Source organism: Phocoena sinus, chromosome 14 (genome assembly GCF_008692025.1).
Source record: "Phocoena sinus isolate mPhoSin1 chromosome 14, mPhoSin1.pri, whole genome shotgun sequence".
Taxonomy (NCBI): domain Eukaryota; kingdom Metazoa; phylum Chordata; class Mammalia; order Artiodactyla; family Phocoenidae; genus Phocoena; species Phocoena sinus.
In genome coordinates this window covers 70,986,014-71,058,102 of record NC_045776.1, presented here as the reverse complement: position 1 = coordinate 71,058,102, position 72,089 = coordinate 70,986,014, and positions in this window count along the sequence as shown.

The following is a 72,089-nucleotide window of genomic DNA, read 5'->3' as shown; positions in this document are numbered from 1 at the left end:
TTGTAAAGATTAAGCAAAATAATCCTCATGATCTGAGGTTGAGAACATTTCGGTTGTAACAAAATCCCAATATGATCAGCTGAAGCTAAACAGAGGAGGGTGAGGATTTACTCAAAATGAGAATAAACCCAATATTAAGCTTAGGGTACAAAAAAGTCATGTTGCATTTACATTTCCAGTTGATCCCTCAAGACTCCCCCATGCAAGAAGTCCAACATCTTCCTCTTAAAAGTCCCACCCGCATCCTTACCCCACGATGACCCTTCTTGGGTGGTTCATGCATCCCGGGGACAGGGCATCCACAGGGAGCAGCTTCCACAGCAGTGAACGAAGGCTGGAGTCCTGACAGGGCACAGCCGCTAGTGTGCTTTGCTAACTGGGCTGCTGTGAAGATGGTTCTGACATGGCAGCAGTGCTTTGGGTCCAGACTTCTGCGCTCACCTGATGCCACACCCCCAGGTACCGAGCTAGCCCCCAAATCACAGTGTTCAGCTCAGCTTTTCCAGTCACATTCCACTTCCAAAGAATCCAGCATGTTTGTCTTATTTATCACTGTGTGGCCAGCAACTGGAACAAGGGCCTGACACATAGTAGCTGTCATACGTTGAACAGATGGATGGATGGATGCATGGATTAATAAATGGATTAATGGATGAATGGATGGGTGGATGAATGGTAAGCGTGGCAGGGAGAAAAGAAGGAAATAAGGATGATGGAAGGGAGGGAGGGAGGGAGGGAGGGAGGGAGGGAAGATGAACAGATGGATGGTTGAATAGATGGATGAATGTATAAATAGATGGATATATGGATGAATAAATGGATGGATGGATGGAAGGATGGTGAGGATGGCAGGAAGAAAAGAAGAAAAAAGAAGGGATGATGAAAGGAAGGGAAGGAGGGAGGGACGGACGGAGGGAAGAAGAATGGATGGACGAATGACTGGGTGGACAGACAAACCATGGTGTGAAATATCAGCCCCGAGTCATAGTTAAGAAAATATACAAGTGAATACCTTTGGTAATTCAGCATTTTTAGTATAGCCATATACATTATCTTTTTTTAATAGAAAAAGTAAATCAATACATTAAAAATCATAGTCTAAGAACTTGCAATGCTGCATTAATGTGACATCTTCACATGCGTTACCTTGCATTATGTAATGATTACAATTACACATGTGAATATATTTTTAAAAAGACGCCGGTTTAACTACAATGTTGTGATTTCTATTGATGCCCCACGGAAAGAACTGGGTCAAAAGTTGCCAGAAAGGGAATGAGAGCAAACGTGTATACTGAGGATCCACTGAGTGTCAAGTTGTTTATGAAAGCATTACCTGTCAGACCCTCTCACCTCTGCTCAGAGGGTAATTCCATGCCTGTTTTTCAGGGGAGAGGACTGACAGGCAATGAAATTACAGGTCCTGCCTGAGACCACAAGGCTAGTAAATGGCAGAGCTGGCTTTGAATTCAGCTCTGATCAGTGCCAGACTCTTGCTGTTGTCACTCTCCCTGACATGGCCTTCCTCGGAAGAGGGCCTTATGGAAGGGAGGGAATGGGGTGCCCATCGTTCAAGGACTGTGCTTACCTGTGTTAGCTCATTAACTTCCCAGTAATCCCATAAGGAAGGGACTATCATCCCCATCTGGCAGGTGAGGAAACTGAGTTTCAGAGCTGAATGTCACTTCTGAGGTTGTTGATTTAATCTTCACGAAAGCTCTTTTTCAAGGTCAGCCGGATTTCATGACAATATGGCCTCAGCAAAGACAGACAATGGACTTGGGGCTTCACAGACTTGCTGGGTGCCCTAAACTCCTTCATTGCACTCTCCATGAAGTCACAGCACTTTGGCTCTGGTTAAAATGCAAATCATACCTGCAAGGGATAACATGGAAAGCCATTATCAGCCTGGAATAAAGCCAGGCCACGTTCGTGTCCAAATTTCATTCTCAATACCTTTGGGTTTCTTTTTAATAACTTAAAAATGTTTTTTTGCTACCAATTCGTGTTCATTGTAGAAATTTAGGAAATGCAGAGAGGCAAAAAAATAAATGAAAAAAAAATTGCCCAGAATCTCCCTGAGGCAGCCATTTCTTCTCATTACATCTAGTAGCAGTTTTCAAATTTTGTTCTGGGAAATCACACATGCCCCACTCTCCACCCAACTAATTAAGGGACTAACTCTACCCCTGGCTGGTGGAGGGGGAAGAGCCTGTGACCCAAAAAATGGACAATCAGGGCTTCCCTGGTGGCGCAGTGGTTGGGAGTCCGCCTGCCGATGCAGGGGACGCGGGTTCATGCCCTGGTCCGGGGGGATCCCACGTGCCACAGAGCGGCTGGGCCCGTGGGCCGTGGCCGCTGGGCCTGCGCGTCCGGAGCCTGTGCTCCACGGGGGGAAAGGCCACGGCAGTGAGAGGCCCGCGTACCGCAAAAAAAAAAAAAGAAAAAAAAAGGGACAATCAGAGCATACCAGCCCTGGCCACAGTGATTGGTTCACAGAAAAGAGAACAAACAAGCCCAGATAGCACTGCCCAGGACTTTCCCTAAAATCATTAAAAAAGAGGACTTTTTCTCCTGGTCCTAAGCTGCAAACAGGCTGAGAGCAGAGTGGCTATTCTCGCTACAGTCTGTGGAGAGGTTGCCTGAGAATGAAGCCAACTCCCTAGAGGAGAGGAGAGCTGAGGTATGTGGAGAGAGAGATTTTTGACATTGAGCACCTGGATCCAACTACACCTGAGGCCAACACTTTTTATTTTCAAGGTTTCCATTTTTGTTCATTTGTGCTCAGTTTTTAAAAACAAAAGTATTAATTTGAATCTAATAACAGATCTTCATTGCTGCATGCAGGCTTTCTCTAGTTGTGGCGAGCAGGGGCTACTATTTGTTGTGGTGTGCAGGCTTCTCATTGCGGTGGCTTCTCTTGTTGTGGAGCATGGGCTCTAGGTGTGCGGGCTTCAGTAATTGTGGCTCACGGGCTTAGTTGCTCCACGGCCTGTGGGATCTTCCCGGACCAGGGCTCGAACCTGTGTCCCCTGCATTGGCAGGCGGATTCTTAATCACTGCACCACCAGGGAAGTCCAAGGCCAATTCTTTAATAGGCTTTTCAGTTATTAAATTAAACCATATACAATTGCCAATATTTGACAATTCTTGACCTAAAAATGACAATTTCAAACCCTTCAACTTAATACATGAGCCAACAAATCCCCTTTCCTACTTAAATAAGTTTAAATTGAGTTTCCGACTCTTGCAACTGAAAGGGTCCCATCCAATACACTCATCATCCCAAGAAATTCAACCTTCACGCTTTGGTGTGTCTCCTCCCATATTTATTTCTTCCAGTGTATACGTTTGTATAATATAATATCAATATAATACAACAAATTTATGATATTTTGATTTAACTTATCATCTGTGTAATTGTTCAATATCTGCGTCCCCCTATGGAATGTTTCAGGAGAACATGTTTTATTCCAGCCAGTGTCAGAACCATAGTAGATGCTCAATAAATATTTGTCAACTACACCAATACATGTATATACTAAAAAGCAGAACCAGAGTGAGAGAGTGATTTCAGGAAAAGCCAGTCTGCAGCCAGGCATACAGCTATCCTATAAAAGTGAGATATATGGTCCCATTAGAGGAGGGCCCAGATGCACAGCAAACAATGAAAACCTGGAACCTGCATTAAAATATAAATGGGAAGCTAGCTAAACCTGGCAGCCTAGATAGAAGACTGGCATTTGCTGAGGGAAATGTGTTGTTCAACTCATCAGCCTTTTAAAAAGTTGGCAGGGGGCCAGGATGGAGAGGAGCACAGAAAAGAAATCCAACAGCAAGATCCACAGAGCGTTGTTGTTTTTTTTCATGAATCTTCTGAATGTGCATTGCTCAGACCATAGGCCCATGACTCATTACTGCTTCCTTGAGGTGGTATGGCAAAATGCAGGGGCAGAAATGAAAGGAAATCTACTGAGCGATCAGTCATGCCACTACAATCACCCTAGGCTCACTGATTATTAGAATATGGAGATAAGTTCTGTTATTGCTGCTGCTGTTGTTATTGGCACCATCATCAATACTCACATAAACAACAGTAAGAGTGGATGGTGGCTATTGCCAGGCAAGGTGCGAAGAGGTTCTCGTGCATTATCTCATTATCTCTTACAGCACCCTACGAGACAGGTACCCATTTTACAGATGGGGGACTGAGGCTCAGAGATGTGAAACCACTTGCCCATGGGCACATAGTTGCTAAGGGCAGAGCTAGGACTCAAACTCAAGGTCTTCTGACTCTTTCTGCTCTATTGATTTTCTAGATGATCTCATCAACTCCCCTCATTGTACAAGTGAGGGCAAGGAGGCACTGTAGTTCTGAAGTGCGAGAAGATGCCAAATAGCTATTAGGACCTTTACATGATTACACCTAAATATTAAACCTTTAGCTTTTCAGAAGTGATCCTAAGCAAAGAATGCGGAGGGTCCTGGTGTAGTAGGACCCAGGCGGGGTCAATCAGAAGATACTTGCTGACGTTTGCATCACATGAAGGTACTGATTGGGAGGGCAGCCATTCTGGAGGTTGAGTCCATGTGACCCATGACCTGACAATCCACTGCAGAGAAATCCACTCGGGGCCTTACAGGGGCACACATGAGGATGCTTGCCACCGTGCTGTCTGCTGGGGCAGCAGGTGGAGGCCCTCTAGTATCTGCCCCTAAATAAATGGATGAGTAAAATATGATGGGCCCACACCAGGTGGAGCTTCAAACCACAGTGTCATGAAGAAAGTAACAAACAGGATGAAACCCACAGCACAGTACCATTTAGGTAAATGAGAAACATATGCACACAAAACATGTTTTCCAGGAACAAATACAAATAAAAAGATACCAAACAGATTAGACTGCCTGCCTGGAGTGGGGGGAATGAGAGTGGGGCATGAGGATCAAGGGAATGAATGAATGGATGGATGGATGGATGAATGAATGGATGTATAACACGTAGGACGCTTGCAGACAATAATGGGAAGGCACCATAAACCAAGGAATATGAGTACCTCAAGCCTTGGCACCCTAGATTCAAAAAAATAAATACAACCCAAAACAAAATCCATTCTGCTAGGCTCTGTTTTCTGGGAAGGGAGTGGAAAGACCTCATTAGATGATAGTAAGAGAAAAACTGTGACAATTCTATAAAAGGGCCCCATTTAAAAAAAATGTGTGTCATGTGACTTTATACAGAAAACAGTCTGGAAGGATCTGTGTCCATGTGCTCACAGGGAGTCGCTAGGAGCAGGGATGAGTCTGCACCAGTCAGCCTTGTCTACGGCACACCCAGCTGGGCTGACCCATGGGAGGACTCAATCACACTCACATAATCACATACTTGATTCTTCGGAATGTGAAATGCACGCTTTTCTCTACACCTTTATATCATCTGCATGTTTTAGAAGAGCACAAATGCTTTTATAATCAAAAAGGAACAATAAAGCGTTTTCTGTTTGGGAGGAAAATGTTAAGTAAGAATGAACATAGGGATTCTGAGGCCAGCCGTGTCTGAGATTCCCATCTCCCCTGGCAACCACTGAGCATCTATTTTCAGGTACCCATGAGTATGTCTTTAGCGCCCAGTCAGAGCACAGTTCAGGGCAGAAGGCTCCAGAGGGAAAAGGGGACTGCAGGTGGGAGGGGTCATGGTTTGTAGCAGAGCCTGTGGAGCTTGACTCCAGACTAGCGTGTGATGCGGGGTAAGTTCTTTGACCTTTCCGAGCCTCTGCTTCCACACCTGTAAAATGGGCACAATGCCAGCATGGCATCAGGATTAAATGAAAGAATGCATGGGAGGGGTTTAGCACCAAGCCTAGCACAGAGCAGGTGCTCAACATGTAATCATCTTGTTATTGTGGCTTCCTGGGGAAGCCTCTCAGCTGGCAGGAACTGAGGGGACCGAGGTACAGAGTACAGACTGCACTGGGCCCTGCAGGGCTCTTGTTTTCAGATTTCTGCTTTTAAGCCATTAGAGTTGGGGAGGCTCATGCCTTGTCCTTCCCCGGCCTCCCTCAGAGCTGTGCCAAGGGAAGCCTTAATTCCTGGATAAAAAAAGGCAGTAAAGGATCATTTGGGCCAATTTCGTCAGTGGGGCACTCCGTGCACTGGGGAAAAGACACGGAATTATAACACAGCCCACGGTTTCCAGGCTGTGGCCCCAGACAGGGTGATTAGAAATGAAGAGATGGGATTCCAGATGCAGAAAGAGAGGAGGAGTCATCTGAGGACATGAGCCAGTGCCATCCAGACCAAAGCCCTGGGAATAAACAGACCCCATGCACACATCTATGAAGTTCTGGCAGAAGTATTGGCCCTGGGGATACACACACACACACACACACACACACACACACACACACACACACACCAGCTCAGGGAGCTCTATTTAGAATTTTCTCCTTTCACCTAAATCAAATCAGAGATGATGTGCCAGATTGCCCAACCGCAATTCATGTTTTTTGCTTTTGCCTTAAAAATAGTACAAATATCTATAACATACCGAGTGGTTACTATGAGCCAGGCGCTCTGCTAACATCTTTACAGGAATTAGTTCATCTAATCCTACAAATAGCAAGTATCAATTAGGATTCGAATGTGTTGCAAGGGCACAAAACAAAAGAACAGTGGCTTAAGAAAGTTTACTTCTTTCCTATGTTAAACAAGTTCAGAGAGTTGGTTCAGGACATGTGTGAATAACTAGAGTTCCTTCCTTCTTGAGCATGTGGCTTTCTCCTCATGGCCCAATATAGCTTCTTGAGCTCCTGCATCACAACCACATTCCAGCCAGCAGGAAGGAGGAAGGGACAAAGAAAAGCACTTGTCTCTTTTAGGGTCGTTCCAGAAAGCTGCAGGTGACATTTACGCTTACATCACCCCAGCCAGAATTAGTCACATGACTACCCCTAGCAGCAGGGAGTGATGGGAAATGAAATTTTTACTCTGGGTGACCATGAATCCAAACACAAGTCAGGGAAGGAAATGGGAGAATGGCTACTGGGTGGAGGGAGAACACTTGTGGTCTTGGCCACAGAATTAATAATAATTCTGCTTTTCAGGTGGGGAAACTGAGGCTCAGACAGAGGCACTGACTTGTCAAAGGTCACCCAGATAGTATGTGGCAGAGCCAGGGGTTGAACCAATGTCTGTCTGATGCTGAGCCACTGGGCCTTTTGAAATCTATATAAAAAGATAAAGATGGGAAGTTCCACCAACAGGAGAAACCCACAGAGACACACCTCCAAAATCACCAGCTTCAGGGCTTAGATTTTATATGCAGAGTTTCAAACCAGAGCCATTTTGACAACTGAATCCAAATCCCCAGGCAAAAAGTTGTTTTTAACGGTGGCTGTGAAGAGCCTTAATCAAAGCAGCCAAAAGAACGCCACACCTGCGGGACTCAGGGAACAGGCTGTGAATTTTGTTTAGAATGTCCCTTCCTGGTCAGTTAAAACAGGGGGATTCATGGCGGCCAGGGCACCACACCTGGAGGTCCCTCTTCAAGGTGGGGGCAGGAGTGTTTTCTGGGGGCTGACAGTCTTCTGCCCTCTCTGTCTCTGAGGTGCAGATAATCATAATTATCTGAATTGCCTCACGGGGCGGGGAGACCATGAAATCCCACTGAGGAGCTGGAGAGGAGAGACACCTCCAAGGCGTCCCACCTCTTGTTCAGGGCCGACAGCCTGGCCCCATGGCAGCCTGGCTGTGGAGCTGAGTCCTTGCCTCCCTTTCTCCGTCCACACCAATCAGTGGTGCACATCACCCCACAGGAGAGGAGATGTGAACAGTGACGATCAGAGCTAAGCCGCTCAGCTGCAAATATCTGACTTCCTCGTTAGAAAGCCTCCATGACAGAGGGATGTACATTATCCCCAGTTTACAGCAGACAAAATGGAGCCGTAATGACTTAAAGTAAAACGGTACAACCACTTTGGAAATCTGTTGGTTTCTAATAAAGTAATACATACTGTTACCATAGGACTCAGCAATGCTGCTCTGATGTATCTAAATGCCTAAGAGAAATGAAAACAGAGAGACCTCTACAGGAAACAAACTAGATGTCCACAAGCAAGAGAATGGATTAAAAAATAATAATTATGGATCCATACAATGGAATACCACTCAGCAATAAAAAGAAAGGAACCACTGATGTATGTGACAGCATGCACGAATCTCAGAAATTATGCTGAGTGAAAGAAGCTGGTCACGAAAGAACATACACTATAGGATTTCATGGATCTGAAGTTCAACAGGCAAAGTTACACTATGGTGATAGAAACCAGCATAATGCTCACCTCTGGGAGAAAGGGTACTGAGTAGGAAGGGGCACAGGGAAGCTTCTGGAGTTATTTTATATAAGTTGATCTGAGTGATACAAGAAGGTTGCATTTGGCAAAATTAATGAGGCTGTAGACTTAAGATTCGTGCCTTTCACTGTATGTAAATTATGCCTTGATTGAGTACAGTGTGGGAGCGAAGGGGGGCGGATATACAAAGAGGTGAAGGGACTCAGCCTTCTACACAGCTAGAAATGACAGAGTTGTGCCATGAACCAACAGTCAACCTAAACCAAGCAGTGAAAGAATAGCTGCCACGGTTTTTGCAAGGATCGGGGGGATCTCTGTGTAGGTCATACATATTTCCAAGCGTTCTCTCTGAGCCAGGCCCTGTGTTGGGGGCAGGAGTGAAGATGCACGTGACAGCCATGGTCCTGTCCCGATGAAGCCTCTGCCCCAGGACAGAGGATAAGCAGGCATCCCAGGGCCATGTGGGGAGGTAGAAGGACGGGCAGTGGACACCCCTGGAGGGAACTAAGTCCAGATTTCCTAGAGGAAGAGGCAGCAAAGCTAGAAAGGAATAAGGGAAGGAAGGAATGTGATGCAGGTAGAAGGAACAGGTTGGGTAAAGACCCATGGTGTAGAAAGAGAGAATGTGGTCCATCCGGGGAAGGGACCGCAGTAATACAGCCCTCCTGGAGCTTAGAGTGGGAACAGGCAGAGATGAAAAATGCCGTTAATAAAAAGAATAAAAGTGCCTACACTTATGCACTACTTACTCCGTGCCAAGCACTCTTCATATATTAACTCATTAAATCTTCACAAGAACCTTAGGGATTAAATTGCCCCCATTTCACAGATGATGAAATTGAGGCTCAGAGGGGGGAAGTAACCTGTCTAGGGTCACAAAGCTGCTACGTGGCAGCGACAAGATTTGAATCCAGGTCAGCTGCTCAGAGTCACTCTGCTGCCAGCTATGGAGGTGGAGAGGGACAGATTACAAACACCCTAACCAGCTATTTTAAGGTTTCATCCTGCGAGCAGAGGGAGTTACTCAGCCCCTCTCTGAGCTTCAGTTTCTGTGTGTGTAAAACATAGATGTTAATAATTTCTACCTCAAAGTATGGTGATGGGGCTTAAAGTGGATGAAGAGTGTAAAGCAATGAGCAGAAGGCCCTGTTTGTATGACACCATCCTACATATTAGCTATCATTATTCTATGGCAACAATCATTGAATAGCTGACATGCCAGGACCTACAATGTGTAGGCACACAGTGCATGAATTACCTCATTTAATGCTCATAGCAGCCTGTGAGTTAGAAGCCATTATCATCACACAGCCCACAGACGAAGGAAGTGAGGGAAGAGAGATTCACAACTTGTCCAAGATAATGCCACTAACAAAGCAGCACAAGGCTCCAGTGCAGCTGATGACAGCCATACACGGCAAGCGAACACCAAAGCGATCAAGTCCCAACTGAGATGTGCTGTGAGTGTAGTTTATTTTATTTACTGATTTTTGGCTGCATTGGGTCTTCGTTGCTGCACACGGCTTTCTCTAGCTGTGGCGAGCGGGGGTTACTTTTCGTTGCGGTGCGCGGGCTTCTCATTTTGGTGGCTTCTCTTGTTGTGGAGCACGCGCTTCAGTAGCTGTGGCACGTGGGCTCAGTAGTTGTGGCTCGCGGGCTCTAGAGCACAGGCTCAGTAGTTGTGGTGCACGGGCTTAGTTGCTCCACGGCATGTGGCATCTTCCCAGACCAGGGCTGGAACCCGTGTCCCCTGCATTGGCAGGCAGATTCTTAACCACTGCGCCGCCAAGGGAAGCCCGCTGTGAGTGTAAAATGCAGCCAGATTTTGAAGACTTCGTTTGAAACATCTCATAATAATTTTTCATATTGAATACATGTTGACATGATAATATTTGGATGTACAGGGTTAACTAAAAGAGATTATTACAATTAATTTCACCGGTTTCCTTTTACTTTTTTTTTAAATGGCTACTAGAAAATTTAAGAATTCCATATGAAGCCTGCATTAAATTTCCCTGGGGCGGAGCTGCCCTATAACCACTTTGCTTCAGTGTGTGGGGTGAACCATGACGCTCACCTCTCAGGCTCTCCACCAGGTACTTCTGTTCTTCTGATGTTGCTGTACTTCAGCTTGAGCCCATGTGCTAATGAAATGACTCGCTTGTCCCTCATGGCTGTGTGTGTGTGTGTGTGTGTGTGTGTGTGTGTGAGCGTGCATGCATGCATGTGTCCTCTTCAAAGACATTGCCTGCTGGGTTCCCTCTTTGCCAGTTTTAGCAACACACCAGCTTGCTGAGGGTGGGAGAAAGAAGGCAGAGGGACCCCCTGTGCAAACCCAGTGTCACAGCCCTCCACCCCCTCTCCTACTGGCTGCTCCATCTGATGGCCAATGAGCCCCGCGGTTCCAGGTTCTTGCCCCTGGCAAGGTTACTGAAGTTGAGATCGGCTGTCCTCCCTTTCCTAGGGAAAATAAAAATATTCTAATTAAAGCTGGGAAGGCCCCGGGAACAGTAGTGCTGGCACCAGGCCGATGGATGTAATTCAGTTTGGAGCATGAAGAGCAGGACTCTAGGCTCTCGCCATTACCAAGCCGACTGCAGGGCAGAAATGATCCAAAAGTGGCTTTAATGAATGCAGGGCAGCCCTCGTCGGGGTGGAGGTGGGGGCTTGAACTGAGGGGCAGAAAGAGCCCTGTTCTATCTGCAGCCAGGGAACAGGTGAGGTCATGGGGTGTGGGGACCCAGATACACCTGGCTCCTCCCACCCTCAGTTTCCACATCTGGGAACAGAAGCTTGTTTTGGTACCCTACCTCCTAGGTCCTCGTGAAGACTGAATGAGGTAATGCAGGTTCAGTGTTCACTTGGGACCTGGCACAGGAGTATGCACTCAATTAAACGGGAGCCGCACTCTTTATTCCCCTTCCCTACATGGCACAGAGACACTAAGTGAGCAGGTGCTATTGGAAAAATGGTGCCAATAGACTTGCTCAACCCTGGACTGCCACAAAGCTTCAATTTGTAAAAAACGCAGTATCGGCGAAGCGCAATAAGGTGAAGCGCCATAAAAGGAGGTCTGCCTGTACCTGGTACGTGGTGAAGGTTCAATAAATATTAACTGTGATTATCCTTTCCTTCTGACAGGTGAGGAAACTGAGACTCAGGGAGGAAGAAGTGATATGTCCGGGACAGCACAGCAATCCATCAAATTTCATGAAGCAAAAACTTAGAAGAAACTAGACCAGTGTCATTCCAATAGAAATATAGTGAGAGTCCCATATGTAATTTCAGACTTCTTGTAGCCACATTTTTAAAAGAAGTAAAAAGAAACAAGTGAAATTAATTTTAGTTTCATTTTTAAAATTAAAATTAATTTTAAATTCATTAAAATTAATTTTAATTTCATCTATCCCAGTATACTCCAAATATTACCATTCCAACATGTGTTCAGTGTAAAAAACTAAGGAGATACTTTACATTCATTTTATCTAGTAGCCACATTTAAAAAAATAAAAATAAGCAGGTGAAATTACATTTAATGATACATATTATTTAACCCAATATATCCAAAATGTTATTATTTCAACATGCAATCGATCCAAAAAAGCATTCATGAGATAACTTCCCATTCGTTTTATCATACTAAGTCTTTGAATTCTAATGTGACCTTTCATACTTAAGACACATCTCATTTTGGATCTGCTGCATTTCCGGTGCTCAGTAGCGACATGCGGCTGCCATCGTGTACGGGGGGAGTCAGTCTGCATCTCTAGCCCTGTGAAGTATTAATAGCCCCATTTCTGTAGATGCATAAATGGTTCCTGCAAGGTCAAGTGACTTGCCCAAGGTCACACAGTTAGAAACGGCGGAGCCAGGTTTGGCGCTGTGTGGCCTATTCGATATAACGCCCCTGGGACCTGGGTCCTTCCACCTCCTCTGGGGCCCTCACATCTGCCTCAGGGTTGTCCACCCCAAGCCATCGATTACCATCATGATTCATGGCCCTCTTGCCAGGCAGTCCTGGAGACATAATTGATTTTTTCTGCCAGTGGAGGCCTGCCTGAATGCCCTCACCTCCCTGTACCGCCTCTGCTTGCAGCTCAGACTATCCATCGATTCCCCGCTCATCAACGGTGCCGTGGAGTAAACTACAGCTACACTTAGATTCGCTTAATCAGGCACTTGGTCAGGGTAGACCCATCTGACAATTTTATTGGGCCAGGAGCATCGTATTTCAGTGTCTGTTACCACCCCGTGTTCTTGTTCCTAGATCAGCCTGAGTGGATGTTGGAGCTGCTGCTTTATGTATTACGGCAGGGCCCATGCTCCTTCCTAGTAAGAGGAAACCCTCTGATTGGAGTGTCATTGGTTGTCTGACATGGAAGCGGGTCACCTGTCAACCAACCGGCATTTATTGAACAAAATCTGTGAGCTCAGCTTTCAGTGGGATAGCATTATTAATGCCTGTACCTGTAACAACAAAGCTAACATTTATTTAGCCCTTACTATGTTCCAGCAAGTTGCACATACACAAACAGTATTGCAGGGTTGGTTCTATTATTATTCCCATTACTTCAGGAGAGGAAACGGAGGCTCAGGAAGGTGAAGGGGCTTTCCCAAGGTCACAGAGCTGAGGAGGGATAAATAATCCCAAGCAGTCTGGCTGCCTCCAAGAGCTCACTGCCTTGTTAAAGAGGTGAGATACATACTCAAAAAATTTGATGAATAAAAGTAGGGGGAAAGCAATAAGGAATATTGTTTCTGAACTAACAATAATAATAACAACATAGCAAATACTTATTAGAAAACTTACAATGCACCAGGCTCTGTTGTAAGAGAGCATACCATATCTCACTATTATTTATATTAACATACCATATCTCATTAAAGCTCTGCAAAACCCTAGAAGTAGGTGCTATTACCATCTTATTTTACAGAGTGAAATAAGTGAATGGAAATCATACAGGTAGAAAGAGGCGGAGACAGAATATCAGCCCCAGAATCTACATTCTTGACCACAGCGTTCAGCTGACTCCTTCCCCCAAAGCAAGTGGTCTCTTTTACACAAGCGTTCAGTATGAATTTTAGGAAGAACCCACAGCCAAGTGGATTTTTGTCTAACCCCATAACTATCATAAAGAAAAAACATCCAGTGGGGAGGATTTGGCAAAGAAGCTGCTGCAGAAGGGAAAGAAAAAGCCACATCAAAATACGAAGATCACAAGGGGGTGTCTGTATAATGAGGACACGTAGCTGGAAGTAAGGAAGCACATGGAGACGAAACAAAGAGTTTATGATAATTTTTAAAAGGGCTTCGCAAGTTAGAATAAAGCCTTGTGCAGTAGCATAAGGTTCTGGAGTAGTGACTGGAGTTGTTTTCCATACAGCTCATCCTTTTCCCCCATTCAGGCAGCAAGTGGCCGTCAGGGCATCTCTGCCTGAGAAAGAATTGACACAGAAGAGTAGACAGAATTAAGCAATCAGGTTCCTGGCTTGTGAGTTTTGAAGTCTTTCTCCTGAATCAGAATCTCTGGGGATTTGACCTGAGCAAAGCTGAAGTTTTAGTAAGTTCCCCAGCTGATTCTGATGTAAAGTGTAAGAAGCACTCTTGGGCAGCCGATAAAATATTTGGGAGAATGTTTAGTAAGAACAAGATATCCTATTCTTAGAAAAGCTGCCCTGGAGTCGAGGAATTAGAGAATAAGAACCAAAATGCTCAGATATTATTAGGACTCTGAGAAAGAACTCTGTTTCTCACCCACCTGACTCCCAGGTTAATTTGGGGAGCAATGAAGGATGCCGGGTAGATTGGGGCATCTGAGAGCAGCAGGCACCTGCCCCAGCCCTTCCCTTGGGTGTAACCTGAGGAGGGGAAAAGGTAAGACCTCACAGCTCTCAGTGCCCAGCATGGGTACGTCTGCCCTGTGAATCTGAGACCCATCCTTCTCAGACTCCTGCGCCAAAGTGCAGCGTGGAAGCAGAAGAGTAAAATCCAGGTGCCGAAGTGGGTCCTGGAGACTGAGTCTCCTGGATCCCAGAGTGGTATGAAAGCCGCAGAAGGGCTCCTACAGACTAAGCTGAGGACCCGAAAGGACCTTTTGGTCAGAAATTCAGACTCATTCAGCAGTGACCTAGATGGGCAGAGGCATGAAGAGCACACAGGCCGGAGGGAATAGACTAGAACAGAAGGATCTGATCCCCATCTCACTGCCACACTTTGTTACTATGAATGTTCCCCAGGGAAACCCCAATTAGACCTAGTCTAGATTTCTGCTCTGAGGCAGAATGGGGTCTGTAGCTGACGCTATTAGGACCCCACCTACATCCCTCAGACCCTTTGCCATTTTCATGCACACAGTCTCCCCGTGTGCTTTGACACCCTATGGCCAGCACCTACATCTCTTTGTGGCAGGGCTGCCCCCAGGCTTCCAGAACCCCCTTGGCTCTGCCCACCTAGAGAGCCCAAAATGCCCAGGCGCTCACATTCCCCAGTACAGCCCTTAACTAGTGCTGATGAGTACAGGGAGAAGGCGATACAGATCTTTCAGCTTCCATGCCCCCAGTCTGGAACATTCTGATGTGTGGCCATTACTGTCCCCAGGGCCCTGTGGTACTCAGTGAAGGTTACCCTCCATGGGACCTGGCTTGACCCTTTCCCTTGAGAGTCTATTTAGCCTACTCCTTGATCAGATTTTCCTGAGACCACTTCCTTGTACGTCCCTTTTACATACATCCTCATCTTAGGGTCCGTTTCTGAAGAAGCTGATGTAAAACAGGGGCTCAAAATAAAACTGAGTTTATTAGAGGAAAAAAATTAAGTTACATTTTTGTGCTCGCCTGAGTTTATAGACTAAGATTGATAAGAGTACACTTATTAACAAATACCTTCATAAAAGCTACTTCTTTTCAGCACTCACACATTTCCATGAATGATCTCATTAAACTCACAAGTCAGGAACCATTGTTATGCCCATTTTACAGATTTCAAGAGGTTCAATAACTTGTGGTTCAGTGGCTACTAGGAAAGCTGGAACCCTTGTCCTGACCACACGCTCTATGTCTTGGTCTGGCTGAAGTCCCACCCTCTAAACAGAAGTGCTAAGGAAAAGTCAGAGACATAGTCACTGAGCTCCTCCTACACCTACACAGGCAGTTCTGGGCCATAAGAAAGAGCAGACCTTACAGGCAGCCTCTGTACCAGAAAGGGCAGAGCACAGGCTCAGAGTATAAAAGGCCCTGAGTGAGTTTAAATCCCAGCTTCAGCACTTACTTGCTCTGTGGTCTTGGACAGGTCCTGTCTCTCAGCTCTGTGCTTCAGTTTTCTCTCTAGCAAACTGGGGTTAAAATTATTTAAAATGCAGATCTCCTGGATAGTGATTAAGGACCTGGTTGTGGGTTCCTGACATCTGTGGTCTTAAAAATCCCCTGCCAAAGTATGCTGATGACCACAATTTAGTTTGAAAAGTATCAGAAAAATAAGAAGGCTGGTTGATTGACAGATAAGTGACAAAGCAAATAAATAAATAAATAAATAAATAAATAAAATTCTTTCAGCTTTGCTATATGTTTGAAACTTTTCATAACAAAATGTTGGAGGGAGCAAACTTCCCAAGGAGGTTTTTTTTCTGGTGCAAATGGTCCTCGTCTGCTTGTATAAGTCACTGATGCTCAAAGCAAGAGAGAGGCAAAGCAGGAGAAGACAAGAGCCGGTAGTGCTTATCTTTCTAGGATCCCCTATCTTGGGCATTTCAGTCTTCAATTTGCATTTTATTTTTGTTTGGGAGTTGTCAGGTCCAGAGAGCATGTCCCCAACAAGGTTTTCAGCTGCAAAGGAATGCTGGTTTTGATAGCAAGATAGTGGGAGCAAGGCTACAGGTACCTGGGGAGAGACAGAGATGGATATCATTGGGCACAAGATGTATCTTGCAGTCACCAGATGTGACTTCGCTGTGGGGCCCACGATATTTCCCAGTGCTTTGGAAATCACTCTCATTCATCACCCTTTATGCTTTTGATTCATCTTGCAGGCAAGACAAGTCATTTTACGCAGAAGCAAGAAGGATTCCTTTAATAGCCCTCTGAATAAGTGGGCTGTTTATTCTCTCTTTCCAAAGGCTTCTGTCAGTTCCTGCTGGATCCATCCAGGTTCATCTCAAAGTGCTTCCCTCCGGCAGACAAAACCACAAGCGGTTACAAACCTCATTGATAATTCACCCAGGCTCAGAGAGATGACCATACCATAGTCAAAACAGCGGGGGTCACAGTTAACAAGGCACCTTTTCATCAGAGGTACCGGGGAAATGACAAGAGAAAGCTGGGCACCAGTCAAGGGCTGAGAGGTGGAGAACCAGCATCTATTCTGAAGTTTATCTGTTCTCTTTTTATGATACAAAAATTAAGAGAATGGACTTGAGGACACGGGGAGGGGGAAGGGTAAGCTGGGACAAAGTAAGAGAGTGGCATGGCCATATATACACTACCAATTGTAAAATAGATAGCTAGTGGGAAGCAGCTGCATAGCACAGGGAGATCAGCTCAGTGCTTTGCGACCACCTAGAGGGGTGGGATAAGGAGGGTGGGAGGGAGACGCAAGAGGGAGGGGATATGGGGATATATGTATGCATATAGTTGACCCACTTTGTTATACAGCAGAAACTAACACAACACTGTAAAGCAATCATACTCCAATAAAGATGTTAAGAAAAAATTAACTTGACTTCTTGGTAGCACTTCAATGCCCAACACACCAAAGGAGTTGGTCTGTGCTACTGTCTTTAGCACAGAGCTGGACGCACAGTAAATACTCAATAATTTTTTTAATGAATAAATGAATGGAGAATATAGAAAAATACATTTGCCTTCATGGGTTAATAATATTATTATATTATATCATCATGTGTTGAATGGACTGTGTGCCAAATTATGGTAGACTGTTTGCCCAAAAAACGGCTCTAATTATTTCCCTCCCTGTATCTATAACCCTTGGCAATACGACTTGGCATCTCCTCCAGTCAAGAGACAGAGTGTATTTTCCTGCCCCTGAATTTTGATTGGCCCTGTGATTTGTGAACACATCTTGGTCAACAAGACGTGGCAGAAATGACTGGGTGCCAGTTCCAATCCTAAGCCCCAAAAGGCCTTGGGCATGTCCCCTCACTATCTTGGAACCCTGTCATTAACCACTGCAGGATAAGAATTTCAGTAAAGCAGAGACAAGATAGTCCAGCTAGGACCATCCTAGATCAGCCAGTTCCTCCATCAATCCAAACCACCCAGCAATGGACTGAAATGGCATGAATAAGCTGAGATCAGCTGAGACTAGAAACACTCAGGTGAACCCAGCCCAAATTGTGAGCTAAATTGGTGGTTCTAGGATCTACGTGTTGTCCTAAGACACTAAGTGTAAAGGTTGTTTCCTTTCACAGCAAAAGCTGACTGATACACAAGTGCTGTGTTACATACCTAATATCATTTAACCCTTACAACATCCCTGCAAAGTGGGCGCAATGGATGCAGTTATCTGTCCTCCAAAATGTGTTCTTTCCTTATCCCATAGCAAGAGAGTTTTAGTTGGGACATAGCTGCCTAGCTAGTGACTAAATTTCTCAGCTCCTCTTGCAGTTATGCTTGGCAATGCGAGTGAGTTTTTACTAAAAGTCAGGAGAGTGGAAATGATGTTACAACTCCTGATTTAATTGCTTAAGATAAAATCCTTAGCCTTAAAATTCTGCTATTTTCCCCCTTTTGCTGACTGTGCTGGGATAACTGGAGTGATTATGTGTGGGAGGTCACAGAGCCCATCATCCTGAATTCCTGAATGTCCCCTGGAAGAGACATGCCCTAGACTATTACACAGGCAAGAAGTAAATGTCTGATGTCTTGGAGCCACCGTGCCATGGAGCCTGCTAGTTAAAGCAGCTAGTGTTGCACTCATGCAGTAGAGATTATTATTTCCATTTCACAGGGGAGCAAGTAGAGGCTCAGAGAGGTGACATGACTGGCCTCTAAAATTGCACTGATTGTGACACTTGCTACTTGCTACCTGTCACTATTTAGATTAAAATAAATTAAAAATCCAGTTCCTCAGTAGCACTAACCACATTTCAAGTGCTCATTCGCCACATGTGGCTAGTGGCTACCATACTGGACAGCACAGATATGGAACATTCCCATCCCCACCAAATGCTCTATCGGATGGCACTGTTGTAGAAAGTGCAGAGCCATGATTCTATTTGGGGTCTGAGTGGCTTCAACGCTTTTCTGCTCCGCCTGCCATGCTGAGTTCTTTTCAAGAGTTGCTCCCCTGGTGTATGTACATGTTTGTTTACAGATCATTATTATCTATTTGTCAGAGAGACTAGGAGCAGGGAGGGGCAGGAGACTTACAATTAAAGGGTGACGGCAGCTGGCAAGAAGATCAATGAGGGGAAAAAAAGTAGTCATATCTGAAATGTTCACGCAAAGTCATTAAGAAAATATCACTTGATTTGCCAACGTTGGACATGAAACAATATAGATGTCTTCACTTCCACCCTAACCTTTAAAGCAGGATGACTCACCCCAGACAAGATCAACTGCTCCCTTTTTTTTTTTTTCCCAGCCACAAAGAAAGGGACCTTTATTGATCTGTCTAGGATGTTTACAGTTGGAGAAAGCTGGGTCGGCCACCTGCAGCAGAGTTGGTGGGTATTGTTGGATATATTCACCACACTGGTCTATGATGAGATGGAAGAATGAGGAGGGTGGTGTGACCAGCTGAAGAAGAGAAAAAAAACTACAGGTGATGCCTCAAAGGAGAAACTGGGTGTGGTGGCGTAGCCATGCGGCAGCATCCCACCAGACCCAGACACAGGTCAGCCTGAAACTGAGTATATGGGTGGGTCTTCCTTCTTTTTCCCCTCACTTAATTCTAAGGCTGGCCAAGATGGCAAATACATTCACGGGCTTTATAAATATTCGTTGAGTATTTACTGTGTACAGGCAGTGTCCTAAGTATTGTAGGAATACCCCCGTGGGGAAAAAAAATGGGATCCTGCCCTCACAAATGTACAATTTAGAGAGAAAGAGAACTATCCAGGCCATCACAGTAGAGTGTGATCATTTCAGAGCTAGAAGAACGTATGGCCGGGGCAGGGTGGGGGTGGGGGCGGGGGCGCTGTGGAAGCAAAAAGAAAGACCGCTGTTATGGGCTGAATTGTGTCCCCCTCCAATTCCTATGTTGACGTCCTGACCCCCAGTACCTCCGAATGTGACTGCATTTGGAGGTAAGGTCTTTTTTGTTTTTGGCCACACCATGTGCCTTGTGGGATCTTAGTTTCCCAACCAGGAATTGAACCCACTCCCTCGGCAGTGAAAAGCATGGAGTCCTAACCACTGGACCGCCAGGGAATTTCTGGAGATAAGGCCTTTAAAGAGGCGATTAAGGCAAAAATGAGGTCACTAGGGTGGGCCCTAATCCAATATGACTGGTGTCCTTATAAGAACAGGATAGGACACAGACCAAGGGATGACCATGTAAGGACCCTGCCAGAAGATGGACACCATCTTCAAGTCAAGGGGGGAGACCTCAGAAAAGAGCAGACTTACCAGCACTTTGATCTTGGACTTGCAGCCTCCAGAACTGTGAGAAAACAAATTTCTGTGGTTTCAGCCACCAGTCTAGGGTATTCTGTAATGGCAGCCGGAGTCAACTAAGCCATTCACCTAATTCAGTGGACCAAAGGAAACACGCAGCATGAAGAGGTCTGGGACCCCAGAATGGAGTCTTGAAGAGCACCCACCCCATCTGACAATGGGAAATTCCAGCTACTGGTCCTATGCAACTCAGGCTGCTGAGACCATCCATTAAATGAGCTGTAGATAGTCTCAGGGCAAAGCAGGGAAAAGTGATTACTAAGAAGTCTCTGAATTAAGGAAATAATTCTCTAGCATTTTTTTAATTAAAACATTCAACCCAAGAAGCTTGTTAATTTCAGCTTCAGCAAGTGGTTCTGCCACCACTTGGCATCCTGCTGCCTGCGTACTGTCTGAAGTGGCTGCCTCTGATTTCCCTAATTCGTGAGGTGCTCATGCTTTGGGTGGCAGGCGGGTGATTAGAGCCAGATGGGAAGCCAGCCCCTGCACAATCCTGTTGGATTTTTGCAGCCAGCAGGAGGCTGGAGGGAATCCTCAGAGTAGATGCATTTGAAGGGCAAAAGAGAAAAAGTCCAGTTGCAGGGTGGTTGACAAAGAGACTAACAAGACAGGCCAGTTGAGCACTCCCCACTCTGTGAATAAGAGTCATATTCATTCCCAATTAGCTCCACAGACAGACTAGTAAGAGTAGCTAATATTTACTGAGTTCTTTCCATGTGCCCAGCATTGTGCTCTTTGCCTGTACTATCTCATTTCATCCTTACAGTAAGTCTCTAGGTTAGGTAGTATTATTAGCCCCATTTTGCAGATGACGAAACTGCAGCTCAGAGAGCTGTAGTGACTTGCTTAAGGTCACACAGCTCGCAAATAGCAAAGTCAGCAAGCCAGGTTCCAAATAGTGAATAAAAGAAACACTACCAAGAACAAGCAAAACATGGACTCTGGAAACAGAGAGACTAGTTTGGCATCACTTGCCTATATGCAGCTGTCAGTGGGGGTCAGAGAGGGCTGCTCTGGGAAGGGGCCATAGGGCTGAGACTTGAATGGAAAGAAGCCAACAAAGGGGAGGTCAGGGGCGGGCACTGCAGGCAGCAGGAATGGCTGTGCAAAGGCCCTGAAGCAGGAACTGTGGAGGGACTGGGGACCTTTTGGCCATTGTAGGTGGCACAGAGTAGGCAACAGGCACAGGGCAGCAGGTCAAGGTGAGGTCCAAGAGGTAGGCGGGGCCCAATATATCAGGCCTTATAAGCCAAGGTCAGGAGATAGAATTTTATTCAAAGGCCTCAAGAAGGCTTTGTAGGATTTCCAGCAGAGGGTGACGTGATGTGACCTCCCTTAGCTGTCATTACATTTATCGAGTTATTGACAGACTTGCCACAGCCTCCCCTATATCCTGTACACTCTGAGGGCAGAAACCAGGCCCGATGCATCTTTACAACCTCCTCTCCAGGTCCTAAGAAACTGCTCTGGGCCCCTGCAAATATTTGTTGAGTGAATAAAGAAAGGAAGGAAAGATGGATGGACCTGTTTTCTTTGCATTTGTCTTAAACCTCCTCTTGGTTCTGCTGCATCGTCTCCTGGGGGAAGGAGTGTCAACTTGGCTCTCAATCTCTCATCTTTGTGAGAGAAGCCCCGGAGCTGGTGCAGGAAGATGTTCCCTCCATCGGCGGGGGATGGATGGGCTGGATCTAGCACACTCCCGTGTGAGACCCTCGGTGCCCGAGGGGCTGAGCAAGAGTGATGATCGGGAAGCAGGGCTGTTGGTGAAACGGCCGGCCATTCATTACCAGCTGGCAGCTCAGCACAAGATAAATTGGGCCCTTGGAATTCTAACTGAACTCGCCTCCCTGGATGAAACAGCCAGGGTTCGACCCCAGCTCAGAGGCACGGCCCTGGAAGGCGCTCCAGAGAGACTCTGGGACCCAAGGCTCCAGCCAGCGCAGGATTCAGAGAGGAACCATGTTTAGGCTCAGATACCCTGACTCCAAGACGGAAGAAACACTCAGACAGGAAAAAGTCCCATCTCTGACTGGTCACTTTAAGTCCCTGCTAGCCTTTTCTCGTGCTCTCATTCTTTCTCTCTCTCCCCTGTTTTTGGTCATTTTTTAGTAATGCTTCCTGGGGCTCTGACATCTGCCTTCTGTCACACAATGCTAATGAGCTAAGGCAGGGATGGCACATACATTTCATCTGCTTGCCGGTCGAGATTGATGGGTAGCAACTGTCTGTGTTGAGAAGGCTCCTGAGGTTTAATCAGGACTCAGATGGACAGAAGCTATGATTGATTAGTGATGTCTGTCACAACATATGATGGGGAATAAGGGTCTACTACCACAAATTTTCCATTCTTTTCTAAAGGCTAGAACCTTTACACAACTCTTGTCCTACAGAGAGAAAAAGGGGGAAAAACCCCATTTTTCTCCAATGCATGTGATTTTGGTTTTAATTTTGCCACAATGGAATAATATCTGTCATAATTAAGTATGTAAACTATGCCATGTACTGAGCTAAGTGCTTTACATATATTATCTTATTTAATCTGCATGACTCCCCTAAGGTCATAACTAACTTACACATGAGGAAATTCAGGCTTAAAAGGATAAAGTGGCTTGCCCAAGGACTCTCAGCCAGTAAGTGGCAGAACCAGGATTTGAACCCAGCTCTGTCGGAATCCAGTGGCTTAGTGATTCCACAGCCTCCCTCAGTGCCCCAATCTGCACCCCTCCACACACACGAATCTCTCCTGTATTTGACCTCTATCCCTCTTGCTGCAATAAAAGCACAGTCCACCTTAAAATCCCACAATCTAAATACAAGACCTGAGAAGCCCTGCAGTTGTGTTGCCAGTACAGCCTCTGGCCACATGTGACTAATGATACTTGAAATGTAGCCAGTCCCAACTGAGATGTGCTGTAAGATGTAAAATGCACACCCGATTTTGAAGACTCAGTAGAAAAGGAAGAACGTAAAATATTACACTAATAATCCTTTATGTTGATTACATATTGACTATATAATGCTTTTGATATATTGAGTTACATAAAATATATTATTGAAATTAATCTCACCTATTTCTTCTTCTTCTTCTCTCTCTCTCTCATTTTTAATATGGTTACAAGAAAATTTAAGGTTACGCTTGTGGCTTGTAAAATATTTCTATTGGACTGTGCTGTTCTTGAGATCTGCGCTCACTCCAATCCCGTAATTTTTAACAGGTAAGGAAATTGCCCACCAGCCTCACCTGCATTGATCTAAGGCTAGACTCAAGCCAGGATAGAACATTCTTTCCTACCCCTCCACTGCTCCATCTCCAATACTCTGTCCACACTGACCATGTGGTCCAGGGTCACACAGTCAGCTCATGTCAAGCCTAGGCAGCCTGACTTCAAAACCTGTCCCCCTAACCTGCACTCCACACTGGGCAGGGCCAAGCACCTGCCCCCTTGGGGAGTGTGGCCTGAGGACCACTGTGAGCTACACTTAGGAAGGCAGGAGTTTCTTCCTCTTAGAAAACTACATTATACAATAAATTTCTTGGCCAAGTCTCCAAGAGAGAATTCTGCCTGAACTAAAAACGATTCCAGTTTCCTTCAGGGGAAGCCGATATTTTTGATCCCATCAGAAAAGATACTCAGTGTGGTTCTTGTTCCATTTTGGACTCCTACTCTGCTCAGTCCAGCCACACCTTCCACTCTGTCTCATCCATCCATTTGCAAATCATAACGGAGGACCTAGCACGCATCAGGCACTGTTTCAGGGCACCGGCAGCCAACATCCTAGCTACAGTTCTTCCCTCTGAAGCAGACAATGTACTGTATTTTCAGCTCCTTTCACAAAGCATCACTTTTTTAAAAAATTTGGGTACTGTGCTGAGGTGGGGAGAAGCAAGAGGTGGGTAAGAAATACCCTCAGCGTATCACTCAGAGCGGGGGTGGATTAAATGCAATGGACAGAGAGCTGCACTGAGGTCAGCCCAGCTGCAGATGGAGGGAACACAGCAAGTTCTGCAGCCAGAGCCATCCTCCTGCCTCACCTCTCTGCAGCACCCCGGTCTGCTACAATCCGATGGCGTGATCATCAGCAATCAGGAACGGAGGCCCCTCTCTGCATGAGGCAGTTCTCCTAGAATTTTCATCACTCCCCAAAAGGTTTTCCTCTGGCTCAGCAAAAAGCCTCGCTGGCAGCCGGCTAATGGCCTGGCTGACTGCAGTTCCACCTTTCAGGAATTTGGGGAGGAGGAGTTCCATTTTCAGAGGTCATTGGAGCTGAATTTGGCTTCCGGGGCAAAGAGATGCAGCTCTCGATGGATCTGTCTGTGAATGGTCCCAAACAGAGCCGCATCTTGCCAGGGCCTGGAGTCGAGCTTCCCTTGGACACTTAGGGGTTTATTCTTCCCTGCTAGGTTCTGAAGGACAGAGAAACGGGGCTACTAAAACCCTCCACATGGAGCTGCTATGAACTGTGATCTTGTGTGTAGAGGATTTGGCTTGAAACCGAACCACAAAAAGTACCTTGAGGGTCACTTATTGCTTAGTCAGCCTACTGGGTCTCTTGAGGGAAGCCTGGTACCCACAGGCCTCTGTTCTAGATCACGTGACCACGCCCTCACCCTAGTCACAGCTGATTGGACAGAGATGGGCACATGACTTAAGGGTTACCAATCCTGAGGCTGCTGGCAAATAACATCTGTGGTGGCAGCTTCAAAGGAATGAGGAGCTAGACCAGTGCTTCTAGGGGGATAGGATGTATATACAACTGCTGGCAGATATATGACTTGAAATTTTTTTTAATTGTTATGCTTTTATTTTAATGTATATCAGGAAAATGCTCGCTCCCCATTTATGGTACTCATTAAAAGTTTCCTTTATGATACATACTATTAAAATTCACAAAGAATTTTGTTGTTGTTGTTTAACGTATTAAGTAAAATTTAGCCCACTGGTAGGCCAATGGCAAATAATGCGAGAGTGGAAGGTGAATGACACGTGGCAAAGTCCAAAGGCCACATTCCTCCCTCAGGATTTGGAAATGAGAGAAATAGATGATTGAAGGCACTGGCGAGGGGCTGAAGGTGGAGTTGAGTCAGAAACAGCAAAACCAAGGCTGTGCAGGCTGCCTGTGAGGGAGAGGGGAAAACGAGGAGGGTGGGAAACTGGTGGGGGGTGAGATAGGAGACTTGAACAGATGTGCGTAAAGGAAGAGACGCACACTGGAGATGAAGGTAGAGATGGAGAGACAGAGACAAAGAGAAAGACAGCCAGACAGAGAGAGAAACGGAGACAGGTGGAAATGCCCTGAGTTACCTATCTCCATGGGTTTCCTGGGTGTGCTTCCACTCCACACATGTCCTTATAGTGAATCCTGCTTGTTTCCTGAGATACTTTGAGTGGGTCTCTGTTCACATCAGAAAGCCCACCATAAATGGATGGATAGGAAGGAATTGTATTTTGAACATCCTTGGGCACCAGCCAGCATGTTTAAACGTAGAATGGCAGGCAATGGGGAGCCACTGGGTGTTCTTGACAGAGAAATGGGGGGGACTAGGGAGAGGCAGGTGAGGTGCCTAGAGAGAACTTCAAGGACATACTTGCAAGCTCAGATATCAAATACCAGAAGATGGCTGATTTCTATAGCTCTTCTTGAAATTTCATGGAACTTACTGATCAAAAAGAGCATCAGCAGCCTGGAGGGGTGGGATAGGGAGGGTGGGAGGGAGGGAGACGCAAGAGGGAAGAGATATGGGAACATATGTATATGTATAACTGATTCACTTTGTTATAAAGCAGAAACTAACACACCATTGTAAAGCAATTATACCCCAATAAAGATGTTTAAAAAAAAAAAAAAAAAAGAGCATCAGCCATTGTGTGAGGTTGTACTCTGTCCAAACCATGGGTGGCCATCTCTATAACTTTGTTACTCTAGAAGCAAATTGAAAGAACCAGTTGGATATAATTTAAATTTTGCTAATGTGTATTTACTATCTGCACCCAATTATCACCAATCAATATAACTGTTATTCCTTAATGGGTGAAAATTGCAATGCCGGCGCCCCAGATCGGCATGGGGTGTTGCGTCTAATTGGGACAGAAGTTACACAGGAGCATAATGAAAATGTAAGTTCCCACACATTAATCAAACAATTATTTCTATAACCATAAGACAGCTGATTCTAAACTTAATTAGTAAATAAACAAAGTTAATCAGTGAGCTGACATATACTAATCACATATGTGTCACAAGAAAAGAAATATTAGGTAATAATTCATTAAAATATCCCGAACCCCAGCTACTCTACAATCCCCAAGATTAGTCTCCCAGCTTCAAAGGAAGCAATATGCAAATGTTTATTAAAGCATTTTTTTTATGCTTTAGGGTCTAGGAGGCACCGACAAGCAAAGAAATATATTACTGAGTACAATAATCGCACTGCTTTAAACAACAGAACCAAGAATTGGAAATGTACTTATGTGACATAGTGGACCGTCCAGCTCACTCTGAGCTTAACTATCAGAGTTTAGTTCTCTTCCAGTGAGAGAAAGGGAAAAAGGAAGCTAATTCCAACGCAGACATAAAGACTGTAAGAAGACATGAGGCAAAGCCGATTGCATTTCTCTCTCCACTGCACATCCTTAGCTTCTTTTCAAAACTGCTGCCTGGTAAAATTTTGGGCCCAAATGTGGATTCTTCTCCTCAACTTACCTTGGCTTCTGGTTGGTTCCTGGAACTTTTACTGTCCTTGATGGATCTGTGAGGCTCTCCCCAACCATCATGCAGCTCTGATGATGGTGCAAACCCGTCCAGAAGTTTCCAAAGGGATCTTTGCTTTCTCCTCCTGGAAATAGAAAATGTGCAGAATGAAGAAATTTGAGTGGCTGCTGGGAGAAGAATACCTAATACGAAAATTTCCCAGGGAGGAATATGGATTTGGCCAAGATCCAACAACACAGCTGAATGCAACAAACAGCTAACACATAGGGAGCACTGTCAGTGAGCTATACTAGTGCTTTACACATTGCTATGGTCTGAATGTTTGTGTCCCCTCAGACTCTATATGTTGAAATCTCAAACCCCAAAGGTGATGGTTTTAGGAGGTGGGGCCTTGGGGAAGTGATCAGGTCATAAGGGTGAATAGAATTAGCGCACTTATAAAAGAGATCCTAGAGAGCTCCATAGCCTCTTCTGCCATGTGAGGACACAGAGAGAAGTCTGCGACCCGGAAGAGGACCCTCACCCAACCGTGCTGGTACCCAGATCTCAGACTTCCAGCCTCCAGAACCGTGAGAAATAAATTTCTGCTGTTTATAAGTCTTCCAGTCTGTGGTATACCGGTTATAGCAGCCCAAAAGGACTAAGGCACATACCTTAATGTGCTTAACCCTCACAACAACTCTATGAGATAAGTACCATGATTATCATCTCAGTTTGCACAGACGAGGAAACTGAGGCACAGAATTCAAGAAACTCGGCCTGTCACACAACGTGCAAGTGGTGGAGCCAGGATTTGTGCCTGCGTAGCCAGGTTCCAGAGCCCATGGCTCACTGTTTATGTTCACTGGCTGAGTTTGGGTTTTTCTACATGGCCTATGTGTGCTCCCAGAGTCCTTTGTGCTTCCCTAATTGTATCATTTATCAGTTGATGTCATTGGGAAATTACTTTTCAGTAGGTAATGCATTACATTAGACATTTAAAGACATATCAAAAGTTCTATGATGAAAATTCCCTTTGACACTCCTGCCCTCAGTCGCCCAGTTCCCTCCCCAGAGGTTCCCGGTGGTTCTACTTTCAACCTCTATGTAAGCAATTACATTGTCTTAGTTTGGGTTTCCTCAAAAGCAGACCTCAAGGTAAATATTTGGGCGTAACCAATTTGTTTGGGAGATTATCCTAGGCAGCATGGTCGAAGAGTGAGGAAGTGAGACAGAGAGGGGAGGAAATCCAAGTGTATGTGAATGAGTAGGTTACCACCATGGGTAATTAAGTCCCTCTGGGACTTCTGGAAGGCAGTGTAGACCAGGTTTCTCAGTTGTCTCCAGCGAGGGGTGAGGGACCCGGGGTATTTATCCAAAGCCAATCCCTTGTTGGTTGAGGGTCACCTCAAGGTGTTAATTCTCTAGAAAGAGCCTCTGTGTGCATTGAAACGGCCTGCAGGCAAATGCTATACACACACACGTTATTTTCTCTTTCAGTACATGTGGAAAAATATTAATATGCACACCGTTGTGTATTCTTTAACCTAACAATGAATCTTAGTAATCTTTCCGTGTCAGTAAGTAAAGAGCTACGTGATAAATTCTTATATAGATATAGATATACTGCCGTTTGTCTAATCGGTCTCTTGGTCACTTGGGTGATGGAACTTTGGAAACTTTCATGACTACAAATAATGCTGAAATGAATAATCTAGTACACGAGTCATTTTGTACATGGATGAGTAGCCACAGGTTAACTTTCTACAGGTGGAATTGCTGGGTCAAGGGGAATCTGTAGTGTTAATGTTGTCGTGCTGCCCTGCACAGGGGTTGCACCTATTTAAATTCCACATCATGAATGAGAGTATCCTGCTCTGTGATGATTAGCAACTTACTTGTCTTTTGTTCCTTCTGTACTTTGGGCTTCTTGGGGCAGCAACCATTTTGGATAACACCTGACACATAGTAAATGCTCCATAAATATTTGGATGGGTGGGAAGTTGAGTGGATGGGTGGATGAGTGGAAGGATGGATGAATGGATAAATGGATGGATGAATGGATAGATAAATAGGTGGATGGATGAGGGATAGATGAATAGGGGGATGGGTGGATGGATGAGTAGATGAATTACCCTGAAAGTATCCTTCTTGAGGAGACCAAGACCCAATATAAAAAAAATAACAAACTAGGAACTAGAAATTAATTACACCAGGTAGATCTCCTTCATTATATGTTCTCATAGCACACTTTGTGCTCCCGGGAGTAGCAGGAAGAAATTCAGCCATGTCTGGCCAGAGGCAGGCTGCTCACAGGGGCCATGCCAGCACAGGCCAAGGCAGGTCAGTTCCTGAAACTTACTGGGATGGCCATTGTCAGCGGCCCTGCTGCCCTTTCATGAGAACAGAGCTGCTGCTCACTCCAAAGTCAACAGTGACAGCATCAGGATTCAGTCGTAGGCTTCAAACATACTGTTCTTACTTTGATTTCAAATTATATGTCAATTAAGAGAGCCAACTGGTCTAAAGATGCTTTTAGCTGCACCCAACTTAAGATGGAGAAAATATCCATTGTTCATACCAAAGAACAGTATTATAATTTGGGGTGTAGCTTTGACTGAGAAGGAAAACCCCAGTCCCCCTTCAGCCTGTGTCAGCAAGACCCCCACACTCCATACTGCCTCTCTGCTCAATTTTCTCTCCCCAGATCCCCACATCCTTCCTTTCTGAAAACTTTGCATCTTTATTCTTTCAAAGACACAGCTGGTCGAGGGACTGGATGAAGAATTTGGTTCTCCTCCTCACTTGTTCCTGAACAGATCTCCTTAAGCTGCAGTTTGTTTATTTCCTGGAATTTCTGCCAGCCAAGCAGACCCCAGGGAGGGGCACATGGGAACATCAGGAAGACACTTGAGTCCCATGCTTAGAGCCAAAGCATCCCCATTGTTAAAATAGCATGCAAAGTAACATTCACTTCTTCCAATGTAAATCTATAACACATACTTACTATGGCAACTCAGAAAGTACCAATAAACAAAAAGAAGAAAGTCAAAGTCTACCCAGGCCCTCATGCAGAGATTACCACCTTAACATTTTGGTCAGTAATCTCACAGTCTTTTTTTCTACCCACGCAGTCACTTTTCATCACAAAAATGGCATCATATGGTGCAAACTCCTGTGGTCCAATTTTTCTGCTTGACGTTTCGTGAGAGTCATCTCCTGTCTTTCAAATAGACTTCCATTATGTTTTTTTTTTTATACAGCAGGTTCATATTAGTCAACAATATTATACACATCAGTGTATACATGTCAATGCCAATCGCCCAATTCATCACACCACCACCCACACCCCCTGCCGCTTTCCCTCCTTGGTGTCCATACGTTTGTTCTCTACATCTGTGTCACAATTTCTGCCCTGCAAACAGGTTCATCTGTACCATTTTTCTAGGTTCCACATATACGATATTTGTTTTTCCCTTTCTGACTTACTTCACTCTGTATGACAGTCTCTAGATCCATCCACGTCTCAACAAATGACCCAATTTCGTTCCTTTTTATGGCTGAGTAATATTCCATTGTATATATCTACCACATCTTCTTTATCCATTCGTCTGTCGATGAGCATTTAGGTTGCTTCCATGACCTGGCTATTGTAAATAGTGCTGCAATGAACATTGGGGTGCGTGTGCCTTTTTGAATTGTGGTTTTCTCTGGGTATATGCCCAGTAGTGGGATTGCTGGATCATATGGTAATTCTATTTTTAGTTTTTTAAGGAACCTCCATACTGTTCTCCATAGTGGCTGTATCAGTTTACATTCCCACCAACAGTGCAAGAGGGTTCCCTTTCCTCCACACCCTCTCCAGCATTTGTTGTTTGCAGATTTTCTGATGAAGCCGATTCTAACTGGTGTGACTTGATACCTCATTGTAGTTTTGATTTGCATTTCTCTAATAGTGACGTTGAGCAGCTTCTCATGTGCTTCTTGGCCATCTCTATGTCCTCTTTGGAGAAATGTCTATTTAGGTCTTCTGCCCATTTTTTAAAAATTTATTTATTTATTTATTTTTGGCTGCTTTGGGTCTTCGTTGCTACATGCGGGCTTTCTCTAGTTGCGGCGAGCAGTGGCTACTCTTCATTGCAGTGCACGGGTTTCTCATTGCGGTGGCTTCGCTTGTTGTGGAGTACGGGCTCTAGGCGCGTGGGCTTCAGTAGTTGTGGCACACAGGCTTCAGTAGTTGCGGCTCACGGGCTCTAGAGTGCAGGCTCAGTAGTTGTGGCGCATGGGCTTAGTCGCTCCAGAGCATGTGGGATCTTCCTGGACCAGGGCTGGAACCCGTGTCCCCTGCATTGGCAGGAGGATTCTTAAACCACTGCGCCACCAGGGAAGCCCCCCATTTTTTGATTGAGTTGTTTGTTTTTTTAATATGGAGCTGCATGAGCTGTTCATATATTTTGGAGATTAATCCTTTGTCCATTGATTCATTTGCAAATATTTTCTCCTATTCTGAGGGTTGTCTTTTCGTCTTATTTATGGTTTCCTTTGCTGGGCAAAAGCTTTTAAGTTTCATTAGGTCCCATTTGTTTATTTTTGTTTTTATTTCCATTACTCTAGGAGGTGGATCAGAAAAGATCTTGCTGCGATTTATGTCAAAGGGTGTTCTTCCTATGTTTTCCTCTAAGAGTTTTATAGTGTCCGGACTTACATTTAGGTCTCGAATCCATTTTGAGTTTATTTTTGTGTATGGTGTTAGGAAGTGTTCTAATTTCATTCTTTTACATGTAGCTGTCCAGTTTTCCCAGCACCACTTATTGAAGAGACTATCTTTTTTCCATTGTATATCCTTGCCTCCTTTGTCATAGATTAGTTGACCATAGGTGCGTGGGATTACCTCTGGGCTTTCTATCTTGTTCCATTGATCTATGTTTCTGTCTTTGTGCCAGTACCGTACTGTCTTGATTACTGTAGCTTTGTTCTATAGTCTGAAGTCAGGGAGTCTGATTCCTCCAGCTCCGTTTTTTTCCCCTCAAGACTGCTTTGGCTATTCGGGGTCTTTTGTGTCTCCATACAAATTTTAAGATCTTTTGTTCTAGTTCTGCAAAAAAATGCCATTGGTAATTTGATAGAGATTGCATTGAATCTGTAGATTGCTTTGGGTAGTATAGTCATTTTCACAATATTGATTCTTTCAATCCAAGAACTTGGTATATCTCTCCATCTATTGGTATCATCTTTAATTTCTTTCATCAGTGTCTTATAGTTTTCTGCATATAGGTCTTTTGTCTCCCTAGGTAGGTTTATTCCTAGGTATTTTATTCTTCTTGTTGCAATGGTAAATGGGAGTGTATCCTTAATTTCTCTTTCAGATTTTTCATCATTAGTGTATAGGAATGCAAAAGATTTCTGTGCATTAATTTTGTATCCTGCAACTTTACCAAAGTCATTGATTAGCTCTAGTAGTTTTCCGGTGGCATCTTTAGGATTCTCTATGTATAGTATCATATTATCTGCAAACAGTGACAGTTTTACTTCTTCTTTTCCAATTTGGATTCCTTTTATTTCTTTTTCTTCTCTCATTGCCGAGGCTAGGACTTCCAAAACTATGTTGAATGATAGCAGTGAGAGTGGACATCCTTGTCTTGTTCCTGATATTAGAGGAAATGCTTTCAGTTTTTCACCACTGAGAATGATGTTTGCTGTGGGTTTGTCATATATGGCCTTTACTATGTTCAGGTAGGTTCCCTGTATGCCCACGTTCTAGAGAGTTTTTATCATAAATGGGTGTTGAATTTTGTCAAAAGCTTTTTCTGCATCTATTGAGATGATCATATGGTTTTTCTTCTTCAATTTGTTAATATGGTGTGTCACATTGATTGATTTGCGTATATTGAAGAATCCTTGCATCCCTGGGATAAATTCCACTTGATCATGGTGTATGATCCTTTTAATGTGTTGTTGGATTCTGTTGCTAGTATTTTGGTGAGGATTTTTGCATCTATATTCATCAGTGATATTGGTCTGTAATTTTCTTTTTTCGTAGTATCTTTGTCTGGTTTTGGTATCAGGGTGATCATGGCCTCATAGAATGAGTTTGGGAGTGTTCCTTCCTCCGCAATTTTTTGGAAGAGTTTGAGAAGGATGGGTGTTAGCTCTTCTCTAAATGTTTGATAGAATTCGCCTGTGAAGCCATCCTGTCCTGGACTTTTGTTTGTTGGAACATTTTTAATCACAGTTTCAATTTCATTACTTCTGATTGGTCTGTTCATATTTTCTATTTCTTCCTGGTTCAGTCTTGGAAGGTTATACCTTTCTAAGAATTTGTCCATTTCTTCCAGGTTGTCCATTTTATTGGCATAGAGTTGCTTGTAGTAGTCTCTCAGGATTCTTTGTATTTCTGCGGTGTCTCTGGTAACTTCTCCTTTTTCATTTCTAATTTTATTGATTTGAGGCCTCTCCCTCTTTTTCTTGATGAGTCTGGCTAATGGTTTATCAATTTTGTTTATCTTCTCAAAGACCCAGCTTTTAACTTTATTGGTCTTTGCTATTGTTTTCTTTGTTTCTATGTCATTTATTGCTGCTCTAATCTTTATGATTTCTTTCCTTCTGCTAACTTTAGGTTTTGTTTGTTCTTCTTAATCTAGTTCCTTTAGGTGTACGGTTAGATTATTTATTTGAGCTTTTTCTTGTTTCTTGAGGTAGGCTTGTATAGCCATAAACTTCCTTCTTAGAACTGCTTTTTCTGCATCCCATAGGCTTTGGACTGTCGTGTTTTCATTGTCATTTGTCTCTAGGTATTTTTTGATTTCCTCTTTGATTTCTTCAGTGATCTCTTGGTTATTTAGTAACGTAGTGTTTAGCCTCTATGTGCTTGTGTTTTTTACATTTTTTTCCCATGTAATTCATTTCTAATCTCACAGTGTTGTGGTCAGAAAAGATGCTTGATATGATTTCAATTTTCTTAAATTTACTGAGGCTTGATTTGTGACCCAAGATGTGATCTATCCTGGAGAATGTTCCGTGCGGACTTGAGAAGAAAGTGTAATCTGCTGTTTGGGGATGGAACGTCCTATAAATATCAATTAAATCTATCTGGTCTATTGTGTCATTTAAAGCTTCTGTTTCCTTATTTATTTTCATTTTGGATGATCTGTCCATTGGTGTAAGTGAGGTGTTAAAGTCCCCCACTATTATTGTGTTACTGTCGATTTCCTCTTTTATAGCTGTTAGCAGTTGCCTTATGTATTGAGGTGCTCCTATGTTGAGTGCATATATATTTATAATTGTTATATCTTCTTTTGGATTGATCCCTTGATCATTATGTAGTGTCCTTCCTTGTCTCTTGTAACATTCTTCATTTTAAAGTCTATTTTATCTGATATGAGTATTGCTATTCCAGCTTTCTTTTGATTTCCATTTGCATGGAATATCTTTTTCCATCCCCTCACTTTCAGTCTGTATGTGTCTCTAGGTCTAAAGTGGGTCTCTTGTAGACAGCATATACATGGCTCTTGTTTTTGTATCCATTCAGCAAGCCTGTGTCTTCTGGTCGGAGCATTTAATCCATTCACGTTTAAGGTAATTACTGATATGTATGTTCCTATGACAATTTTCTAAATTGTTTGGGGTTTGTTTTTGTAATTCCTTTTCTTGTGTTTCCCACTTAGAGAAGTTCCTTTAGCATTTGTTGTAGAGCTGGTTTGCTGGTGCTGAATTGTTAGCTTTTCCTTGTCTGTAAAGCTTTTGATTTCTCCATCGAATCTGAGTGAGATCCTTGTCAGGTAGAGTAATCTTGGTAGTAGGTTCTTCCCTTTCATCACTTTAAGTATATCATGCCACTCCCTTCTGGCTTGTAGAGTTTCTGCTGAGAAATCAGCTGTTAACCTTATGGGAGTTCCCTCGTATGTTATTTGTCATTTTTCCCTTGGTGCTTTTAATAATTTTTCTTTGTCTTTAATTTTTGCCAGTTTGATTACTATGTGTCTCGGCATGTTTCTCCTTGGGTTTATCCTGTATGGGACTCGCTGCGCTTTCTGGACTTGGGTGGCCTTTTCTTTCCCATGTTAGGGAAGTTTTCGACTATAACCTCTTCAAATATTTTCTCTGGTCCTTCCTCTCTCTCTTCTCCTTCTGGGACCCTTATAATGCGAATGTTGTTGCGTTTAATGTTGTCCCAGAGGTCTCTTAGGCTGCCTTCATTTCTTTTCATTCTTTTTTCTTTATTCTGTTTCACAGCAGTGAATTCCACCATTCTGTCTTCCAGGTCACTTATATCCGTTCTTCTGCCTCAGTTATTCTGCTATTCATTCCTTCTAGTGTATTTTTCATTTCAGTTATTGTATTGTTCATCTCTGTTTGTTTGTTCTTTAATTCTTCTAGGTCTTTGTTAAACATTTCTTGCATCTTTTCGATCTTTGCCTCCATTCTTTTTCCGAGGTCCTGGATCATCTTCACTATCATTATTCTGAGTTCTTTCTCTGGAAGGTTGCCTATCTCCACTTCATTTAGTTGTTTTTCTGGGGTTTTATCTTGTTCCTTCATCTGGTACATAGCCCTCTGCCTTTTCATCTTGTCTGTCTTTCTGTGAATGTTGTTTTTGCTCCACAGGCTGCAGGATTGTAGTTCTTTTGGCTTCTGCTGTCTGCCCTCTGGTGGATGAGGCTATCTAAAAGGCTTGTGCAGGTTTCCTGATGGGAGGGGCTGGTGGTGGGTAGACTAGACTTCCGTTATTTTTAACAATTGCATAATAGTCTGTTGGATGGCTATAACTTAGCTGATTTACCCTTCTCCTCTTGTTGGCCATTTAAATTGCCCCTTTTGATTATTATAAATTGCACTACTGGCAAGAATTAGTCTTTTCAAGAGCTTTCTTTTCCCCCAAATATTTCTGAGGTTTCTCAAGGGTGACCATGCCACAGTTGATGGCTATCATGGAAGAGGGAATGTGGCCTATTATATCAAGGGTGATACCTCATTGCAAGAGGACACAAGGTACTTCTCCTTCAACACTGGTGGGGGTGGAGCTCCTGCTCTTGGGGAGGTGATGTGGGGCTTTGCCACTGCCCTGATGCCTCTTAACGTTCTGGTCTTCTGCAATTTTCACCCTGACCTCTCCTCTGCCCTTTACTGATCTGTCCCCATCTGGGAGCAAACCCTTATTTTTATTCCCACGGCACAGAGAAGACTAGACCAGCAAGTCTACCAAGAAGTTGCTGAACTTCCAGGAGGTATTTACAACCAAGCACGCAATTTATTTCTGCTGCTCAAGGTGGCTTCTCTCAGAATCCTCAGGCTCCAAGCCCATCCTATGGGCCTTTACTGGCTGCCCCTTGCCTGGATGCTGTCCTGCCTCCAAAACCCATGGGCAGCGGATCCAACCCCACCGGGAGTGCCTTTGAGCACATCTGCACTGCTGGGGTCCAGACCTCCTTGTCTAAAATGCCACCTCCACTGTCCTCCTTTCCTGCCCACAATTTAACTGTGGGAATATGGACATAAATGAAGACCACCCAAATGAAGAATAAGTGAAGGCTACTTCTTTAGAGATGGCTATAAAGTAGAGGAATCAGCCACAGTGACTTGCATTTGGCAAAAACTCAAAGGCCAGCAGAGAAGTGGGAGAGCTTTATAGTGGAAAAAAGGGAAAACTTCTGGTATTCCCTAGTTGTTGGCACGGGGAGGCTGGCGGCAGGCATGCTATATGCACTAGGAGAAGGCATCCTATGTGATTGGCTAGGGGAGCTTATTTTCCTTTCTCTGGCCAGTCCTAAGTTGGAAGTGGGGGCAAAACTGGGGAACCTGGCAGGTTAGTTATTGATCAAGCCCTTACCATTTGGGGCTAATCGTTGCAGAGGCTGTAGGTCAGAGTTCTATTCTTATATATAGTCTGGCCATTGTCCACTTGTATATTCAGTCTCAGAATTGTCAACTCCCTTTATGAGAAGCCTCACCGGATACCAATAAGGGGAGGTCTGGCTCCTCAGTCCCAATACAAGGTGATCGTACCAGAATAAAACCACCCAGCATCAGTACCTTTCCCAGAGTCTGAGTAATTCAGTCTTCCCTAGCACTGTAAAAAGAAAAAATTCCACTTATATCAGCAGTTGCCTAGAAACATTCAAGCTAAGTGTCGTGTCTCATCACAAATGGTTGTAACCAGCTGAAGGTGGTATAAAGGGCCACAAGCTCTTAGTGACCCTGAATGCCAGGCCTCATTGGAAGCAACTGAAGACTCTCTCCTGACCAGTGGATCTGTGTACAGACCCATGGACCCATTCGTTCTGTCCACAGGGCTAGCGCCCAACCAGAAATTAGCACAGCACCATGAAAATTCCTTTCTAGCACTTACAGCTCCTGACTTCATCACCTCTTCATGATCTGCTCAGTGAAATTCCCCACTGGCTTAACAAGTTAATAGACTTTGTTTCATAATTTTTTTTTTTAGCTCTGTGGCATTTGTGTATTTTCGACTACATCTACATGACCTCAACTGCCGAGTCCAGGCTGGGCTCCCCCTGAGCTGGACCAGGTCATTTTTGAAGTTGGGCTTTCTCATCCTTTTTGTGGCCACCAGGACATCTGCCCCAGCTCCCCATCAGCAATACTCATCATGAGGGCACGGCAATCCCTGAAGACATGCAGTGGGATCTGGGCCTCCTGCACAGAGCTGGCTAACCCCATACAGGAAAAAAAAATCCACCTACCCACCCCAAGTAAAACAAAGTCTCCAGAGAATGAGGAGGACCTTGGCCTAACCATCTGCGTTCAGGATAACGGCGAATTCACAGCTTTCCCTGAAACAACTGACATCCACTTGCACTGGTCTCGTGAAGCCAAAGGGTCTGCATCCAGGTGGTTTTTCCAGAGCGAAGGAACAGCGTGCTCCACAGGACATTTAAATCCCCACCACTTGCCAAAGACGGCTTTCAGTTATAAACTGAAAGTTTTTCCAGCCTCTGCTAGTCCCAGTGACGTTTATATACCTTTGTGAGAATCAGGCAGGGCACTCTGTTATATCCATGAAAGTAGAATGGTGTAATCCACCATTTTTAAAAAATAAATAAATTTATTTATTTTTGGCTGCATTGGGTCTTCGTTGCTGTGTGCGGGCTTTCTCTAGTTGCGGCAAGCGGGGGCTACTCTTCGTTGTGGTGCGTGGGCTTCTCATTGTTGTGGTTTCTCTTGCTGCAGAACACGGGCTCTAGGCGCGTGGGCTTCAGTGGTAGTGGCACGTGGGCTCAGCAGTTGTGGCGCACCAGCGTGGCTGCTCCGCAGCATGTGGGATCTTTCCAGACGAGGGATCGAACCCGTGTCCCCTGCACTGGCAGGCAGATTCTTAATCACTGCGTCAGCAGGTAAGTCCCTCCACCATTTTTTAATCCATAGATTTTCCTGGTACATTTAAAATGGGGCTTTAATTGGCCTACCAACAACAAAAGTTTTACATAATACGAGATTGTAAACTCTACAAGATTTGGGGATAGATTTATCAGTCTCTCATTCGCACAGAATAATTTCTCTGGAACCTTGATAATAGCAGATACCTAATAAATATGTTTTGATTGAGGGAATGAAACTAATTTCTCAGGAGTGTTATAGGTCAAGAGAAAGATCTGGGGACCAAATACCTGAGGTGTGTATGCATTTGTGGAAAGAGAGAGAAAGGGAGGGAGGGAGAAAGAGTAAGAGAGAGAGGGAGATAGATAGATAGATAGGTAGAGAGAGAGAGACAGATAGACAGACAGGTCTTCAAAGTAAACCCTGATCTGATTTATCAAGAAACTGAATGTTCAGCGAGGGTAGACTAAAGAGAGATGAATTCAGGCATGACAACAAAGAGAAAGGTAAAGGCCTTTCCATTACTGTGTGACCTTAGACAACTATCTTTACCTTTCTGATCTTGATTTTCTCATCTGAAGAATGAGGATCTTCAGAGTCTTTCTGATGAGCTCATTCATGTAAAGCACTAATCACAGGATTTAGCACAGAGTAAATCTACATAAGTATGAGCCGTTAAAAAAGAAAGACTATATTTCACCAAATCTAAGATGCCATTGATTGTACAACATGTTACTTCATGAACCACTGGTAATGAGGAAATGGTGCCAATTACCCCATGACACAACGCCTTCATGTCAGTTGATGGTAAGAAACATCCTGATTTCAGAGATGTTAAAATGTAAGGAAAATGTGCATCTTAGAATCAATGAGCTAGAATGTAAAGATAAAATTCATCTTCCTCAATTACCCTCTCTAGGACAATTTTGTACCTCTGGCAAGCAGTCCTTTCCAAGCATCCCTTCATTCACAGAACACAAACCCCAGCAAGGTCACCTGGCTCTCAAGGTGAGGGGGGCTGACCTTTGCTCACTCGCGGAGGCTGAAGCAGGAGAAGTGGGTTAGATGCGCCTTCTCCTCTGGCCCAGGCTGGTGTCATCTCCCGGCCACACAGCATGTGTGTTTACAAACCTGGCTTGCTGACTGAGCTTTTGATATTCACCCTATGGGATTCAGACTCATCATGATAAGGAGAGAATCCAGCTTTACAAGACACTCAGGACCTGACTCCACTCTCTGTGATCTTTGGCAACTGCCCAGGGCCTGGATTTTAACCTCCCTGGAAAGCCATGATTCATGTCCCCCTTCTCAACACTTGACAGCAACCTCCCAGAGTCTGCTGAGACCTCTCCGACGGGAAATCAAAGTGTGTGGGCATTTCAGAACTGTGTCCTCCTGCTGTCAGAAACAGGGGTGGAGGGTGCAGTCCAGGCTCCCCAGCAAGGAGACACACATGGAGGCATCCTAGCCCCCAAGACTGAATGAACCATGAGTAAAATCCTAAAGTAATGGGTCTGGAGTAATGCATTCCAACCACAAAAAGGATAATTATCAACTACTACTATTGAAAATGTACTGGTTATGTGCCAGACAATGTTCAATGTACTTTACAAGCATCACCTCATTTAAAACTCACACCCCTTGTGGGCAGATAATCATAAGGTCCATTTCACAGATGAGGACACTGAGGCTCAAAGTCACAAACCTAGAAAGAGTTGGAATGAGGATTTGAAGCCAGGTAGCAATGACTCTTACCCAAGACCCCTGGGGACAGGGGAGGGACATGATATGAGGCTAGAGAGGGGTCTGCTAGAGTCCAGTGTGGCTATCTGGGGACAACTTTATGCTTAGTAGCAGGAAAGGGTTTTCAAAGCGTTCCAAGCATTTGTGGCTTCAAGATGGTAAAGTTCTCCATCTACCACCTAAGTGTTTATTTCTCACTCACACGTCTGTGAGCCAGCTGGAATCTGGCTGGTCCAGGCTGGGTTCTGCTGGCTTTGGCCCCGGTCAGGTCAGATCCATATCTGCTCCATGCGTCTCTCATCCTCCTTGGACTAGCAGTCTGACTCCAGAGGCACGTTCTTCTCAGGCTAAAGGAAGGAGCTTGAGGGGGCCAACCCCACAGCACAAACGCATTCCAAGTCTCTGTTGGGATGACATCCTCTAATGTCCTCTTGGTCAAAGCAAGTCACACGGCCCAGCCCAAGTCAAGGGGTGGGATGCACGGTCCTCCTTGCAGATACGCAAGGGAGCGGATATTTGCTGAATAAAGACCAGACACCCTACATCCTCCTCGTGGGATTTTCTTTCTGTTTTGCGATCATCTGGCCATTATTATGGCAGAAACCATTTCCTTGGCATAGTCTGGGTCACGGCGCCCAAATTATTGGTGCTTGGTTTTCTTTTTCGCTCGTAAACTTTGGTCTGTCACCTCCAGCTATAAGCTGAGTTCCTCCTCTGAATTTTATAACTCTAGCCCTCCAGTCTGAACGGTAAGCCCCCTTTTTAATTAAAGAATCCTTATTCCTGAGGAAGCAATGCTCTCTCTAGGCTTGTCGCCAGGTAATAATCACTGCCTCTGACATGTAACTGATAGACTCTCCTACCTGGAGCCTCTCCACCAATGACCACAGTGAGCCAGTCTATTTCTCTCTAGCTTGCGATCTGGGACAGCTTCCAGGAGAGATATTCATTGCTCACTGGGCCTCAACTTGCTGCCTTAGAAACTCCCCCTTATTTGGCTACTCCCTGCAGGTAAGCGTTGTCATCGTGGCCTCTCTCAGACCCTTTAATGTGCTTCTCTCTGGCTACCCCTGTGATCCCATGACTTTGAGTGACCCACCCTGTTTCCCGATCTGCAAGCATGTACGCTTCCTTCAAAGGGAATCTTTATCTTTCTTTTTTCTTTTCCCCTGAGCTTAGTTCAAACATCTAGGTCGTTAGGACTTCACACAGCCCTTCTCAGCAATCCAGGGTGCCCATGTGCCCCAAAGTCTCCCACCAGGTGTAGCCCTTCCCCTGGATTGCTCCACTGGGCATAGTGGAGACCAGGCACTATTTCCCATCCTCCACCAGCACCACTGCCTCTCTCACTGCCCCTCCCAGGAGCCCATTCTAATGAGCTGAACTTCCTCTGTGCTGATGGGCCCATTAGTCCAGGATGAAGAATAAGGTGTGAATGGCTTTCACCCCCTTGGGATGCACCATATCAGAGGGGTCTTAGTGTCGCTGCTTGGGCATCAAGCTTCGAGAATCTGCTCCTTTGCTTCTCCCTATGACCCATGTATCCAGGTGGCTGGCCTGGATTGGGGATGGATTTTAATCTTCCCACTCAGAATCCCCACGCCCCTATGACAACTCAGGCTTTTCCATTAGCATAGTGTCATAATGCTAGACCACCTCTTCCCTTGGGGTGAATTCTCTCCCTGGGGGCTCCCTGACTGATGGCAGGGGTCACATTCTAGCAGAGATCCCTACTTATCAATCAAAGTCCACTTTTACATGAAAAACTTTTGTTTCCTGGAATATAAGTCACAAATCAACCCAAAGCATGACCAAGGAGAGGAGACTTCAGGGAATTTGACCTGGAAGGAGAAACACTTTTGCCCAAGGCAGATCATTAGCACATCCCCCAACAGAGCTGAAAAGTCAATCTTTCAATGTGCCATGATTAGATTTCCATTTGGAGTTAACATCTTCCCAACTGCTGAGATCTAAAAAGGCCTCTGGCCCAAGCAGCGGGAAGACCGGAGAACAATCAGCATCGGGAATCGGGGGTGAGGAAGGAGGGGGCCACACAAACCAAAATGCCCATGTCCTTTGAAAGCAGCTGTGATTGATTGAGTTACGTCCCTGGTTTGCAAGTGTCCTGAGTGGTCCCCTCTCTGGTGCAACCAATTATCTTTCTGCCTGCAGGAGCCACGGGGTGCATTAACAGGAAACCAAGGTGATTAACACAAAATTGAAATATCTCCTCTGGGACAAGAGCAAAAACTGCAATTCAACCGCACTTGGCTGACTCTGGCCTGAGCACCACGAACTTTTCATTTGCCGCTACAGGAATGTTCTGCTACAGGACATTCCAGCTCCATCTGTTCACTCAGCCGTAAATATTTTTCTCTACCACCTGACCAGAAATCCTGGGGAAGGCATGGAGTTCCAGATGGAGAGCCCAGATGATGGACAGACCGTGACCTTCTCAGGGTCCTCAGGGATGCAGGGACATACAAGGGAGCCACAACTGAGAATGCCCACGATTGGACAGAATTTACAGGAAACTGTGGGTCACCTGAGCCAGCACCTCTCAAAGTGTGGTGCTCACGGCTAGGTGGTTCGGGGTAGGGCAGTAAATAACACTGACAGAAAGCCATTCTCTTTTGGGTCTTAAACAGTAATGAGAAAAATCATTCCTTCTCAATTCCCTTTCATCCTTCTGCTTAAGTCAAGGAGGAAGTCTCTCTTCGGCGATAATAGGTCTCTAATACCTAACACCTGCTAATCTGTCCTGATATAACCAAGAGCCATCAAGAACCAGAGAAGAACCTCAGGCAGGAAACAGCCTCCAGCCAGAATTCTGTTTAAGACTTACACCCGGAAATGGCATAGCATCCCTTCTGTCATATGCTTTCGGTTAAAGCCAATCCCAGGGCCAGTCAGATTCAACGGGAGGGGACAACACCAGGATGTAAATATTGGAAGGCATGGTTCACTGGGGGCTGCTAATATCCAGACACCCACTGTACCCACTTCTAGCGTCCGAACCACTCACTTTGCCAGAGGGTTGGAGACCCCTTTTGCAATTAAAAAAAAAAAATCTATTTCATTTGTTTCATATATTCCTGTAAGCAACACATATCAGCTCGGGCCTACTTTGTGCCGGGGCCAGAAGTCATTAAGGCACAATCGAACAGAATTTTGTCAAGACCAAGACCCTCGACTTACTCTTTGTCTAGTCCCCACTGGGCCCAATCCAGCACCAGACACAGAGCTAGTGTCAATCAGTCACAATTCTCGCCTCCGATGCCTACGGCTCTGTGAACTGCAGCTGGTCAGTTAACATGCTTCAACCTCCACGTCACCATCTGTAAAAGGGGAATGATGCTTCTTGGCCAGGTTCTTGTGGGAGCCGATAAGATTAACAAATGGAAGCATTTAATACAAGTTGGTGAATGAATGTGTGCATGAGTGAGTGAGTGAATGAAAGAACAGATCCAGAATCTCTTCCATGCCAGGCATGGGGCAGAGATCAAGGGGTTGCAGAGTTGAGGAGTTAAGATCTTGAACTCTGGGGTCAAAGTATCTATGTCTAAATTCCAGCTCTGCAGCTCAGCTGCTGCATGACCCTCTCTGGGTCTCAGTTTCCTCATCTGTAAAATGGAAACAATGGGAAAACTATCTACAGTCAGCATCAGCTGTCATGAGGGATCCAGAGACCAGGAAGTTCTGCACAGGGCAGTGGGCAGGGGCCCTGAGTCCCTGTTTTCCTGCCTCCCAGGGTGCAGGCCTGTAGAGGCTGTGAATGCCAGCTGTCTTGGCAGCTACTAATTCTGGACAGTCTCCAAGTGTAACTCAGACTCCGCAGAGAGAATCTGTAAATAAGGCCTCCTGTAAATCACAGCTAACCACTCTCATCAGGCCCCTCGTGCAGCTTCCAGATCCAGTAAAGTCAGGCCCTGTCGCCTGACCCGTTATGCTGCCCCCTCACCCTGATCAGAGACCCTGGGAGGGAGGTGGTTCTAGGGCTGATGTTCTGAGACCCGTGTCCTGACTGTCTCCATAAATGTGGAATTCACGGGTCTCCATGCCGCTGTGATTCCACCCTCTCCCTTCCCTGTCCATTTAGGCCATCTGATTCATCTCTCCAATTTAATAAAAATAGTATCCTCCCAGGCTCCCGCCAAGGCCAGAGACAGGCAGGATACCTCTAAAGTTTAAACCAAGCCAGACCTTAATTAGTCAGCAGCATCAATATCACTTTTTCCTGTGATTAGCATTTCAAAGTAAATTCCACAACTTGGGCTGTCAGCGTCCAGGAGCCTGGCAGAAGGTTGTTATGTGCAGCAGGAAAAAAACAAAAAAAATCACACCATGGAGAGTGCCTGGGCTTTCAGAAACTCAGCAACTCTGCCGAGGCCCCTTCCTCTCAGCTGCTGACCCCGTGCCAAGTGCCCCAGCTGGCCCCATGTTTCCCTTTCTGTCCGTGGGCCTGATCTTTACACTCTGAGGTCTGGGTCAACAGGAGGTCGGTAGAACCACCGAGAGCTGTAAACTGAGGTCCACAGGCTAATTCTCCCAGGTGATGTGTTGTCTCTCTAAACAGGAAATTGTACACAAAAGTCTCCATTTCTGGCTTCTTCTGGGAAGTGCCAGATCTGGCCACACGGAGCCCACCTTTCCTCCTGTGGCAGCATCATAAGAACTGAGTAGCAGCTGCCACTTTTAGACAGACATGAACTCTCCAGTTTGCCACCGTCCCCATCATTCCCTACTGTCCGGTACCTGGCTCTCACATCTGTTATGTGTGGGGCCTTGGTGAAAACTTGAGTTTTTGTCCCCTGTTATTGGGGCTGGTTGGATGAGGCAGGAAATTCTGGATGGCCCACAGACCGTTCAGAGGCGAGACCAGGGTTAGCCCTCTCAGGAAGAGGAGGGGAATGCAGATGGGGCCAGAAAGATCTCACTGGGTGTGAAGGAAAAGCCTGGCAGAGGGCATAGGACCCGCTCAAGCAGTCCCTCTGCCCCACCACCCCCAGCTTCTCTCTCCCTTCAACTCAAATCTCATGAAAATCTCTGAGACTGGGGGTAGAGTAGAATGAGCACCTGCACAAGTGACAGGACAAATGGGTCCCTGCCCAGATCTGTCATTAACCTGATGGATCACCATGGACACATTTCTCTGTGCCTTGGTTTCCCCTTCCGTAAAATGAAGCCGTTGAATTGGCTTACGGACCTCTGAGCTTCCTTCCAGCTCCTCGTCACTTGTCCCAAGGAAGAGGCTGCGACCAGAGGCTCTCTGAGCTCTGGAGAGGGGAAGAGTGACACTCCCCAGTGGATTTAGACGCCTCCCCCTCAATAATCTCTACCACTTGCTCCACCTGTTTATATAAATGGACATGTTCTGAATCTTCGGTAAAGGGCTTTGACTACTGTGCTGCTTCAAGTCGAGTCCCCAGCACATGGTTCCAGGAAAACGGCACCCCTAGCGCCTCCCAGAGAGAAATTCTGGCATTAATACTGAGCCTCTTGCTCAGGCCTTGACCTCTGTCTGCTTTCAACTCTGCCAGTCCACCAACAGTTCTTAAATGTTCACTCAACACATGTCTTAAATTTGTTTTAAGCATCTTTCGTGTGCCAGGAAGTGTGCAGGGTCCTAGGGCTTTGGTGTCTAAGGGAGTGTAGGGAGAATTCTGTTGCTGACTCCCATGGCTCTCTGTGAGAGAGACGGGGTGGGGGGAGAGGGAGAGAGAGAGAGAGGGAAAGAAAGATGGAAAGATGGATGAGTGGATGGATCTATGGAGAGAGGGAGGGACTCCACTGATAAAGTTCTTAACCAACCCCCTGACCTTCTTATTTCCTTTTCTCTTGCTCTATCAGTGTCTCTCATATTCTACCCTCTTCTCCCACCCTCCCTGTGCTCTGCAGGTTGAGTGGGTAAAAGAGTTCAGATCAGAGACCTATTCTCTGTCCCCTCATTTGCTTTTCTGGGTTTGGGTCCCACTTTCTGGCATCATGGCCCACTCTTTCCTTGACCCCCCCTCACTCCACATGTCCACTCAGGACTGCCCAGGAGACCCTGCTGCTCTAGCCACTGCCCTGAGGAGCAGACACCCCAACTCACAGGCCAGTGCCTCCCCCGCTGAGAAGCTGGCTCCCCATGGGGACCTCTAGATTCAGAGATGGGTGGGAGGGGAGGAGAAGGGCAGTGAAATTGAGAATGCTTTTGAGACCTCAGTGATGGCTGGGCTGTAACTGGAGATGGCATTCTCTCTCCTCCTTCCAGGCTCCAAGCACTCTTCTGAGAATATTTGCTTTGGCATCTGCTGTAAGTTGGCAGCATGCAAGCGGTATAGAAGGCTGCTGGAAGGAAGGGCCAACAGCCAGCTTCTTTCTAAGTGAACCTAGCTCCTCCCTACCGTCCCAGCATCTCCTCAGGGAGAGGCTTCCTTGCTTTTGAAGGGGAACAGAATATATACCAAGGCCTTTTAGGGTCAAGAGATAGTGTCTGATAGAGACATCTATCCCCTGAGGCATCAGTCCACATCTGGACCAGGACAGTGCTGTGGGTCTGGAAGACCTACCCATTGGTCTTGGTCTGCCTATTGTACTCCTCCACCTGCACAAAAAAACTACTTTTCATGGATGGCCCCATGCTCCTAGGCTCCCATACCGCCTCCATTAACAACCACCACTTAATAACGACAGTAACAATAGTAGCTGATTGTTTCAACAGTACACACATTGGGTAACAGCCATGCTAAACTCTCCAGAGCCACTAAACTATTTCATCCTCCGAACAGTCCATCAGCCAGGTATTAATATACTAGCAAATTCACACCACGTACTCCCTGTGTGATCTGGACAATGTAGTTACCCTCTCTGAGCCTCAGTTTCCCCATCTGTAAAATGGGAATGATGACACCTGCTTCATGGGGCTGTTGGGGGATTTCTTCTATGCCTGCAAAAGGCTTGACCTAAATCCTGACTCCTGAAAGTGGAAACTAACTTTTCAGAGGGGTTAATTATTCAGGGACACACAACCAGCATTAGGGGCCAGGTTTTCCTGCCCCTAAAACAAGTGCACTCAGCCAGTACACTATGCTTAAAATCAGAGTTCTCTGCAGCTGGACTGCAGAGATCCATCATGAGCACGTAAACTGTAACCCACGTATGCCACTGCATCTTAAACAGAAATCGAGAGTAAGCGGTTCACATGGGACTGAGCAGCTGGCGGTCATGTCGTTATCCAGCACATCATGCTTCTCCCTAAGGGACATTTGCAGCAGAGCGGTCTGAGGGAGGCCGGAGATATTGCAAGGCCTCCTCAAAGCAGATGAGCCCCTTTGGACATAGGTACAGACCACATCTCTTAATGTTCACTCTGACTTTGACAGCAGGGAAGAAAGGATGAATCTCTCAGCTCCATGCTTCCCAAACCTGGCTAGGTATCACATCACCTGGGGACTTGATGAGAATGTACATTGGTTGGCCCCATCACCAGACCTGGTGATTCAGACGCTTCAGCATGCGGCCTGAAGATCTGTATTTCAAGGGCATCATCACAAAACTTTTTTGGGGCAGCAGAAAACTACCACTACCACTGTGTCCTTGGATCGTCAACATCTCTGAGGGGTCTGGAGTTTTAAACCTGATGAGGTTACTGAAGCTCAGAGAGATTAAGAAAATTCGCTCAAGACCATACAACTCATGTATCAGGATCAATTCTACTCTGAGAAGAAAACTCAAAATTTTAAAGGTGGTTTAAACAAAAATTTAAAGATAGTAGTTTATTTCTCTCTCACAGAATCAAAACCTGCAGTTAAGGAGTTCAGAGACCTAGGCCTCTTCTAACCTGTTGCTCTGCTAGCTCAAACACAAGTCTTCCCCCTCAGGACTCAGAATGGGTACTCCAGCTCCGGTCGTTATGCCCATCTTCTAGCTTCCAGAACGAAAGAAGAGAAGGTGATTTCTGGAAGTTTTAGATATTACTGCCTTTTGACTCTATTGGCCATAACTTACTCTCATGGTCATGGCCAGCTGAAAGGGAGACTGGGAAATATAGTCCTATTCCCAACTTCAAGATTGAGAGCAGGAATTTAAACTACCAAGTGGCATGTGGTTTAAATTTCTCATCTTAATCTTAACAAGGCCCAATGAAACAGATGCTATTATTATCCCTGCATGACAGATGAAGAAGCTGAAACTCAGAACAATTAAGAATTTTGCTCAAGGGCTTCCCTGGTGGCGCAGTGGTTGAGAGTCCGCCTGCCGATGCAGGGGACACGGGTTCGTGCCCCGGTCCGGGAAGATCCCACATGCCACAGAGCGGCTGGGCCCGTGAGCCATGGCCACTGAGCCTGCGCGTCCTGAGCCTGTGCTCTGCAACGGGAGAGGCCACAACAGTGAGAGGCCCGCGTACCGCAAAAAAAAAAAAAGAATTTTGCTCAAATTAGATGGCTACTCCTTAGCCGGGTTAGGGTTTAAACCCAGGTGGGCTTACCCTGAATTCTATGATTTCCCCTTCCTTACATGATGCTGTGACGCCAGCAGAAGACAGAAGGGAGAATCCTCTGTTAACAAAGCTTCATCTTGGCAAAGATACCTTCTATCCAGTTTTGAATCCATGCACTTGGGGAAAAACATCACAACTTCCCTATCACCCAGGATCAGGAAGTAGAGAGGTGGGTTGGTTCCGTAATGTGAAACAACCCCTGACAATAATTGGGAAAATGCCATGCTGCCGTGTGTGTCTCACACACGCTGGGACCCACAGGCTTGGCTGCTGTGGATGGAGACACCCTCTGGCTTTCTCAACCCCTCCCTCTCCCCGTCCTGTCCACCACCTACTCCTCCTCCTTCTTGGATCCACACAATGGACCAGATGATGTACATTCCCAGGAGCCTTATGACTGTCACCTGCTCCCACAAAGGGCAAAGGGAGAGATGGAGAAGAGGCATTGTTGTCTGTAAAGGGACAGATAGAAAATAGGGTTTCCACGCCATAACGTTTCTGTTATGACCACTCAACTCTGTCAGTGGAGCGTGAAGCAGCCATAGACAATATGTAAATGAATAGCTGTGTTCTGATAAAACTTTTTTACAAAAACTGGTGAAGGCTTGATTGGACCCATAGGCCATAATTTGCTGACCCCTGGCCTAGTGGTTACATGCACAGACTGGCATCCATCAACACTTCCTACGAATCCTACCTTCTAGTGTAGATGGGAATTATCTACCTAATCTTGGGCCTCAGTTTTCTCATCTCTCCCATGGAAATAAATATACCTACCCCCACCCCATGATTAATAAATTCTCTGTTCCCCAAACAGGCAAGCTTACTCTGACCCCAGGGCCTTTGCACTTGCCTTGCCATCCTTTCCAGCTCTCGCATGTTGGCTCCACCTCATCATGAAGTTTCTTAAGTCACCTTCTCAGAGGCTTCCCTGGCACCCCTGTCCAGAGTAGTGAACCTTCCAGCCTGGCACATAGCAGATACAGAAGCCAACTTATTTAAAAGACATTGATTCTTTTCTAGATAAGGAAGGATATGATTTCTGCAGCCCAGGAATTCCCTGCACTGGGAATGCTACCTTCTCTCCTTTTCCTGAACCTTCAGAGCAGGTCACAGGTGGGATCTAAAACTCAAGGCAAGAAGAATCAGTGCACCTTTCTCCAGCATGTACTTTTCAACTCTGGGCACTTCCTTCTTCAATCAAGTGGCTGGCAGGGTTGGCAGACAAAAGTAAATGATGGGGTGACCCTCAAGGCCCTTCAACCAAGCCGCGAGTGCAGAGTTTCGCTGTCTGGTGACCCATCCTCACCCTGCTGATGGGCCTTCCGTGAGTCACCCAGAATTTTCCACCTAGATTTATGAAATCCATTTTCTCTGAGACAGACTAAGCAGTTTAGAGAGAACCAATATCATTAGGTTAATGATTCCCCATAAATTATTCCCCGCACAGCCCAGTTAATCCCACAAATGGAGCATTAATGGTGGCAGGTCACTTGCTGGCCCTTCACAATTCCCTGGGATGACCATGGCTTAGGCAGATGGTGCTGCCTAGTAAGGTCCTGCTTATCGGGGCTGAATCCCCACTCTGTTATAATCCTCCATCAGCCACTTCAGGGTTCCCGCTGCAGCCCGGGTGTGATGTCCTAAATGAACATCATGGATGGGAATTATTTTCTGTCTCGTTTCATCCTTGGCCATGACTTTTCATTTTCCATTGATGTCTGATTTATTTATCTGTTTATGAAGCAACCCGTTTGGCTTGAAGCGACAGCGATAGGCATTTGATCAAATCGAGTCACAAATCTCATCTCCCACCATCCTGAACTTTTATTCCATCATTACTTAACAAAATAGAATTAAGTTGGGGAGAAAGCAGGCTCTTGCATTATGCATTGGCTTCATTTCAGTGGTCTTTATGCTGTCTCTTGGGGTTGCAGCTTTTCCACATTACCAAGTGTTCTCAGAGGAAAGCAGTTGCATCTCTAATGCCTGAGAAATTTTGTTCTCCACTCTAATTTGCCTGGGTTCTGAAAGTTGGCAGAGCTATCCAAGGGACACGGATCAGATTGTCTTTAGCCAAGGTGGTTCCCATGGGACAATACCCTATAAGGTTTTTCCACAGAAGAGCAGAGCTTCCCAAAATCTAACCTCCTTAGAATCAAGGTGTGTTTTCAATGTGTCCTATAAGCCCTGCTATTCCTCACCCAAACAGGCATGGAGTGGCATAGAGCATACAATATTGGTATCATCATCATTATCAAAATTACTGGAAACTAATTATCAAAGTTCTTGCCAGGTGCCAGGCACTCTGCTAAGTGTTTCTCATATTTATCTCCATTCTACAGATGAGAAAATCGGGTAAGGGACAAAACTAGGACTCATTTCTCATCTACCCACCACCAGAGCCGGGTTCTTAACAACTCTGATTCTGCCTCACAAGGAGGTACTTCATTTCTTGCCAAGGAGGAAGGGAAAGTAATAAATATCTACTGGGCACATATGTGTTAACATTTTCCACATTACCTCATTTTACTCTTTATTTTATTTTTTAATTTTTAAAAATTTATTTAAAAAACATAATGGTACAAAAAGGTTGAAAGTAAAAGAATTGGAAAAGATATACTGTGTAGATATAAACTAAAAGGAAAGTATATAATAACAGATAGAGTAGATGTGAAAGCAAAAGCGTTACTAGAAATAAACAAGGGCACTTCATATCAACAAGACCAATTTATGAGGAAGTTTTAAATTTGTATGCACGTAACTTCAAATTATATAGAGCAACAGAGCTACAAGGAAACAATAGACAAATTCACTATCATAATAGGAGATTTAACATACTGCTGTCATTCACTGATAGAGGATACCTCTTTCAGGACCAGTAGACCCCCCCAAAAAATTAGTAAGGGTATAAAAAACTTAAATAATGTGAGCAGCAAATTTGATTTCACAAGCAGATATACAGTCACTATGCTCCAAAACTTGAAATTACAAATTATTTTCAAGCACACTTGGAACATTTTTAAAACTGACCATATTGTGCTATAAGGCAAATTTTAACAAATTTCAAAGTATTAAAATTATACAAAGTATGTTTCTTGACTTGTAGTTAAGCTACAAATCAGTAACAAAAAAGTAACTAGAAGTTATGAAATACACTACTTCTAAGTAACCCCCCCAAAATAAATCACAATTGGAGTGAGAAAATAATTTGAACTGAATGATAAAACAAAATATTACATACCAAAACTTGGATGTGACTAAAGCTGTGCTTACAGGAAAATGTATAGTCTTTTTTTTTAATTGCACACATGTCTATAAACCTAATAAATAGGTTTTCTCTATTTTTTTCATACAGCATGTTCCTATTAGTCATCAATGTTATACACATCAGTGTATACACGTGAATCCCAATCTCCCAATTCATCCCACCATCACCCCACCCGCCACTGCTTTCCCCCCTTGGTGTCCATATGTTTGTTCTCTACATCTGTGTCACAATTTCTGCTCAGCAAACCGGTTCATCTGTACCATTATTCTAGGTTCCACATATATGAGTTAATATACGATATTTGTTTTTCTCTTTCTGACTTACTTCACTCTGTATGACAGTCTCTAGATCCATCCACGTCTCAACAAATGACCCAATTTCGTTCCTTTTTATGGCTGAGTAATATTCCATTGTATATATCTACAACATCTTCTTTATCCATTCGTCTGTCGACGGGCATTTAAGTTGCTTCCGTGACCTGGCTATTGTAAATAATGCTGCAATGAACATTGGGGTGCATGTGTCTTTTTGAATTGTGGTTTCCTCCGGGTATATGCCCAGTAGTGGGATTGCTGGATCATATGGTAATTCTATTTTTAGTTTTTTAAGGAACCTCCATACTGTTCTCCATAGTGGCTATATCAACTTACATTCCCACCAACAGTGCAAGAGGGTTCCCTTTCCTCCACACCCTCTCCAGCATTTGTTGTTTGTAGATGTTCTGATGAAGCCCATTCTAACTGGTGTGAGGTGATACCTCATTGTAGTTTTGATTTGCATTTCTCTAATAATTTGTGATGTTGACCAGCTTTTCATGTGCTTCTTGGCCACCTGTATGTCTTCTTTGGAGAAATGTCTATTTAGGTCTTCTGCCCATTTTTGGCTTGGGTTGCTTGTTTTTTTAATATTGAGCTGCATGAGCTGTTTATATATTTTGGAGATTAATCCTTTGTCCATTGATTCGTTTGCAAATATCTTCTCCTATTCTGAGGGTTGTATTTTCGTCTTGTTTATGGTTTCTTTTGCTGTGCAAAAGCTTTTAAGTTTCATTAGGTCCCATTTGTATATTTTTGGTTTTATTTCCATCACTCTAGGAGGTGGATCACAAAAGATCTTGCTGTGATTTATGTCAAAGAGTGTTCTTCCTATGTTTTCCTCTAAGAGTTTTATAGTGTCCGGACTTACATTTAGGTCTTGAAGCCATTTTGAGTTTATTTTTGTGTATGGTGTTAGGAAGTGTTCTAGTTTCATTCTTTTACATGTAGCTGTCCAGTTTTCCCAGCACCACTTATTGAAGAGACTGTCTTTTCTCCATTGTATATCCATGCCTCCTTTGTCATAGATTAGTTGATCATAGGTGTGTGGGATTACCTCTGGGCTTTCTATCTTGTTCCATTGATCTATGTTTCTGTTTTTGTGCCAGTACCATATTGCCTTGATTACTGTAGCTTTGTAGTATAGTCTGAAGTCAGGGAGTCTGATTCCTCCAGCTTCGTTTTTTTTCCCTCAAGACTGCTTTGGCTATTCGAGGTCTTTTGCGTCTTCATGCAAATTTTAAGATTTTTTGTTCTAGTTCTGTAAAAAAATGCCATTGGTAATTTGATAGGGATTGCATTGAATCTGTAGATTGCTTTGGGTAGTATAGTCATTTTCACAATATTGATTCTTTCAATCCAAGAACATGGTATATCTCTCCATCTGTTGGTATCATCTTTAATTCCTTTCATCAGTGTCTTATAGTTTTCTGCATACAGGTCTTTTGTCTACCTAGGTAGGTTTATTCCTAGGTATTTTATTCTTTTTGTTGCAACGGTAAATGGGAGTGTATCCTTAATTTCTCTTTCAGATTTTTCATCATTAGTGTATAGGAATGCAAAAGATTTCTGTGCATTAATTTTGTATCCTGCAACTTTACCAAAGTCATTGATTAGCTCTAGTAGTTTTCTGGTGGCATCTTTAGGATTCTCTATGTATAGTATCATGTCATCTGCAAACAGTGACAGTTTTACTTCTTCTTTTCCAATTTGGATTCCTTTTATTTCTTTTCCTTCTCTCATTGCCGTGGCTAGAACTTCCAAAACTATGTTGAATGATATCGCTGAGAGTGGACATCCTTGTCTTGTTCCTGATATTAGAGGAAATGCTTTCAGTTTTTCACCACTGAGAATGATGTTTGCTGTGGGTTTGTCGTCTATGGCCTTTTTTATGTTCAGGTAGGTTCCCTCTATGCCCATTTTCTGGAGAGTTTTTATCATAAATGGGTGTTGAATTTTGTCAAAAGCTTTTTCTGCATCTATTGAGATGATCATATGGTTTTTCTCCTTCAATTTGTTAATATGGTGTGTCACATTGATTGATTTGCGTATATTGAAGAATCCTTGTATCCCTGGGATAAATTCCACTTGATCATGGTGTATGATCCTTTTAATGTGTTGTTGGATTCTGTTTGCTAGTATTTTGGTGAGGATTTTTGCATCTATATTCATCAGTGATATTGGTCTGTAATTTTCTTTTTTCGTAGTATCTTTGTCTGGTTTTGGTGTCAGGGTGATCATGGCCTCATAGAATGAGTTTCGGAGTGTTCCTTCCTGCGCAATTTTTTGGAAGAGTTTGAGAAGGCTGGGTGTTAGCTCTTCTCTAAATGTTTGATAGAATTCGCCTGTGAAGCCCGTCCTGGACTTTTGTTTGTTGGAAGATTTTTTTTTTTTTTTTGCGGTACGCGGGCCTCTCACTGCTGTTGCCTCTCCCGTTGCGGTGCACAGGCTCCGGATGCGCAGGCTCAGCAGCCGTGGCTCACAGGCCCAGCCGCTCCGCGGCACGTGGGATCCTCCCGTACCGGGACATGAACCCATGTCCCCTGCATCGGCAGGCGGACTCTCAACCACTGCACCACCAGGGAAGCCCTGTTGGAAGATTTTTAATCACAGTTTCAATTTCATTACTTCTGATTGGTCTGTTCATATTTTCTATTTCTTCCTGGTTCAGTCTTGGATGGTTATACCTTTCTAAGAATTTGTCCATTTCTTCCAGGTTGTCCATTTTATTGGCATAGAGTTGCTTGTGGCAGTCTCTTAGGATACTCTGCATTTCTGTGGTGTCTGCTGTAAATTCTTTTTCATTTCTAATTTTATTGATTTGAGTCCTCTCCCTCTTTTTCTTGATGAGTCTGGCTAATGGTTTATCAATTTTGTTTATCTTCTCAAAGATCCAGCTTTTAGTTTTATTGGTCTTTGCTATTGTTTTCTTTGTTTCTATGTCATTTATTTCTGCTCTAATCTTTATGATTTCTTTCTTTCTGCTAACTTTGGGTTTTGCTTGTTCTTCTTTCTCTAGTTCCTTTAGGTGTACGGTTAGATTATTTATTTGAGCTTTTTCTTGTTTCTTGAGGTAGGCTTGTATAGCCATAAACTTCCCCCTTAGAACTGCTTTTTCTGCATCCCATAGGCTTTGGACTGTCGTGTTTTCATTGTCATTTGTCTCTAGGTATTTTTTTGATTTCCTCTTTGATTTCTTCAGTGATCTCTTGGTTATTTAGCAACATAGTGTTTAGCCTCCACGTGTTTGTGTTTTTTACATTTTTTTCCCATGTAATTCATTTCTAATCTCATAGCGTTGTGGTCAGAAAAGATGCTTGATATGATTTCAATTTTCTTAAATTTACTGAGGCCTGAATTGTGACCCAAGATGTGATCTATCCTGAAGAATGTTCCGTGCGGACTTGAGAAGAAAGTGTAATCTGCTGTTTGGGGATGGAATGTCCTATAAATATCAATTATGTCTATCTGGTCTATTGTGTCATTTAAAGCTTCTGTTTCCTTATTTATTTTCATTTTGGATGATCTGTCCATTGGTGTAAGTGAGGTGTTAAAGTCCCCCACTATTATTGTGTTACTGTCGATTTCCTCTTTTACAGCGGTTAGCAGTTGCCTTATGTATTGAGATGGTCCTATGTTGGGTGCATATATAATTGTTATATCTTCTTCTTGGATTGATCCCTTGATCATTATGTAGCGTCATTCCTTGTCTCTTGTAACATTCTTTATTTTAGTCTATTTTATCTGATATGAGTACTGCTACTCCAGCTTTCTTTTGATTTCCATTTGCATGGAATATCTTTTTCCATCCCCTCACTTTCAGTCTGTATGTGTCCCTAGGTCTGAAGTGGGTCTCTTGTAGACAGCAAATATATGGCTCTTGTTTTTGTATCCATTCAGCAAGCCTGTGTCTTTTGGTTGGAGCATTTAATACATTCACGTTTAAGGTAATTATCGATATGTATGTTCCTATTACCATTTTCTTGTTTTGGGTTTGTTTTTGTAGGTCCTTTCCTTCTCTTGTGTTTCCCACTTAGAGAAGTTCCTTTAGCATTTGTTGTAGAGCTGGTTTGGTGGTGCTGAATTCCCTTTTCTTTTGCTTGTCTGTAAAGCTTGTGGTTTCTCCATCGAATCTGAGTGAGATCCTTGTCAGGTAGAGTAATCTTGGTTGTAGGTTCTTCCCTTTCATCACTTTAAGTATATCATGCCACTCCCTTCTGGCTTGTAGAGTTTCTGCTGAGAAATCAGCTGTTAACCTTATGGGAGTTCCCTTGTATGTTATTTGTCGTTTTTCCCTTGGTGCTTTCAATAATTTTTCTTTGTCTTTAATTTTTGCCAATTTGATTACTCTGTGTCTCGGCGTGTTTCTCCTTGGGTTTATCCTGTATGGGACTCGCTGAGCCTCCTGGACTTGGTGGCTGTTTCCTTTCCCACGCTAGGGAAGTTTTCGACTATAATCTCTTCAAATATTTTCTCTGGTTCTTTCTCTCTCTCTTCTCCTTCTGGGACCCCTATAATGCCCAGCTGTTGCTGTTCTGTGGCAGTGAATTCCACCATTCTGTCTTCCTGGTCACTTATCCGTTCTTTTGCCTCAGTTATTCTGCTATTGATTCCTCCTAGTGTCGTTTTCATTTCAGTTATTGTATTGTTCATCTCTGTTTGTTCTTTAATTTTTCTAGGTCTTTGTTAAACATTTCTTGCATCTTCTCGATCTCTGCCTCCATTGTTTTTCCGAGGTCCTGGATCATCTTCACTATCATTATTCTGAATTCTTTTTCTGGAAGGTTGCCTATCTCCACTTCATTTAGTTGTTTTTCTGGGGTTTTATCTTGTTCCTTCATCTGGTACATAGCCCTCTGCCTTTTCATCTTGTCTATCTTTCTGTGAATGTGGTTTTTGTTCCACAGGCTGCAGGGCTGTAGTTCTTCTTGCTTCTGCTGTCTGCCCTCTGGTGGATGAGGCTATCTAAGAGGCTTGTGCAGGTTTCCTGATGGTAGGGACTGGTGGTGGGTAGAGCTGGGTGTTGCTCTGGTGGGCAGAGCTCAGTAAAACTTTAATCCGCTTGACTGCTGATGGGTTGGTCTGGATTCCCTCCCTGTTGGTTGTTTGGTCTGAGGCAACCCAGCACTGAAGCCTACCTGGGCTCTTTGCTGGGGCTAATGGCAGACTCTGGGAGGGCTTACACCAAGGACTACTTCCTAGAACTTTTGCTGCCAGTGTTCTTGTCCCCATTGTGAGCCACAGCCACCCCCGCCTCTGCAGCAGACCCTCCAACACTAGCAGGTAAGTCTGGTTCAGTCTCCCCTGGGTTCACTGCTCCTTTCCCAGGGTCCCAATGCACATACTACTTTGTGTGTGCCCTCCAAGAGTGGAGTCTCTGTTTCCCCCAGTCCTGTGGAAGTTCTGCATTCAAATCCCACTAGCCTTCAAAGTCTGATTCTCTAGGAATTCCTCCTCCCGTTGCCGGACCCCCAGGTTGGGAAGCCTGATGTGGGGCTCAGAACCTTCACTCCAGTGGGTGGACTTCTGTGATATAAGTGTTCTCCTGTCTGTGAGTCACCCACCCAGCAGTTATGGGATTTGATTTTGCTGTGATTGCGCCCCTCCTACCATCTCATTGTGGCTTCTCCTTTGTCTTTGGATGTGGGGTATCTTTTTTGGTGATTTCCAGTGTCTTCCTGTCGATGACTGTCCAGCAGCTAGTTGTGATTCTGGTGTTCTCACAAGAGGGAGTGAGAGCACGTCCTTCTACTCTGCCATCTTGACTGCTCTCTCCCATTTTGTTCTTTAAAAAAAAATTTTTTTTTTAAGAATTTAAAAAAATATTTATTTTTTTAATTTATTTATTAATTTTTGGCTGCATCGGCTCTTAGTTGCGGCATGCGGGATCTTTTGTTGCGGCATGGGCTCTTCATTGCAGTGCATGGGCTTCTCTTTAGTTGTGGCCCGCGGGCTCCAGAGTACATGGGCTCTGTAGTTGCGGCACGCAGGCTTAGTTGCCCCGAGGCATGTGGGACCTTAGTTCCCTGACCAGGATCGAACCCACGTCCCCAGAATTGGAAGGAGGATTCTTAACCACTGGACCACCAGGGAAGTCCCTGTTTCATTTTATTCTTAAAGTCTCCCCCAAAAGAAAACCAAACAAATAAATAAATAAAGTCCCCTGTGACCTATACATTAGCCAATCTTACAGGCAGAAAAGCTGGGGCTTAAAGATACTAAAATAATCTGCCTCTAAATCCAGGATAACAATGATATCCAGCCAAATGAGGGGTCTTGAGACTAAAGGTATCTCGTGATGCAGCTTCTACAGCAGGGGGTCCTGGTGCAAGGTCCTGAGATGGTCCTCAGCGCATTCATGACCTTTTTTTATGCACAACACAGTATGCATGTGAACATGAGGATATTTTCTAAAGAAAGCCTCATAGCTCTGATAAGACATTGGAGGGGGTTCTAAACCCAAAATAGATAAAGAGATACTGGTCTAGAAGACAGCTTATACATGCTTGTTGACTTCAGGCAATCAGCCGTCAACACACATCTTTTCAGCACGTACTCTGCATGGAATACTAGAAAAATATAAAGATTGATATCCACCCATGTCTTCAAGGAGAAAAATAACAGGAGGAACAAGATCAGGTCTTATCATTTCCCTGCTTAAGCCCTTCCACTGGTTTTCCAGCCCACTGAGAATAAAATCCAGACATTTCACTGTGACCTACCAACAAGGCTCAATAGGACTCCTACCTTCCCAACTCTTCACATATTGGGTTTCTTCTTATCCTCAGGACTCAGAACAAAGGTCATTTTGGAGAGAGCCTCCTTGAACTCATGTGAGTCTAGCATATGCTGGGTTTCCCCTTAGCTGTATCGCAATCTCTGATCGTTGTGTCTGTTGTGCGCTTACTTACTCAATGTCTATCTCCCCAGCTAGAATAAAAGCTCATGAGGGCAGACTAGTCCATCCTGGTCACCATTCCCAACATCTGACACTGTGCCTGGCACAGACTTGGTGATCGACAATATTGAGTGGATGAAAGGGCATGTCACTTACCACCATTGAGCCTCAGTTTTCTCATCTATAAAGTACAGGTTTGGACAATGGATGGTTTCCAAATTATGCTCCCCAGGTCCCAAGTGCCTCCCCAAAGTCCCTCAAGACCCCATAGGGAAAAAGAGGTAAAAATAGTGATGTTCTTGGCCTCCTAGCCCCGCCCCAGCTATGTATTCTAAACAGTGCCACTTGGAATAGGATTTCATCTGAATGCAAAAGAATTCTTCAGCTTAAACCTGAAGTTTTAAACTGTTGGACTCTGAGCATCTTTGCAGCTCTAAAATCTATGACCTGTAACTAAAAAACACAAAGGGTGGTACAGAGGGGAAGGAGCCCCCGGGAGTTTTGGGGTTCGGGGAGAGATACCACACAGATGGGCTAGTCCCAAAGACCTAATGGAGGGAGAAAGGACTTGAAGGACAAGTTAGGAAAACAAGAACGAGGAGGCATAGAGTTTTGAATCATGGCAGTGAAGAGCATCTAGAGGGGACATTCAAAGAGCAAGAAGAGTCCTAAGACAGTGGTCTTGATGGATGGTCCCCGGATCGGCAGCATCAGCATTGCCTAGAACTTGTTAAAAATGCAAATTCTCAGGCTCCATTCCAGATCTACTAAATCACAAACTATGGAGGGGGTGGAGCCCAGAAATCTGTGTTTTAACAAGCCCGCCACACGACTGGATGCACGTTTAAGTTCTAAGGGTAAGGGTAAGGCAAGAAGGGTGAGATACCTGCCCAAATCCAACTAGAAGGCAGTCATGGAAGAATCCTGGGGGATGACTTAGTGGTTCTAAGTGGTTCTAACCACCTTAGTGGTTTTCAACACTGGCTTCACATTAGAATCACCTGGAGAGCTTTTCCAACTCCTAATGCCCAGGCCACATGCAGAGAACTTAAACTGGAATCACTAGGGATGGGAGCAAGGAGTCTGCATTTTTTTAAACCTCCCCATACAATTGCACTGTACAGACATGGCTGAACAGCATAGTGTCTGTGCTTTCTTGTAGGACAGGTAGCAAGGGGAGCCAGGACCCAGTATACCTGGAAATTCTGCTTGATAATGTAACCTGCTGGGGTTCACCGTGCTGCTACAGAGAGGTTGATGGTGGTACTGCTCAGGAGGGGGAATTAATTTATTACAAAGGGGAGAATGCATTTAGTTAATTAAGGATGGTAAATGTGCCTCGTAAGTAGTTCTGTGAGAAAGAGGGTGGAGGGAGAAGGACAGGAGGGGTATAATCATGTGGCTGTTTAAGTTATCTCTTGCTGCTAGAAATAGAATGTACTGGATCAGTAGAATTAGAAGAAAAGGCTTAATAATGAAAAAGAAGAGAATGAACACCGAGGACATCTCAAGAGGAATATTTTAGAGTGGAGTTTGAGAGGATGTTATGCAGAAGACAAGGAAAGATCATGCCTGTGTCATAGTGGTCAGGACTACGAGATCTGGAGTTCTACTGCCTGGGTTCAAATCCCATCTCGGCCATTTCATAGCTATGTGACCTCAGGCGTGTTGCTCAACCTCTCTGGACCAGTCTCTTCATTTGTAAAATGGGTGGGGGAGGGGTAATAAAAATTTCTATCTCATTGGGTTTTTGTGATGATTAAATGGGTTAATCTACACAATGTGTTTTTTACAGCAGCTCCTGGCACTCGACAGTGGGTTGCTATATTAACTGTTCTTGTTTATAAGGTTGTGGATAACAAGGGATGCACTGACCCAGGAGCTCAAGGATTTCTTGGCATGGGGCATGCTTCTTTTCTTCCCCCAACGACACGGCTGTGACTCTTGAAATAAGCCATGTGTTCATGAATCACTGTAGTCTCAAGAGTTCTACCTGTGTTGACTTCTTAACAATTGCAGAGATTGTTGCTTCAACTGCTCTCCTGCCACTGGTCACCATCATAGAGTGTCAAATCAGCCCTAAGGGCATACAAAGAGCCCAGAGACCACCAACCAATAGAGTAGCTGAGCTGACATCAGAGCCCTCTCAACACTCCAAATCCATAGGAATGCTGGATAAAATATAACAAAACTTCACATACATAGCTTGGATCAAAAATAAAGGAAAAGAGAATCCCAGGTGCCAGAAAGGACAAGCAAACTAAATGAGCCCAAAGGTCCATGTGATATCAGAACTGCATATACCTAGAGAGTCATAATACCAATGCCTGGAGAGCAGAGCTGCAGCCACAGGATGGGAGCTGATAAGGCCCAAAGCAGGGAACCATAAAGGGCTTTCTATCCATGAAAGGGGCACTAAAAAGTTCTACCTAGTGGCTTAAGCACATAGCTTTCAGGTGAATTGGCCACCCCAAACCACAGGTGGTAAAACACTCACTGAGAGAAATTTAAATATCAAGGCTGTGCCATAAGGTTCCCCAATCTTGGCTCCCTGGGAATCCCAAAGAAAAAAATCCCCACTGAAGATGAGCTCACAGTTAAAAATGATAAAGTACATAAAGAAACCAAGCCCCCACAAGAGTCAGAAGATGCAACTAATGAAGGAATTCAAACCATAGAAACTAAATTCACAAGACCTCTTTAAAAGTCTCTTTGAAGTTATCTGAGTAATAAAAAAAAAAGGAAAGAAAATAGGGTCAATAGTAGCTACAGATCATTAACCATAGACACAAAGCCTGCATGAAGGAGACTGTTGCCTGTTCAGTTTCTGCCTGCTGATTTTAAGGATGTGATGCAGGAGAGTGAAAAAAGATACGCATACATGTGTAGGCTGATATGGCCTTTCTAGTCTTTCTAGAAAAGTCAAGTTTTCAACATGGATCAGAAGACTTAATTATTTTTGCACACACTTTGGAGAAACCCACTTTTAGGGATTTATTCTAAAGAAATAATGATGGATATGAGCAAAGATTAGCTACAAGGATTTTTTTTTCTTTAGTGTTGAACAGTTGGAAACATCCTAAGTGTCCAGCAGCAGGGATTTATCAAATAAGTGAGGATATATCCAGATGTTGGGGTTCTAGGCAGGCATTGAAATGGATGCTGTAGAAGAATGTTGAATGACATGGAAAGATGTTCATAACATTGTGAGTAAAAAGAAAACAGACGGGCTTCCCTGGTGGCGCAGTGGTTGAGACTCCGCCTGCCAATGCAGGGGACGTGGGTTCGTGCCCCGGTCCGGGAAGATCCCACATGCCACGGAGCGGCTGGGACCGTGAGCCATGGCCACTGAGCCTGCGCGTCCGGAGCCTGTGCTCCGCAACGGGAGAGGCCACAACAATGAGAGGCCCGTGTACCGCAAAAAAAAAAAAAAAAAAGAAAACAGACTTTTTTGTAATTGCATGGGCCATATAATTCCATTTTTATAAATGTAGGATAAATACTGTGGTTTAATATTTAACTGTGGAAACTCAATTATGAAAAATAGATGTCATACTGGAAACAAAAGTCACAAACAGGATTATCTGTGAGCGGTAATACATTATGTCATTGATGGAAACACACCACTGGCTCAGTTGAAAAATGAAAATTGTCTTTAATGGGAAAGGATACGAAAACTTTTGGAGAGCGTTGCGTGAAGCAGAAAACAACACAGCTCCTCACAGACAGACACAGATTCACAGTTCTCCTGGAGCTCAGCGTGAAGATGACAGCTGTCAATAATATGACTGTGTGGAATGAAGGCTCTCCCCATGCACTGCCCTCCAAGCTTCTCCTCTTATCTGCCCATTCTGGAGCTCCTGGCTACCTGTCTGCTTGAATTCAGGTGAAAGTCACTGATGCAAAAGAGCCTAGAACATTCCTGAGAGTTCACTGCAAGACTGAGTTAAGAGGTGGTGTCTTCTCCAGGACCATCTCGTGGAGCATCATGGCCACCTGAATTCTAATAATGCTGGGATTACAGGAGATTTCCTTTTCTGTCCTTCTTTTTGCTTGTTCATATTTTCCAAATATATTATTCTGTGTATCAGTCACCACAAGCTATAGGGTAACAAAATAATCCCTAAATCAGTAGCTTAGCACAAGAACTGTTTTTCTTCAAACTAAAAGCCTGATACTATAACTATACCATACAGGATACACAGCTATGAAGGTTGAGGCAGCAGGGGAAGAGAGAGCATAGAGGTGGCACAACAGCTGCTAAATACCTTACGACAGGAGAGACACATCATTTCTGCTTACACTTCACTGGCTAGAATCCATTGGATAGAATTCCCAGTGCCCACATGGCAAGTTACTGGGAAGTATATTCCTCACTTGTACTAGAAAGTCTACTACACTATGTATAGAGAACACTGGTAATCCTGACCACCTCTTTAATAAATACTATTTTTAACACACTTTCTAAGGTGGGGAATACTGTCCCATTAGACTTAATATAAGAAGTAAATCCGGTACAGACACCAGGGCAGGAAAAGGGGGGTGGGATGAATTGGGAGATTGGGATTGACATATATACACCAATATGTATAAAACAGATAACTAATGAGAACCTTCTGTATAGCACAGGGAACTCTGCTCAATGCTCTGTGGTGACTTAAATGGGAAGGAAATCCAAAAAAGAGGGGATATACATATACATATATATACATATAGCTGATTCACTTAGCTGTACAGTAGAAACTAACACAACATTGTAAAACAACTATACCCTAATTAAAAAAAAAAGGTAAATCTGTATGTTGTCTCTACAGGAAACCCATTCACATAGGTCGCTGACTTTTGTAAAATAAGTGGATGAATTTCCAGGTCTTGAGAAGCTCTAAACAACCCATTATTCAGCCCCCTCCCACGGATACCTAAACCTCCCCCTCCTAGGGAGAGACCAAAATTAGAGAACAATTCTCTGTATTACAATGGGTCCAGGCTGGTCACGGGGAACAACAGTGTCATCACAGCCCCAGTCGTTTTTCATTCTTTTACACTGCTACCCTCTGCATGGCCTCAGGATGGCTGGTTCTGCTTGAGACATCCTGGCCTCCCCAAATTTCATCCAAAGAAGAAAAAGAGAGTCTCCTGGTACAACAACTTTTTATCAAGAAAGGAACCTTTTATACCAGTCAGGATGGCCATCCTCAAAAAGACTATAAATAATGAATGCTGGAGAGGGTGTGGAGAAAAGGGAACCCTCCTACACTGTTGGTGGGTATGTAAATTGGTGCAGCCACTATGGAGAACAGTATGGAGGTTCCTTAAAAAACTAAAAATAGAGTTACCATAAGATCCTGCAATCCTACTCTTGGGCATATATCTGGAGGAACCATAATTCTAAAAGATACATGCATCCCAATGTTCATTGCAGCACTATTTATAATTGGCAAGACATGGAAGCAACTTGTATGTCCATTGACAATTGAATGGATAAAGAAGATGTGGTATGTGTATATACAATGGAATATTACTCAGCCATCAAAAAGAATGAAATAACGCCATCTGCGGCAACATGGATGGACACAGACATTATCATACTAAGTAAAGTAAGTCAGACAGAGAAAGACAAATATCATATGATATCACTTTTATGTGGAATCTAAAAAAGTGATACAAATGAACTTCTACACAAAATAAGTATAGACCCACAGACATAGAAAACAAACTTACAGTTACCAAAGGGGAAAGGGGGAGGAGGGATAAATTAGGAGTTTGGGGTTAACATATATACACTAGTATATATAAAATAGATAACCAACAAGGACCTACTGTATAGCACAAGGAACTACACTCAATATTTTGTAATAACCTATAAGGTCAAAGAATCTGAAAAAGAATAGATATGTATATATGTATAACTGAATCACTTTGCTGTACAACAGAAACTAACACAACACGGTAAATCAACTATACTTCAATTTTTTTAAAAAAAGAAAGGAACCTTTTCCCAGAATCCCTCCACTCACACATCTAAACCAATCACTGGCTAGAGTTGTGAACTGACCATAATTGTATTTAAATAACCAACATACACCACCCTGGAATTGGGAAAGGGGCCATGAGGTACATGAAAGCCTACTACTTAGTCCAAATTGAGGTTCTATTAGCAAGAAAGAAAAGAGAAGTGGGAAATCAATAGTATTCTACAGATGTAATAGGCAGTACTTGTAGGTCAGTATCTATCTATATATTCCCTCAATAAATGTTTCTTGAGTGACTACTCAGTGCCAAGTCTCATGGTGGGCATTATGGAACCACAGAGGGACTAGACACATTCCCTACCCTCAGTGAATTTTCAGTCCAGTAGAAATGGTTAGGCATTAATTATATAACCACAACAGATTGTGATAGATGGCCAGATTGATGTTTATGCTATATATGGAAGCATGGAAGAGAGACTTGAAGGCAATCATAGAAGGCTTCTCAGAGGAGGTGACATTTAAGCTGGACCTCGAAGGCTGAGGAGGAGTTCACCAGTTAGACAGTATAGAGAGAGCAGTCCAGGGAAAGGCAGAAGTGAATGAATACATGACTGAATGAATCAATGAAAAAGACAATATGAAAAGATACTTCAAAGAAAAACACACCTGGTAAGAGAAGGCAGTGTGAGCTTTGTGAAGGCCTAACCAGTAAGGCCTTCCAGAACGTCAAGAGGAGTCTGTGGGTTGTAGTACCTGTGATTATATGCACTACTGACTATGTAACTTCAGAGTAATTGCAGGGAAAGAAAAAGAAGTGCATTCAAGTACAGGAAGACATCTTCACCAGAAGTAATAAATCTGAAAACCCTTCCAGACACAGACCTTTATGGGTGTGAAGTATCTTAGGGACAGTCAAAATCACATACTATGGAGCAGTGCATCCTAATGCAGTGGAACCTAGGAACCACTTTCCCTCCTGCCTTGAATCTTTCCAAAAAGTTAACTCTTTGGTGGCCAGTCCTCTTTCTGGCTATGGGGGAGGTTTAAGCAGTATTGTGAAAGCAAATGGGGGGACCTAGAGGAAAAAGGTGGCCAGGCCCCACTGCTGTGTCTCCCTGAGATTCTGGAAATGCCCAGCCACATGGACTGACTGGAGACTCTGCCAGCCTGTGTAATTTTGTTGTTGTAATTTTTTTCTGAAAATGATAATCAGCTGTTTTCAATGATTAAAATACAGGCTCACCTGGAGGCAGAAGGATGGACAGTTTGACCTCTCAAGATCTTCCTTCAGCCTTATATTTCAGGAGAGAGCATGGCAGAGGGAATGTGATACAATAAAGAATGTATCTGCTTTGTTCTGGGTTCCTGGCACAGTGTTTCAAAATCCTTGGAATTTCTTAGTGATAGTAGTAGCTTTTGTTATTCATAATGAGCCCCTTTTGGTGTGGGGGGGCGGGGGGGCATGGGGGGGCGCTGGTGGCCAGGGGAACCAACAATGTGATTGGAGGGTTGAACCTTTCAGCCACCCGTTGGAGAGGGGAGGGGAGCTGGAGATTGCATTCAATCACATGGTTTAAATTGAATCAATGATTTAATCAATCATGCTGACACAGTGAAACCTGGATAAAAAATCTTAGGCACCAAGGCTTAGCGGAACTTTCCGGTTGGTGAACACATCAGTGTGCTGGGAGGGTGGTACACCCTGAACCCATGCGGAAGGAGTATGGAAGCTCTGAGCCCCCTCCCCTACCTTGCCTTATGCATCTCTTCCAATCAGCTGTTCTTGAGTTGTATCCTTTATAATAAAACTGTAATTTTGTGTATAGTGCACGCAGTGAATTCCTTGAGTTGTTCTAGTGAATTACCAAACCTCAAAGGGAATTATGGGAAACCCCAAATTTGTAGCAGAAGCATGAGTGGCTAGGGGACACCTGGGACTTGTGGTTGGTGTCTGAAGTCGGGGCAGTCTAGTGGAGCTAAGCCCCTTAGTCTGTGGGGTCTGCACTAATTCCAGGCAGTTAGTGTCTGAATTGAATTGAATTGGGCTGAAGTGAATGACACCCAGCTGGTATTGGAGCTTAGGGAATGAAGATGATGGTTGACACTTACTGAGTACTTATTATGAGCCATGTGCATATAAAATCTTTCATGTGCATTTTCTCAAATAAGAGTCCAGACCCCACCCTGCTCCCAATATTGATCGTTGCAGTTTACATCGTAGATTCCTCAATATGTTATATATAGCTTTAAACCAGGTCGCACATTCCTTAGAATGGCCTTCAACCGGCCAGGGATTTCACACCTTTAGTTATAGGTATCCCTCCCCATCTTCGGCCTTTCCAGCGAGCAGTTACAGATTTGTAAACAGTCCAAGGGATGCTATTTAAAGACAGCCCTTTGTAAATCAGAGTGCTTCTGAAACACAAATGGATGTAATCACTCCCTAATTTGCCTGGTTTGTGGGTTTGAATTTGCTTGCTTGCTTTATTTAGACTGTTTTGAATCATTTCATGGGCTGAGAATCAACAGCTTCAGCCATAAGTGCTCTGACTCTCTTTTGTTTTGTGCAACACCAGGTGTGATGTCAGATGAATAATGTTATTTTTTTCCCCAATGCTATACATTACACATCCAAGTGAGCCTTGTCTTTCAAAGTTCTCACCTCGAGGAGGCAAACGCTTTCCCCACCACTCCGTCTTGAGTACCTGGAGCACCCCTGGAGCACCCCTTCCCCCACTCCCTTCCCTAGAGCCTGAGGGCTCTTCCCACACAGGAATTGTACTGTCTGATTTCATATCAAATGTAGCACATGACTGGATTCTACACACCCCCCACTCTCTTCTCCATGGGTCTCGACATTCCAGTTGATGGGAAAGAATGGAAGCAAAGAGAAGAGGGTTGCAGGGGTTCAGGCGCAAGAGGGTTCAGGGGTTCAGGGCTCAGACTAGGGTGGTGGCAGTGGGGATCAGAAGAGGTGAACTATTTTTGGAGCCCACCACTCATTGGATGTATGGGATGTGGCAGTGAAGAAAAAATGGGTCACTTCTGATCTCTCACCAAAATTCTCAGTGACACTCAGAGCCCTTGTCATATTTGGTAATCAGAATTATTTGTGACTGTTTTTCTATCGTCTATCTCCTAGACTGTGAGATCCAGGAGGTCAGTGAGTAGCAGAGGGCTTAGCACCCCAGAGGACTCAGTAAGTATTTGTGGAATGAAAAAATGAATGAACATCTTATCCCCCGATAGAAGCCCGTATGCACAAACACAAACTTGCTGCATCCAGTGATCGAGCTTCCTATTTTGGCTCCAAAGCTTGAAAGGTCAGAGGTCATGGACACTTTTGAGAATCCGATGGAAGCTAGAGAGCCTCTCCCCTTTCCCAAATGTGAACGGAATTTTGCACAGTACTTCAGAGATTTCACTGACCACACATGGACCACCCAGAGTTCTTGGTTAAGAATTTCTGATCTCGGGCTTCCCTGGTGGCGCAGTGGTTAAGAATCCGCCTGCCAATGCAGGGGACACGGGTTCAAGCCCTGGTATCCCACATGCCGTGGAGCAACTAAGCCCGCGCCACAACTACTGAAGCCCATGCACCTAGAGCCCGTGCTCCGCAATGAGAGAAGCCACCGCAATGAGAAGCCCGCGCACGCAACGAAGAGTAGCCTCTGCTCGCTGCAAATAGAGAAAGCCTGTGTGCAGCAACGAAGACCCAACACAGCCAAAAATAATAAATAAAAATAAATTTATTTTTTAAAAAAAGGAATTTCTGATCTCTAATCCAAAGCTCTGGTTTTATAAATGTGCCCAGAGAGGGGAACTAACTTGCCCAAGATCACATAGCTAGAAAGAAAGAAGGGGAAGGAAACGCTTTTTGAGCTATAAATGATCAGGACTTTTCTCATTTTTCCAGATCCCTTCACTTCCTCTGGGCAGAGACAGCCAGCATATTCATCCAGAGCTGGACTTTTCTGCTTAAAAGTCCTTTCTTTTTGGCATGGAAATGTGTCTTCAGAAATTTTTTTTGGACCCAAATCTCCCCAAACTAGGTTTGAGGCTTTGAGAAGAGAAGAGCCACATACTGATACGCATGTGTGTTGGGAGAGTTTGGAGAGAGTGGTTTCTGTTGTTAGTTAGGGAAAGTACTTTTCTTTTTTATTCTCTTTTTACTGTTTTCCTAAGTGTTTTTCTGACTCAGAGGGGAACCAGAGCTCAGTTCTGCTCCATAGGATTAGTTAACAATCTTTGACCGTGCTACATTCTCAGTGGAAGTCAGAACCACTGCAAGACACTGAATTATTCACACCAAACAGGTCACATTTGCTGATGGAGCAAATAGAATTTTGTGTCATGGAAAGACTCATTAAACTGAGTGCTTTGGTAAAGCAAGCCTCACTGGGGTCTAATTTGTTGGCATTGCTTGACATCTGCCTCCCAAAAGTCATGGGGGCCGCATCTACCTAATGGGCAGAGAGAGTGAGCCCGTTTCTGTCTGTGGCCAGAACGCATGTCTCATGGACCTGCCCCAAGCCCTGTCCTTCATCCATGCTATCAGCATTTGGACCTTGGAGACTTGCATGCTCAAAGCTCTGTGGAAGGCAGAAAGACAAGACTGGTCACTTTTTGGATGAGGATCACTAATCCAATGATGCTATCTTTATCAAGAATCATTTGGTTGCAAGGAACAAAGACCTCCTTAGACTGACTCAAGTAAAAGGAGATTGATTAAGTGGATAAAGGGTAATCTTGTGGATCTCAACGATGGAGAAAACCCTTTTTTAAATTTTATACAGCAGGTTCTTATTAGTTATCTATTTTATACAAATTAGTGTATATATGTCAATCCCAATCTCCCAATTCATCCCCCCACCCCCACTGGACCTTTTGAGAATCAAAACTCATTAGGTAAACTATGTGTTTTTTCTCCTTTCTCTCTCTCACCATACAAGATGCATGAATAAATCCAGTAAATGGATACATAGGAATCCAAGTGCATCAGTCATGGCACTGCTTACACACAGCCCCTCATAACTTGGATGTAGCCTTACCTCAGCTGCTGGGGGGAGATGCAAATGCATGTTGCTGTCCATGGTCCTAAACAACCACTGAACACAATTTTCTTTTTCCCTAACACTGGGACCCAGATAACCTCATCCAAACTGGCTCAGGACATCTTAATCAAATTTTGAAAGAGGTATGAGGGTAGAGAATGAAAAAAGGGGAAGATTGGGAAAAATGACAGGCCATTAGAGGCAAGCATGCAGGACCACTGTTCGCTAGAGATGATAGGAACTAAGCATGACCATTGGCTAGGTTATACCAATGCACTCATGGGTTGTTTTGTTGTTTTATCTTCTATGTTGATGAATAATCAGGTATTCTTCACAGTTGAAGGACAAATAGAATTACCAGCCTTGCTCCATTTTTTTTTTTTTTTTTTTTTTTGCCACACTTCGAGGCTTACGGGATATTAGTTCCCCAACCAGGGATTGAACCAGTGCCCCCTGCTGTGGAAGCATGAAGCCCTAACCACTGGACTGCCAGGGAAGTCCCCAGTCTTGCTCCATTCTGATGCCATACTCCGAAGTGTCAGGAGCTCACCATTTTGTAATATCATCTAATTCCAGAGGTGTAAGAATCTCGGTTTTTGAAAACATTTCTTGTGTCAGACTTAACCTGCTCTCTTGTAACCACCACCCTCTGTTCGCAGTTCTGCTGCCTCTTCCACATGACAGCCCTTCAGACAATTAAAGCCCACCCTCACCTGTCCCCAGGTCATCCTTCCCCAATTGATCCTAGGGCTCCTGTGCTATATCAGCTCATCCTGACTGAGCATCGCGTGGAACCCAGAGATTAAAGTGAAACTTCTGAGATGAGAGTCTGTGCTAAAGACAGCATCTGAATGTCCAGTTTCAAGCAGTCCCAAGTCCTTCCCAGGTACTGATCAAAGGTCCCCGCACTCTGCACAGAGCAGCGTTCCATCTGAATCCGCTCCTGGATGTGGGCCATGGCATTAAGACATCAGCCTGGCCTCCTCTTTCTCCCTAACATTAGACAAAGCGGGAAATGCTGTCATTACAGCAGAAAGGAGGCTAAACTGATGGCTACATCTTCACCTCAGTTCTCCTTGCTGCATCCCACATTCTATCCCATTGTCTCCATGAATTAGAAAATACAACCATCTGGGTGATATCCACTGATCTGTGGTCCCAATCATAATATGTAGTCTTTTGTTCATGCAATGAATATTCACTGAGCTGCTATTGTGGGCCAGGCACAGATGGTTCAAAGACTCCTAACATCCAGACCCTGCTCCAAAGAAGCCCATGATCTGGTGAAGGAGACAAAAACATGTCAAAAACAAATGATTACAGTAAAATGGTCCTTTGAGATAAGGACCAAATTTGACACATAAGCAAGTTGCTTAGAGGAATTATGGAAAGAGGATAAGTTCTACTCAGCAGATAAGAAAAGGCTTTGCAGAAGAAATGACATATGGTCTGGGTACTGATGGGTGAATCAGAGTTTTCTAGGGGGCAAAAAGGTGAGAACAAGATTCCAGACGGTATTTGTCAAAGCACACAGGTGTGAGAATGCAGGGACAGTTTGGAAAAGGACTGATGGCACCATGGGGTGAGAATGTCGGATTCACACCACTTAGGTCAACCAACTAATAGGAATGAGCCCTCACTAAGGGCCAGGCACCAAGGATATAGTAGTGAGTATGCCAGGCTTGACCCGTAATTTCCTGGAGCCTCTACTGCTTCAGAGAAGAACTTCAGGAGATGATGTGCCCATGGAGATGCTTCCATAACACCTTGCACGTCCTGGGGTAGCACACATCACTCTCTAGAGCTACTGTCTCTTGACCTATGATTAGACAATGACTTCCTTAAGAACAGAACGTTGTGCCATTTACCACTTCTGCATCCCCTATGCCCAGCCATTTCTGGCACACACTGGCCACTCAATAGACGTGCGATGGAAGAATAAATGAAAAGCTGGTAGGGCCAGTTTGTGACTGGCCTATCTTTCCTCCTAAGCCTCTTGAGAGAGAACTATTACTGGTACCTGTATTCAATGCAACAAGGCAGGGATTTTTTTAAAGCAGCAATGATTGCATTTCCCTAACCCAGGACTGAATTAAACACTACCTTTAACATGGGTTGTTAAAAATGTTTTACTTCTCCGGCTGGCACTTAGAAGTCAGCTCTTTCTCAGACATTCTCTTCCTTCATTTACTTCTTATCAGGGACATCAAGACCATTGGCATTTAAAAAGCACATTATGTTGGCTCTTTTCTTTCCAAGCACTGCAAAAGAAGTGATTTGACCTTTCATAAGGAAAACGGAACCCTGAGCTTCCCCTACATGGCAGTGATGTCTGGGATTTCTTAT